Source organism: Podarcis bocagei (assembly GCF_964188305.1).
Source record: "Podarcis bocagei genome assembly, chromosome: 2".
Taxonomy (NCBI): Eukaryota; Metazoa; Chordata; class Lepidosauria; order Squamata; family Lacertidae; genus Podarcis; species Podarcis bocagei.
This window is the reverse complement of record NC_138126.1, coordinates 20,763,302-20,824,249: the sequence shown is the minus strand read 5'-3', so window position 1 is coordinate 20,824,249 and position 60,948 is coordinate 20,763,302. Positions and strand designations below refer to the sequence as shown.

The window sequence follows — 60,948 nt, the reverse complement described above, 5'->3', positions numbered from 1 at the left end:
CAGAGCACAGCCAAGGAACAAACACTATATTAAATACTTTAATCCTCATGGATCGGCATGATTGTTAAATGGACTCCACCAAATTATATTGTAAGATCACACCAATGTCCATGGAATGACCGAAATACAAACGCTATCTGAAATGGTTCTGCATTAGCAAGAACATTGAAATAAAATGACATTCATATTCATAGCTTCCACTGTGAAGAACTGCACCTGGAAATTTTTGACACTGCTAAACCTCAAGAATGTCCAAGGCAGAGATTGTGATGATCTTACCTGTGAATGTAAATTATCAAACCAACTAGATGGAGACCACCAAAGTAACCATGAAAAACAATCACCTGTCTTGCGTCAATTCAGCTACAAATGGTTTTGGGACAAAAGTTGGTTGCTTTGCAGGGGTAGTAATTATAAATGGAGGTTTAACTGCAAGTTTTTTTGAGAACTGATTTTGTCAGTGCAAACTTTGAAATAGGGGGTTTCCAACGTGGTGCCCATGGGAATCATGTTGCCTGCTGACAGCTTTCCTGGAGTCCACCACGTGTTTTTAGAAAAAGAACAGGATTCGTGGTGAATTGTGCCCAGCATGACTTCAGATTGTTCATAGTACATTTGATTGACTACAGGGGCATATGAAGGGGCAGCGGGGTGATGGTGCCCCAGGGTGCCATGCTGGGGGGAGAGTGACAGTAAGGTCGCTGTACTGGCTGCCGCTCTTGCGGCAACTGTACAGGCAGCCCCTCTCGCAGCGACCGTATGGCTCATACGGGCAGCTGCTCTCGCGGCGACTGTACAGGCTGCTGCTCGCGTAGCGTCCGTACAGGCAGCTCCTCTCATGGCGGTCGTACAGGCTGTATGGGCAGCCGCTCTCCTGGCGACCATACGGGCTGCCACACGCACGGCGTCCATACGGGCTGCCATGCATGCACAGTCCGTACAGGACATTGTGTGCGCACCCATCAGCCAGGACTTGTTACCATATTATAGCTGCCACAAAATCTATCGGCATGCCACCAGAACCAGGGAAGCCTTGCCAGTTGCAGCTCACACAGTTGAAGTGAAATAAAAGACAGAAGAGTAGATCGGGAAGAAAGTTCCCCAGACTGCAGGAAAAGATAACAGTAGCTCCAGCAGCTGATTCAGTGCAGGCTGCTGAGGGGTTTGACTCCTTAAGATCACCAACTGACTATGAGACACCTGGAAAGCACTCAGCCTCAGATGACCTCCACTCCAAAAGGTGGGAAAGAGGATTTGACAGTGACCGATATTGATTATAGCAGCCCCATATTCTCAACACAAAGTGAGAAGTGTTTGGACAAATCACTGATTTGTACATCAGTTCCCCCATTGCACAACTGTACCTTCCCCACACTCAGTCTACAAACCATGGGACTTTGGTTCAGTTGGCAACATCTGTGTGTATGACTATGACATAAACACACTGAAAGGATCAAACTGGATAAATGATCGCATAATAGATGCCTTTCTTGCCTCCAGGGTGATCATGGCCAAAGAGCTAGGTCACAATGGAACAATTTTTCCACTTACCGTACTTGCCACTTCATGCAGATATGTCAAAGATTGCCAGTGCAAGCTCTGAAGAACTGTTTGAGATTTGGAGTGCTAAAGAAAGATGTTTTGATTATTCCAGTAAATGACAGAGAAGTCCACTGGAAACTGATAGTAATCATTTTTAAAAGGAAGACCATGCTCTATCTAGATTCCAAACATGGATTGAACCACTCTGTGATTGATGCAATAACATCCTTCTTAGCATGTCTGTATGAGATGGATTCAAAATATCCCTACAGTTTTGCAGCTGGTCATTTTTTGCACCAACTGATATACCCAGGTAAGGTAATTCCAGTGACTATGGTCCTTTCACATGTACCATTGCCCATCTGATTGCTTCTGCTGCCCAATTACAGTTCATACAAAAGGATATGGCTGCCATTAGACCCTGGATTGCAAAAGAAATAATACAGCACTGTGGGAAAACCTATTTTGAAGGACAAGACAAATATTTTCAAGTGGAAATTGATGCTGTTCCTCCCAAGAAGAGACAAATCTTGAACGAGAGTTACATTACTGTGTCTCGATCATGCCCAGAGGGATGGAAGGATACACTAACCTATTGCTCAGATATCCTTGTTTGAAGGCTGCTGGTCACTATGTTTCTTGAAGGAAGGGTGCAGGAGGCCCAGTGGTGACCTAACTATGGCTTACTGTGAAGGAAACTGCAAGGACTGGTACCACTGCTTTTGCATAGGCATTGATTCAAAAGATCTTCCAGAGGTTTTTGTGTGTCCAGACTGTCAATCCACTGTGGCCAAATAGATTTTGAAACTGCGAACTGTCATATTCCACAGGTTGGTATAATACAGCAAAATCCAAACATATAGTTTTCATCATCATGGCAGGGATGGTCCTTTTCCATAGAATTCTTATTTATGGAGGTAGTTTTTATATCCTGCTTTTCTCTACTTGAAGGAGTCTCAAAGTGGTTAAAAATCTCCTTTCCCTTCCACCCCCACAACAGACACCTTGTGAGGTAGGTGGGGCTGAGAGAGTTCAGAGAGAAGTGTGACTGGCCCAAGGTCACCCAGCAGCTGCATGTGGAGGAGCGGGGAAGCGAACCCAGCTCACCAGATTAGAGTCCACCGCTCTTAACTACTACACCACAGAAACATATCTCTTAAAACTCTGGAGCAAGCTGTTCAGTTCAGCCTCATAGTGATACTGATTTGCGGAGGGAAGGTTGGTGATGAGCAAGATCTGTTCCCATTTCCCAACACAGAGACCATAGAGCAGTTTCTTTTGGGGGCTGAACCTACAGAGTGTTTCTGTTCAGAATTTCCGTGGCAGAAATTGGCTAAGTGCCTTTATAAACATTCAGCTTCTCAAATCGAACCCCATCATGAAACTTTCAGGTGTAGCTGTTGGAGGTGGAGGTCAGAGAAGGTGCTAGTCCTTACCTCCCTCCTCCCAGCCTATCATTGCCCAATGGGCTGAATTCCAGGGCTTTTGCATGTAAAGGGCAAGCTTGTTCTTTACTTGTTTAGACTCTTTAAACTTGGAAACAGATATTTGGCTCCATGACCAAAATGACCAAAATGGTCAGCTTCTAGAAGACTGGAAAGATCATGATTGTACTTCCCCTACCCTCAGCCCTAACTCCGTTGAGTATTTTTTGTTATGAGACTGAGTGTTTGGGGCTGATGCTGTAGCATTCTTGTCTGGGGGCTTGATGGAAAAACAGAAAAGTGACCCTCACCTAACTCTCCAATGCCCTTCAACAAGAATGCTGTAGGAAATATTGCTAAGCCCAAAGGGAGGCAAGAATTTGCTTCAGCTCACCTTGTTAATGGCAGAGCAAAAGCTATGCGTGTGTCATTCTCAATCAGTCTACTTTCAGGACTGATTTTAGAACCCTCTTATATCAGGCCACATGGTCACTGGAGGTGGCCCCATCATGCAAACATGACTATCCACACAGGGACCATCTATTTTTGTTTTTTCCCCTGATACTGGATTTTAAGTTACAGTTACATCTTTTAAAACAGCTGTCAGTATATCACACTGTATTCCACTTGCCTTCCAAAGGAACACGTGGCTCTCCCCACATATCGGGTTAGGTTGAGACTGCTGATCCAAAGTAATCAGTAATTTTTACGGTAATTACAATCCTGCTTTCCCTTGTACCAGCTTACCTTGACTTCAGTAAGGCCTTTGAAAAGGTCCCCCATGATATTATTGCAAAACAACAAGTAAAATGTGGGCTAGACAAAGCTACTGTTAGGTGGATTTGTAATTGGTTGATGGGCTGAACCCAAAGAGTGCTCATCAGTGGCCCACCTTCATCCTGGAAAAAAATGACTACTGGGGTTCCACAAGGTTCTGTCCTGGGCCTGGTGCTATTCAATATTTTTATAAATGATTTGGATGATGGAATAGAGGGTGTGCTAATCAAATTTGCAAATGACTGCAAACTGGGAGGGGTTGCTAATACACCAGAGGACAGGGTCAGAATTCAAAATGACCCGAATAGCCTAGAGAGCTGGGCCAAAACCAACAATATGGAGTTCAAAAGGGAGAAATGTAAGGTACTGCACCTGGATAGAAAAAATGAAATGCACAGGTGGGGGACACTTGGCTTGACAACAGTACCTGTGAAAGGGATCTGGGAGTCTTAGTCGACCACAAGCTGAATATGAGTCAACAGTGTGATGTGGCAGCTAAGAATGCCAATGCAATTCTGGGCTACATCAATAGGAGTATAGTGTCTAGATCAAGTGAAGGAATGCTACCACACTATTCTGGTTGGTTGGTCAGACCACACCTGAAATACTGTGTCCAGTTGAAGAAGGATATTGTCAAGTTGGAGCATGTCCAGAGGAGGGTGACCAAAATGTAAAAGGTCTGGAATCCAAGCCCTATGAGGAGAGACTTAGGGAGCTGGATTTGTTTAATCTAGAGAAGAGAAGATTAAGGAGTGACATGATAGCCATGTTTAAATATTTGAAGGGATGTCATGTTGAAGAGGGAGCAAGCTTGTTTTCTGCTGTTCTAGAGACTAGGATGCAGAATAATGGATTCAAACTATAGGAAAAGAGATTCCACCTGGGCGTGGTAATCCAGTCAGGGAAAAAGGGAGGCATACTATGTTTAGGGCAGTGTTTCCCAAACGTTTTTGGGCAACGGCACACCTGTATACCGGAAAAAAATCTCGCGGCACACCACCATTAAAGCCCCGCCCCGTGACGTCAGCGCGCAGCGTCACGCCGGGAGGGACGCACAAAAGTGAAAGTTTTTTCCCTCCCCCTTGCCGGGGTGGGAGGAGGCAGCAGAGCGAGGGACTGAGGGACGGCGGCAGCTGAGGCGGCGGCGGCTGTTGTGGTGGTGGCGGCGATAGCGGGCGGAGGAGGGGGCGGCGGCGGGGCTTGAGGAGCCGTCGCCGGGAGTTGCTGCTGCTGCTGTTGCTGCTGCTGCCCGGACATGCCGGCCTCCTCCTCCTCCGCTGTCTCGCGCTCCTCCCTTTTGCGCGCGCTGCCCCGCCGCTCGGCACCACCACCGCGGAGCTGCCCCTGGCTCGACGCGGATCCTCGCCGCCGCCGCCTCTCGCCGCCCGACTCGCCCGCCTCCCTCCCACGGCACACCAGCCGATGTCTCACGGCACAGTAGTGTGCCGCGGAACACCGGTTGGGAAACACTGGTTTAGGGCACCGTTTCCAGCCCCTTCCCCTTTTCGGGGTGAGCATAGTGGATCCTAAAAAGGGCTGCTCAGTCATGGATACAGCTGCTGAGCTGCTCAACGGCCTCATTCCTTGAGTCAGAACGACTGACCGCCCATGTGTCGGTTCATGACTAGGGGCTTCACATTCCTGCCACAGTAGCCATTTAGTGATGGCCATGGGGGGAGGGTTTGGGGGGTTGGGTTTGGTTTTTGGAAGACGCCTGTGCGTGAATTTGTTTTATGTGTGTAGATTAGTGCACGCTGACCAACGCACAGTCTTCGCAGTAGGGCTCTGTTCTGATGGCATGAGTAGTCACGACAAACTGGTGGATCCTATCTGCTGCAGCCTTCATCCGCCTTCAGAGCCATTGTAACACACTGCTTGTTATCACCCGCCTGTTCTGCCGTTGAGGACTTCTTGGATCATTCTTTGTCTAACTCCTTCCCTGTTATGTACTAAGCTTGGATCCTAGAACAATAGGCAAGTAGGATCCTAGAATGCAAGAACTGATTGGCTTGCAGGAAAAGACCATTCAGGCTCCAGGAGGGAAGCAGAATCAGCTAGTCAGACGGGACTCATTGTGTAAATAATGTATATAAAAGCCTGAGGTTTGGGGGGGGGAATTCAATCACTGTTTTACAAGCTGCAATAAAGAGCATGAAATCACTACAGGACTCTGAGCATATTTAATTTTCTTTGACCTTACCACCTTGGGTGACCCTGCTGGGAGTACGAGATTCCCAATGGCTTCACTCACAAGGGTCATAGGAATGTGCAAGCCCACTCACCATGACAAGTGAGAGAACTGAGATAGATTGCACCGAGCCCTGGTTCTCATTAGACAAAGCGTTCCACCAAAAAGGCTCTGGCTCTGGTTGAGGACAGCTGGATATGTTTTGGGCCAGGGACCACCAGTAGGTTGCTGTTAGATGAGCGTCACACTCATGGGGGGTGTATTGGAAGATAATTCCCACAGATAAGAAAGGTCACAGACTGTTTAGGGCTTTAAAGATTAGCACCTAAACATTGAACCTGATTCGATACTCCACCTGGAGCCAATCCAGCTGATGAACAACCAACTGAATGTGGGCTCCCCACAAAGTCCAAGTAAGAACTCATGCATCTGCATTTTAGACCATTTGGAGTTTCTGGAGCAGTCTCAAGGGTAGCCCTGCATATCTATCTCTCTCACTCTCACTCTCTCTCTCTCTATCACATTTATACCCTGCACTCCCCGGCTCAGGTGTACAGCAAATTAAAGTAGTCTAGTCTGCAGGTGACTACTGCATGGATCACCATGGCTAGGTTGGAAAGGGACAGGTACGGTACCAATCTCCTAACCTGACATAGATTCAAAAATTCCAGTTTGGCTACATTTGTGACCAATGCCTCCATAGAGACAGAAGCATCCAGGATCACACCGGGACTCCTGATAGCGGCTACAGGTGACTATTCCGCCCCATTAAGAGCTGGGAGCTGGCAAACCAAACTGAAATTATTCTGGCCCAGCCATTGGACGCCCATCTTTAATGGATAGAGATTCAGCCGACTCCGTTTCCTCCATCCCAGCACACCCACCTAAAAATTGGCCAATATATCCAGGGTAGCATCTGGCAGTAGATCCATGATGTTTGTGGTCAGATCTGTGGTTATGTACAAGATATTTGAATAAAGGGTGAATTTGGGGTTCCCCAATGCAAAAAGTGTGATGATCCATGAAGATCCGTGCTTCAAAACCACGTTTTTGAGCCATGGAGTGGCCAGGAAGCTGTGGATCCGTGTTTTTTGTGGTGCAGGCTGTGCCCATGGCCATGATGTGTGATTTGACGGTGAGTTTGGGTTGGCCAATGGAAAATGCGTGAGGATCCATAAGGATCCATGCTTTGAAATCACGTTTTTGGGCCACTGTATGGCCAGGAACCCGTGGATCCGAGTTTTTTGTGGTGCAAGCTGTGTCCCATGGCATGAAGTGTGATTTGACAGTGATTTAGGGGTGGCCCAGTGCAAAAAGTGTGAGGATCCACAAGGATCCGTGCTTCAAAACTACATTTTTGGGCTACGGTGTCGCCAGGAAGCCATGGATCCGTGACTTTTGTGGTGCAGGTTGTGCCCCTGGCCATGATGTGTGATTTGATGGTGAGTTTGGGCTGATCTAGTGCAAAAAGCGTGAGAATCAATGAGGATCCATGGTTCAAAACCATGTTTTTGGTCCACGGTGTTGCCAGGAAGCCGTGGATCCGAGTTTTTTGTTGTGCAGGCTGTGCCCCTTGGTATGATATGTGATTTGACAGTGAGTTTGGGTTGGCCCAATGCAAAAAGCATGAGGATCCATGAGGATCCGTGCTTCAAAACCACGTTTTTGGGCCATGGTGTTGCCAGGAAGCCGTGGATCTCGGTTTTTGTGGTGCAGGCTGTGCCCCTGGCCATGATGTGTGATTTGACGGTGAATTTGGGCTGATCTAGTGCAAAAAGCATGAGGATCCATGAGGATCCATGGTTCAAAACCATGTTTTTGGGCCACGGTATGACCAGGAAGCCGTGGATCCGTGATTTTTGTGGTGGATTCTGTGCCCCTGGCCATGATGCTTGATCTGATGGTGATTTGGGGCTGGTCTTGGTCAAAAATCAACAGGATCCTTGAGGATCCATGCTTCGGAACCACGTTTTTGGGCCACGGTAGGGCCAGGCAGGCGTGGATCCGAGTTTTTTGTGGTGTAGGCTGTGCCCCTTGGTATGATATGTGATTTGACAGTGGGTTTGGTTTGGCCCAATGCAAAAAGCATTAGGACCCATGAGGATCCGTGCTTCAAAACCATGTTTTTGGGCCAAGGTATGGCCAGGAAGCCGTGGATCCTATTTTTTTTGTGGTGCAAGTTGTATCCCTGGCCATGATGTGTGATTTGACGGTGAATTTGGGCTGATCTAGTGCAAAAAGCGTGAGGATCCATGAGGATCCGTGCTTCAAAACCACATTTTTGGGCCACAGTATGACCAGGAAGCCATGGATCCATGATTTTTGTGGTGCAGGCTGTGCCCCTGGACATGATGTGTGATTTAACGGTGTGTTTGGGTTGGCCCAATGCGAAAAGTGTGAGGATCCGTGCTTCAAAACCACGTTTTTGGGCCATGGAGTGACCAGGAAGCCGTGGATCCGAGTTTTCTGTGGTGCAGGCTGTGCCTCTGGACATGATGTGTGATTTGACAGTGAGTTTGGGTTGGCCCAATGCAAAAAGAGTGAGGATCCATGAGGATCCGTGCTTTAAAACCACGTTTTTGGGCCATGGAGTGGCCAGGCAGGCGTGGATCTGAGTTTTTTGTGGTGCAGGCTGTGCCCCTGGGAATGATGTGTGATTTGACGGTGAGTTTGGGGTGGCCCAATGCAAAAAGCGTGAGGATCCATGAGGATCCGTGCTTCGGAACCACGTTTTTGGGCCATGGAGTGGCCAGGAAGCCGTGGATCCGAGTTTTATGTGGTGTAAGCTATGCCCCTGGGAATGATGTGTGATTTGACAGTGAGTTTGGGTTGGCCCAATGCAAAAAGCGTGAGGATCCATGAGGATCCGTGCTTCAAAACCACGTTTTTGGGCCATGGAGTGACCAGGAAGCCGTGGATCCGAGTTTTCTGTGGTGCAGGCTGTGCCTCTGGACATGATGTGTGATTTGACAGTGAGTTTGGGTTGGCCCAAAGCAAAAAGCGTGAGGATCCATGAGGATCCGTGCTTCAAAACCACGTTTTTGGGCAGTGGTATGAACAGGAAGCTGTGGATCCTAGATTTCTTTGGTGCAAGTTGTATCCCTGGGAATGATGTGTGATTTGACAGTGAGTTTGGGCTGGTCCAATGCAAAAAGCGTGAGGATCCATGAGGATCCGTGCTTCAAAACCACGTTTTTGGGCCACAGTATGGCCAGGAAGCTGTGGATCCGTGATTTTTGTGGTGGATGCTGTGCCCCTGGCCATGAAGTTTGATCTGATGATGACTTTGGGCTGATCTTGTGCAAAAATCATGAAGATCCATGGGAATCCATGCTTCAAAACCACGTTTTTGGGCCATGGAGTGACCAGGAAGCCGTGGATCCGAGTTTTTTGTGGTGGATGTTGTGCCCCTGGCCATGATATGTGATTTGACAGGGAGTTTGGGTTGGCCCAATGCAAAAAGCGTGAGGATCCATGAGGATCCGTGCTTCGGAACCACGTTTTTGGGCCATGGAGTGGCCAGGAAGCCGTGGATCCGAGTTTTCTGTGGTGCAGGCTGTGCCTCTGGACATGATGTGTGATTTGACAGTGAGTTTGGGTTGGCCCAAAGCAAAAAGCGTGAGGATCCATGAGGATCCGTGCTTTAAAACCACGTTTTTGGGCCATGGAGTGGCCAGGCAGGCGTGGATCCGAGTTTTTTGTGGTGCAGGCTGTGCCCCTGGACATGATGTGTGATTTGATGGTGAGTTTGGGGTGGCCCAATGCAAAAAGCGTGAGGATCCATGAGGATCCGTGCTTCGGAACCACGTTTTTGGGCCTTGGAGTGGCCAGGAAGCCGTGGATCCGAGTTTTCTGTGGTGCAGGCTCTGCCCCTGGACATGATGTGTGATTTGACGGTGAGTTTGGGTTGGCCCAATGCGAAAAGTGTGAGGATCCATGAGGATCCGTGCTTCAAAACCACGTTTTTGGGCAGTGGTATGAACAGGAAGCTGTGGATCCTAGATTTCTTTGGTGCAAGTTGTATCCCTGGACATGATGTGTGATTTGACAGTGAGTTTGGGCTGGCCCAATGCAAAAAGCGTGAGGATCCATGAGGATCCGTGCTTCAAAACCACGTTTTTGGGCCACGGTATGGTCAGGAAGCCGTGGATCTGTGATTTTTGTGGTGCAGGCTGTGCCCCTGGACATGATGTGTGATTTGATGGTGAGTTTGGGGTGGCCCGATGCAAAAAGCGTGAGGATCCATGAAGATCCGTTCTTGAAAACCACGTTTTTGGGCCACGGTTTCGCCAGGAAGTCGTGGATCTGTGATTTTTGTGTTGCATGCTGTGCCCATGGCCATGATGTTTGATCTGATGGTGACTTTGGGCTGATCTAGTGCAAAAATCATGAGGATTCATGAGGATCCGTGCTTCGGAACCACGTTTTTGGGCCAGGGCGTGGCCAGGCAGGTGTGGATCCGAGTTTTTTGTGGTGAAGGCTGTGCCCCTTACTATGATATGTGATTTGACGGTGAGTTTGGGTTGGCCCGATGCAGAAAGCGTGTGGATCCATGAAGATCTGTTCTTGAAAACCACGTTTTTGGGCCACGGTTTCGCCAGGAAGCCGTGGATCTGTGATTTTTGTGGTGGATGCTGTGCCCATGGCCATGATCTTTGATCTGATGGTGACTTTGGGCTGATCTAGTGGAAAAATCATGAGGATCCATGAGGATCCGTGTTTTTTAACCATGTTTTTGCGCCCCTGCGCCCCCCCCGAAACAGTGGATGCGTGATTTTTTTGATGCTTTCTACAGAGTAAGACATGGTCTACAATATCATGGTGGTTTTATTTAATTTGAATGAAAAAATCATATGAATTCATGAGGATCCGTGTAGATCCGCCTTTTACCTTTTTCCCCCAAGGTGCAACCCAAAACCCACTTATTTATCCCAAAGTGCCAACACAGCAATTTAACCTGAATACTGAGGTTTTAGTTTAGAAGGGGAGGTTGGCGCATCCATGTGAAGAAAGAGTGGAGCAATACAGTGGTACCTTGGTTTTTGAACAGCTTAGTTCTCGAACTACTTGGAACCCGAAAATGAGTGTTCTGGTTTTCGAACTTTTTTCAGAAGCGGAACAGCAACACCCCCCCTCCTGCTCCGGAGGCTCTGAGTGAGGGAAGGCTGGGCCTGGCCGGCAAGCGAGCAGGCAAGGGATGTCACCCCCCCCAGCCTGCTTCTTACAGGCAAGTAGGGGTGGGATCTGGCTGCTCTGCTAGGCAGCATTGCTGCTTGCACGGGAACAGGAGCTGGATCGGGGCTGCTCAGCTGGGGAGGTGCAGGCTCCGTCACACTTTCCATTGAGGGGTTCGCGGCTGCACTCTCCTCAAGGGAGAAGTTTAAAGGAGCCCCCACCTCCGCGTCAGATCCCCAGCAACCCCATGAAGGCAGTCAGGCCGAATAGTTGCTGGGGTTGGGGAAGTTGGAGGCAGCATCGGAGAGCCTCTGCACCACCTGAAGGCAGCCAGCACTCCTCAGCTGAGCTGCCCGCTCCCTCTCCTACTCGCGAGCAAGCAGGAGCAGGGTGGGGATCTCTCAGAAATGGAGGCTTCGTGCTTCCCAGCTGAGATCCCCGCCCTTCTCCTGCTTGCACACAAGTAGGAGCGGGATCGGGCAGCTCCGATGGGGAGCGCAAAGCCTCGGCTCCACTTCTGAATCCACTCCCATTGTCTCCAACCAGAAGGTGTGTAAAGCCTTAACCTTGCAGCAACAGCAGCAGCAGGAGGAGGAGGAAGGCGGCTGCTCAGAACTCTCGGCGGCCCACCAATGTGGCAGTGCGCTTCTGAGCGCATGCAAAGCGCTGCACCCTCCCCACCCACAGTGGAGGCTCCCCAAGGGAAAATCACTCTGGGGGTTGTGGCTCTATTTTGTACACCCACCCACCGACGCCTCATCCAAGGCACTTCTACTCAGACACAAGTTGAGCTGAGGACTCGACGCGCTGCCCTCGCCTTCTGTGCTGGGGCGATGGCACGCGTGCCCACAGGGAGGGCTCTGAGTGCCCCCTCTGGCACGCATGCCATAGGTTTGCCACCACTGTGCTATCCTAATACTCATAATGAAGTAAAAGTCCAACGCTAGTCTGGTTGACTTCTGTATGAAGAAGGAAAATGGTGTTATTGCGCCTTTCACCTTAGGCCGTGAAATGACTTGGGCTGCCTCTGAAGAAGTGTGCATGCACACGAAAGCTCATACCAAGAACTAACTTAGTTGGTCTTTAAGGTGCTACTGGAAGGAATTTTTTTATTTTGACTATGGCAGACCAACACGGCTACCTATCTGCAATTGGGCTGCCTCTGTGTGTGCCCCATTGAAATGACTGGGGGGGGGCGTATATTAAGGGCAGAGGAAATCTGAATGCCCATCAGACATCTTTGCCTGGTAGAGATGAGTGACACTGGAAATGTTGGGTTCTATCTGTTTTTCAGGGCCTGTGGGATAGCTCAGTTGCTAGAGCGCGAGACTCTCTTAATATGATTCAGGGTTGTGGGTTTGAGCCCTGCATTGCACAATTAGTTTTCTGCACTGCAGTGGGTTGGACTAGATGCCCTTCGTGATCCCTTCCAGCTCTACAATGGATTCTCCACATTCCTACATTAGTTTGTGTCTAATATACTTTAGTTTTTGTTTTTGCAAAGAGATTTTCTGTAAGAAAATGCAATTTTGGTATATTATTTTCACTAATATATGCAATTTTATGCATACTTTGCCCTAATATATGCATTTTTTGTATACGTTACTGGACTGGGGGACTGCATTCCAAAATCTGAAGAAGCGTGAATTTCAAAGGGTGGGTGTGTTTCGGCATGTGCATTGTTTCTGAAAGTGTGAATTAAGTAAGTTCCCCTTTAAATGGCAACTGAATTTCCCCCCCATCCCTAGTGCCCAGAGCAGGTGGCTCCCATTTCCATTTTTGGGGGGTCAGAATTCTCTGATGTAAAGAAAGTGCACTGAGCCAATAGCAGCACCTGTTGTGAGCATCACTCACCAAACATTAGAGGGCTAAGATACACTCTGAATGATTGGTCATGGGGTGTCAGCGGTGTGGGGTTTAATCAGACCTTCATACCCAGCAGGCATAACTCACCTTGCATGCTGGCACAGAATGTCAAGACCAAGGCACCAGTGTGCTATTAAAACCCTGCCTGTTTTATTAATTATATGACGCTGCCAGACACAGAACCTGCAATCCCTCAGCTAATCTTGTCAAATAAAAGTTCCCTTCCCTGGAGGATACAACTGAGGTGACAGCAGCAAATTACAGAACAAACAGCAGCTTGAGGCTTTGTGTGGGCCGGGAAGCGTGCTGTGCAGTCAGCAAGTCTGTGTAGCAATGAAGAACTGGGAATGAGAAGTGGTGGTGCTTACTATTAGACACATTATAGGTGCCTACTTTTCCATATATCAGCATTTGCAGAACAGGATAGCAGTGAGTCATAATTGCTTAATGGGTTTTCTTTATGATCTATAGATAATCCCTACTGCCACCTTCTGCAGTCAAAGAAGTGCAAGTTTCCCCATGGAATTCGATTCCACAATTGCACACCGAAGTCTCATGTTTGTGTTTGGTGATCCCCCAATGTTTTGCAGAATTTTGGGGCAAAGGAAATAGTACCCCAAGTGGTAACTGGAAGATCTCACCCATCAGGGGATCGTTAGCATGCGACTATGTAACTTTATTCCATTTTTAGGCTGAGAAAACCAAGACAATGCAAAAGATATTTGATAGAAATAGCTTGTGTGTCTTATTTTTCCCCCACATTTGAAAACATTGGTGCTCCACAACATTGTTCTAAAGTCTCTCTGTACAGTGGTGCCCCGCAAGACGAATGCCTCGCAAGACGGAAAACTCGCTAGACGAAAGGGTTTTCCGTTTTTTGAGCTGCTTCGCAAGACGAATTTCCCTATGGGCTTGCTTCGCAAGACGAAAACGTCTTGCAAGTTTGTTTCCTTTTTCGTAAAACCGTTAATACCCAGGGTGCATTGCTTGAAGAGGTGCAGTTGCGACTTGACCTCGAGGAGCAACACATAGCACGCGGTGTGGTAGCCTTTTTGAGGTTTTTGAGGACTTTGCTGATTTTTGAAGCTTTTCCAAAACTTCTTTTGCAGCCGTTTGGTAAGTTAAACTTTTAAAACTTTTTTGGGGGGAGTTGGATTTTGGGTTGGGGTGTTTGGAATTCAAGGACTTGGTGTTGGGGAGAGGTTTGCAAGAATCTGGGAGCTTGTGTGGGTTTTTTCTGCATTTTCATGATTTTTTGTGACCATTGGGGCACTCTGCTGTTTTTTTTAAAAAAAATTCTGGGTTTGAATTTCTGTGTGGTGGGTGGCTGGGGGAACAGTTGGGGAGAGGTTTGCAAGAATCTGGGAGCTTGTGTAGGGTTTTTTTTTTGAATTTTTATGATTTTCTGTGACCATTGGGGCACTCTGCTGTTTTTTTTAAAAAAAAATCTGGGTTTGAATTTCTGTGTGGTGGGTGGCTGGGGGAACAGTTGGGGAGGGGTTTGCAACAGTTGGGGAGGGGTTTGCAATTTCTATGTGGTGGGTGGGTGGCTGGGGGAACAGTTGAGGTTTTTGAAGACTTTGGTGATTTTTAAAGCTTTTCCAAAACTTCTTTTGCAGCCATTTGAGGATTTTGAAGACTTTGGTGATTTGCAGCCATTTCGTAATTTAAACTTTTATAACTATTTTTGGGGTTTTTGGATTTTGGGTTGGGTGTTTGGAATTCAAGGACTTGATTCTGGGTTTGAATTCCTGTGTGGTGGGTGGTTGGGTGCTTTTGAATTTTTTGGGTGTGAAGCACTGATTTTTCTTTCTTTCTGAGTTTACGAAGCTAGGAGCTGTGCTGCCATGGGACCCAAGAAGACTGCTGCTGCAGAGGCCGGCGAGAGGAAGAAGGAGAAGGTGACGCTGGAAATGAAGAAGGAGATCATCCGGAAGCACGACGGTGGAATGCGTGTGACAGACCTCGCCAGGGAGTACGGCAGGAACCCATTGACCATCGGCACCATCCTGAAGATGAGGGAGAAGATCCTTGCGACTGATGCAGCCAAGGGAGTCACCAGGATCGTGAAGAACCGCCCAGCTGTTCTGGAGGAGGTCGAGAAGTTGCTGCTCATCTGGTTAGAAGAGAAGCAGCGTGCAGGGGACACAGTGACTGAGGCCGTGATTTGTGAGAAGGCCAAGGCCTTGCACGCAGACCTCGTCCGGGAACAGCCAGGAACCTCAGGCGAGCCAGAAGTCTTCAAGGCAAGCAGAGGCTGGTTTGACCGGTTCAAGACAAGATCTGGAATCCACAGCGTGGTCAGGCATGGAGAGGCTTCCAGCCAGAGAAATTTGAATTGCACTTGGCGCAGCCTGTGGCTGGACTGTGTGGCACCAAGCGACTCTGATGCACCAGAGTCAACAGTGGTCAGAGTCAACGGCTGTCCTCCAAAGAACTGAGGGACATTTGCATGAAGTGGAAGGATGTGCAGGCTTTTGCAGAGCGGCACCACCCTAACAAGCACGTGGCACATGACCTTGCGAACACTTTTGATACGACGGTCATGTCGCCTTTCAGGGAGGTGCTGAAAAGGCGGATGAAGCAGCAGGCCATGGACAGGTTCTTCAGCAAGAAGCAAAGAGTGGAAGAGGAACCTTCTTCGAGTGGTCCCCCAGAGTCTTAGAAAATGTACTGTACACTTTGTTGATTTTTAAATGTTTTTCCTCTCATGTTTAGAAACTTAATTTATTGTTCCTTCAATTTTTGAAATGCTCTTTACAGTATGTGTGACTTTAAAAAGCACTTAATAAACTCTTGTTGTACCAAATTTGGCTTTGTTTGGACTTTTTTTGACCATAGGAACGCATTAATTGGATTTCAATGCATTCCTATGGGATTTCGTGCTTCGCAAGACGAAAAATTCGCTAGCCGAAAAAACTTGCAGAACAAATTAATTTCGTCTTGCGAGGCACCACTGTACTTGAGTTAAGGTCTGGTGCTTGAGTTAGGAGTTGGGAAGACTTAGGAGAGTTATGGAACTTCTGGTTCCAGTTTAAGGATGCTCAAATGATGACGGATGGATCTGCTGGGGATCACACTTGCCACAGGATCTGGTTGCAGCCCCCCTGAACAAGTGTAACAGCAGTTCCTTGTTTATTCTCTTGAATAAGGAAGGTACAAGGAAGAGGAGCTGAAACCTGGATTTTGGCTTAGAAATTATTTATCTGCAATTAAAGACAAAGAAGTATTCTTGTTAGCAAAGAGGAAAAAAGATAACAATAGTTCCAGAAAAAACAACAAGCCCAACTCAGGCAATAGTGTCCGCTTAAGCATTTTTTAAAATCATCAAGCATAATATATATTCATGAAGTCACTCATCAAATGAAGTCACTCATTCAAAGTGAGTAATTGTTTCTACTCCCAACTCATCAAGGATTCATGGCTCACCTTTCCTACACTGCCAAGTTTTAACTCAGACTGTTGAACCATTTTTCTAATTGCCAGTAAGTACAGTGGTACCTCTGGTTGCGAACGAGATCCGTTCCGGAGGCCCGTTCGCAACATGAAAAGAGCACAACCCGCAATGGTGTGTCTGCGCACATGTGGGTTGCAACTCGCCTCTTCTGCGCATGTGCGTGACATCATTTTGTGCGTCTGCGCACGCGGCGAAACCTGGAAGTAACCTTTTCTGGTACTTCCGGGTCGCTGCGGGACGTATCCTGAAAGAATGTAACATGAAGCGGACATAACATGAGGTATGACTGTAAGTACATTTCTTCTCCAAAACTCTGAAATAAGTCAGGAATCCTGATCCTTCCAGCCAAATTAGATGTGTTGTTAAATACATTATATTTAATGTGCCATGCTAAATACATTGTAATTAATGAGCAAGTACAAATAGCAGCTTCTGGAAGGAGACCATAATTATAGCGTCAAACTGGGAGGGGTAGCTAGAGGCGGAGCAAGCTGTGCACCTTGGGGTGGCTCCATGGGGATGGGGCGAGCGTCCCAAGGGGCAAGACACCCATGGGGGCGGAGCGAGTTGCCAGGGGTAGTGGTGAAGCGAGCCGCCCATGGTGGGCTGCTTCCTGCGTTGTGTTGGGGAGGGAGCTACGCCGCTTTGCCAGCAGACTTGCTCCCTTTCCTCTTCATTTTGACAGCTTGGGGGAGGCTTCCCTTCCCTAATTTATTATTTATACCCCACCCATCTGGCTGGGTTTCTCCAGCCACTCTGGGCAGCTCCCCACAGAATATTAAAAACAATACAGTGTCAGACATTAAAAACTTCCCTAAACAGGGCCGCCTTCAGTTGTCTTTTAAAAGTAAAATAGTTGTTTATTGCCTTGACATCTGCTGGGCATTCCACAGGGCAGGCACCACTACCGAGATGGCCCTCTGCCTGGTTCCCTGTAACCTCATTTCTCGCAGCGAGGGAACTGCCAGAAGGCCCTCAGCGCTGGACCTCAGTGTCCGGGCAGAACAATGGGGGTGGAGACGCTCCTTCAGGTATACTGGGCCAAGGCCGTTTAGGGCTTTAAATGTCAGCACCAACACGTTGAATTGTGCTCGGAAACATACTGGGAGCCAATGAAGATAGAATCAGGATTCAATATGACCTTAACAGATTGGAGAACAGGGTCAAAACTATCAAAATGAATTTCAATAGGGACAAATGTAAGGTTCTGCACTAAGGCAGGATGAACCAGATGCACAAATATAAGATGGGGGACACCTAGATTGCCTCTAGTACATGTGAAAAGGATAGGGGTCTTGGTAGACCAAAAGCTTAACATGTGCTTAAGTATAGTGTCCAGATCAAGGGAAATAATAGTCCCACTCTATTCTGCCTTGGTCAGACCACACGTGGAACACTGTGTCCAGTTCTGGGCACCACCATATAACGATACTGACAAGCTGGAATGTCTGCAGAGGAAGGTGACCAAGATGGTCAAAGATCTGGGAATCAAGAGGAGACTTAGAGGAGACTTTATAGCCACCTTCAGATATCTACAGGGCTGTCACATGGAAGGAGGAGCAAGCTTGTATTCTGTTCTGGAGGGTAGGCCCCAACCAATGGATTCAAGTTACAAGAAAGGACAGTAACAGCTGTTTAATGGTAAAAAGGACTGTGTTGTGAGCTCCTGGACTCTCCTTCCTCAGAGGTTTATAAGCAGAGATTGGATGGCCATTTGCTATGGATGCTTTAGCTGCAGTGGCGTAGCGTGGGTTGTCAGCACCCGGGGCAAGGCAAGTAATTTGCGCCCCCTAACCCGTGGATTTTAGCACTTGAGTGTGAGCGCCCCCCCAGATGTTGCGCCTGGTGCAGCCGGCCCCCCTGCACCCCCCACGCTATGCCACTGGGAACAGCTAAGGGAGCTGGGCATGTTTAGCCTGGAGAAGAGGAGGTTAAGGGGTGATATGATAGCCATGTTCAAATATATAAAAGGATGTCATATAGAGGAGGGAGAAAGGCTGTTTTCTGCTGCTCCAGAGAAGCGGACACAGAGCAATGGATCCAAACTACAAGAAAGAAGATTCCACCTAAACATTAGGAAGAACTTCCTGACAGTAAGAGCTGTTCGACAGTGGAATTTGCTGCCAAGGAGTGTGGTGGAGTCTCCTACTTTGGGGGTCTTTAAGCATAGGCTAGACAACCATATGTCAGGAGGGCTTGATGGTGTTTCCTGCTTGGCAGGGGGTTGGACTCGATGGCCCTTGTGGTCTATTCCAACTCTATGATTCTATGATTCTATGAGGCTGTGTCAGATAGGGTGGAAATTTCATCCTTTCTGTCCCTCACATGGGAAACCGAAAAACACCCTCTCAGAATTATCTAGGGACCAGGATTACCAAAGCCCCATTCTCCCTGCAACCGCTTGGGTATCTGGTGGGCACCCAGTGAAATTATTTCCAACTACAAAGTCCAATACAAAGTATTTTTGTGGTAGGGAAGGAGTTTCAGCTTTGCCTTGTGGGCTGTTCCTCCAAGCTGTCTTTGCGGCGCGTAACAGCCTGGAAGAGAATCAGCGAGAGGATCTTTAGAATTCAGTGCAAATTGAATTTCACCGGAATAGCTCGGAGGTGCTGGCAGCCCTCTTCCCTCCCCCCCCCCGCTTTTTCGTTTTCTAAACAAGTGATCGGACTCTTCCCCTCCCCTCAGCCCCATGAAACAAGTCCCCAGCGCGAAAAGAAATAATAATTTTTTTTAAAAAAGAAGATAACAAGGACGGGGTGTTTTCCAGAGCGAGGTGGAAGCCGCCCATCACAAGGGCAGAATCTCTGCGGTGCGTAATTACGCGCGGCTTGGAGAGCTCTTTCCCCCCCATTACCCGGGCCCTAGCGGTGCCCGCAGCAAGGTGAGGTTCTCCCTCTCCGGCAGGCGCCTCTGCGCGCCTTCACCCCATTCTCCAGCCCCGCCACATCTGGGAACATCATTAAGGAGTCGCCTCTGCAGCTCAGGAAGTTTTCACACTTCACGTTTCATTAAACGCAGGTCTTCTCGGATTCCTTGGGAAAGGGAGAAGCGGGAGAGAAAGGGGAGAGGCGCTGGGCGCGGGTCGGGGGAGAGTGCCTGATTTGCAGCTGTTGGGCTTTCAAAGCCAAATAAAACGGCCAGTCTGCGGAGCGCAGCCGCAGCGGCGGTGGGGGGCGCGCGCGCTAGGGCGCAAGGCTGGCGGTGGCGGCGGGGAGCCCGGCGGAGGAAGGAACTTGTCCCTTCCCTCTGGACTCGCGCCCCCCGCAGATGTTGCGCCCGGTGCGGCCGGCACCCCTGGCACCCCCCACGCTACGCCACTGTTTAGCTGAAATTCCTGCATTGCAGGGGATTAGATAACCCTCAGGATCCCTTCAAACTCAACAATACTGTGATTCTGTGACTGGGATCACAGCAGAGAGAGAGGGCATTTAACCCCTTTCTTCCTTGCTGTTGTCCTGGTGAAGACGTTATTTGCACTGCAAGAATTGATGCTTTTGAATTATGGTGCTGGAGGAGACTCTTGAGAGCAACCTAGACTGCAAGAAGATCAAACCTATCCATTCTTAAGGAAATCAGCCCTGAGTGCTCACTAGAAGGACAGATCCTGAAGCTGAGGCTCCAATACTTTGGCCACCTCGTGAGAAGAGAAGACTCCCTGGAAAAGACCCTGATGTTGGGAAAGATGGAGGGCACAAGGAGAAGGGGACGACAGAGGACGAGATGGTTGGACAGTGTTCTCGAAGTTACCAGCATGAGTCTGACCAAACTGTGGGAGGCAGTGGAAGACAGAAGTGCCTGGCATGCTCTGGTCCATGGGGTCACGAAGAGTCGGACACGACTAAACAACAACAGGTGAGATGTACAAAATTATGACCTGGATCTACTTCTTTAAAAACAAGAACTCATTAGTGGCCTCATGTGGATGATCAAGGAAGTGGAGTTGGGGGGGGGGAGAGAGCACTCGAGAGCGAGCATGTTTAACTCTTTCCTCTCATGCTCTTTCTCCAATTTAATTTCTATACCTCTCCTATGCTGTTAACGTCCTCCTGCAGATGATAGATGCTCTGTCCCTCTTTCCCCAAAGTTGAACAAATGGCAGATTCTGTGAAGGGTGGGAGAGGAAAGGAAGAGGGGGCAGGATATAAAGGATGAATACCCTTTCCTTTAGTGCCACTTCCTGAATCTTTGTGGCTGCTAATATTTTTTTTTTTTATAAAATTTTTATTGGTTTTACAAAATTTTAAAGAACAAACAAACACTTAAAAAGACAAACATACACGTATAATTTCATATCATATTTTCATAAACCTCTTTTCTGGGACTTCCCCATACCCCCCCTTTCTGCATCCCAATGTCCATAATTTTATAGCAACTCCCAACTGTTACTTTCCAACCTCTGTCATCTTAGTCATCTCTATATTCTGACCTTATATCACTGTATCCCTTTGTTCCTGAAAACCACAACACTCTAACATTCATTAAGTTTATAATAGTCCTTAAGATAACTTTTGAATTTTCTCCATTCTTCTTCCGCCGTCTCTTTTCCTTGGTCACGGATTGTGCCTGTCATCTCGGCCAATGTCATATAGTCCATCACTTTCATCTGCCATTCTTCCAGAGTGGGTAGATCTTGTGTCTTCCAATACTTTGCGATGAGTATTCTTGCTGCTGTTGTAGCATACATAAAAAAAGTTCTATCCCTCTTTGACACCAATTGGCCGACAATGCCCAAGAGAAAGGCCTCTGGTTTTTTAGGAAAAGTACATTTAAGTACCTTTTTCATTTCATTATAGATCATTTCCCAGAAAGCCTTAATCTTCGGGCATGTCCACCAAAGGTGGTAGAAGGTACCTTCAGTCTCTTTACATTTCCAACATTTGTTATCGGGCAAATGATAAATTTTTGCCAGCTTGACTGGGGTCATGTACCACTTATAGACCATTTTCATAATGTTTTCCTTTAAGGCATTACATGCCGTGAATTTAATACCGGTGTTCCATAACCATTCCCAGTCATCTGACATAATGTTATGACCAACATCCTGTGCCCACTTAATCATAGCCGATTTGACTGTTTCGTCCTGTGTATTCCATTTCAGCAACAAGTTATACATTCTGGATAAATTCTTAGTATTGGGTTCTAACAATTCAGTCTCTAGTTTTGATTTTTCCATCTGAAAGCCAATTTTCCTGTCCTGTTTGAAAAACTCCATTATTTGATGGTATTGAAACCAATTTTGTACTTTATGTTTCAATTTCTCATGACTTTGTAATTTCAACTTATCTCCATCCTGTTCCAAAATTTCCCAATACTTCGGCCATCCGACCTCCATATTGAGTTTCTTTACTGCCTTGGCCTCCACTGGTGACACCCATCTAGGGGTTTTGTTTTCCAACAGATCTTTATATCTTATCCAAACGTTGAACAATGCTTTTCTAACAATGTGATTTTTAAAGGCACTATGCAGCTTGATTTTGTCATACCATAGATATGCATGCCAACCGAAAGCATTGTTAAAACCTTCCAGATCCAAAATGTCTGTATTCTCGAGGAGCATCCATTCTTTCAGCCAGCAAAAAGCTGCTGCCTCATAGTACAATTTTAAGTCCGGCAGGGCAAAACCCCCTCTTTCTTTGGCGTCTGTCAATATTTTAAATTTGATTCTGGGCTTTTTGCCCTGCCAGACAAATTTCGAAATATCTTTCTGCCACCTCTTGAAACATTCCATCTTATCAAGAATCTGCAAGGTCTGAAACAAAAATAACATTCTAGGCAATACATTCATTTTAATCACTGCAATTCGGCCTAACATTGACAATTTCAAATTTGACCATATTTCTAGATCTTTTTTAATCTCTGACCAACATTTTTCATAGTTATTCTTATACAAATTCACATTTTTAGATGTCAAATAAACCCCTAGGTATTTCACCTTCTTGACCACCATCAACCCTGTCTCCTCTTGGAATTTCTCTTTTTCCATATCTGTTAAATTTTTCCCTAAAACTTTGGTTTTTTGTTTATTCAACTTAAATCCAGCTACCTGGCCAAACTGTTGGATTATTTCTAGGACCCTTTTCGTACTAGTGTTTGGCTCTTGCAAAGTCAGTACTAGGTCATCTGCAAATGCTCTTAACTTATAATGTTTAGCTCCGACCTGCACTCCTTTAACCTGCTGGTCATTCCTAATCATATTCAGCAACACCTCCAGAACTGAAATGAAGAGTAATGGGGAAATTGGGCACCCCTGTCGTGTTCCTTTTTCTATCTTAAGTTCCTCAGTTACTACATTATTTACAATCAATTTAGCTTTTTGTTCAGAATATATTGCAGCCATACCATTCTCAAACCCTTGGCCTACCCCCATCCCATGAAGATTCTTTGTCATAAAGCTCCAAGAAATATTGTCAAAGGCTTTCTCCGCGTCCACAAAAATCAGTACTGCTTTAGTATTTATATTCACCTCTAGCTTTTCCAAAATATCTATTATATTCCTTACATTGTCTGCTAGGTGTCTTTTTGGGAGAAAGCCTGCTTGGTTCTTATGAATCTTTTCCATCAGCACTTTCTTAAATCTTTTTGCCAAAATGTCTGCAAAAATTTTGTAATCCACATTAAGTAGTGATATTGGGCGGTAGTTCTTCAGTTGAGTCTTTTCAGTCTCTGTCTTTGGTATGAGTGAAATATATGCTTCTTTCCACGATTCAGGTGCCTTTTTTCCCTCAAGGATCTCATTACAGACTTCTTTTAGTGGTTGAATCAACCATTCCTTCAGCGATTTGTAGTATCTGGAAGTCAGTCCATCTGGTCCTGGAGATTTGCCCAATTGCATATTCTGAATGGCAGCCTCTATCTCTTGTTCTGTTATTCTCTGGTTCAGATCCATCTTACTTTGATGAGAGATTTTTTGTAATCCATATTTATCAAGGAATTTGTCTATATCTTCTTCATTTTGCGGGCCTTGACTCAAGAAGCAATTTCTAATTTCATTAGGTTTAGATATATTCTTTCCATCCACTTCTAGGCTTGTAACTGTATTTAATTTCTGCCTTTTCTTCAATTGCCATGCCAGAAGTTTGCCACATTTATTTGCTGATTCAAATGTCTTTTGTTTCATTTGCTTTATCTTCCATTCAATCTCTTGGTTCATCAATTCCATATATTGTGTTTGATATAACTTAATCTCTCTTAAGATCTCCTGGGACTTTGGTTTTACTCTTAATTTTTTCTCTCCTTCCTTTATCTTTTCCAAAATCTTTTCTTTTTTCTCATTTTGTTTTTTCCTCTTTATTGAGTTTTGTTGAATCAAAAAACCTCGCATCACCGCTTTGCTTGCGTCCCAGATCACTCTTTTCTCCACGTCAGCCCTCAAATTTATTTCAAAATAGTCTTTTAAAGTTTTTTGGGCCTTCATAAGGATCTCCTTGTCTCGAAAGAGGGTGTCATTCATTCTCCATCTAAATTGACCAGTTGTTGTAAGTTTCATTTCCATCTTCACGGCGTTATGGTCGGAGCAAGTTTTTGGGCAGATTTCTACCTTCTTAATCTTTGGAGCCATGCCACTAGTAATCCAGATTTGATCAATTCTGGTCCAGGTCATCATTGCTTGGGAGAAAAAGGTTCCCTCTCTCTCCAGAGGGTTCCTTGTTCTCCATATATCTATCAAGTCCAAATTTTCCGTCATTTCAAAAAAGGTCCTAGGAAGTCTCCCTTCCTTGGTAACTGTTAGTCTTTGTGCCTTGTCCATGTTGGTGGAGACCACACCATTCATATCTCCCATAATTATCATATTGTAATCCAAATAGTCCGTCAGAGTTTCATGAAGTCTCTTGAAGAAGTCAGATTTACCTTCATTTGGTGCGTAGATTCCAACAACTAAAAGTTTTTCTCCTTGTACTTGTATCTCCACTGCCAAATATCTCCCTTGCTCATCTTTAAACATCATTTTTGGGGCCCATTTCTCTTTTACATATATCACAACTCCTCTTTTTTTTACTTTGTCTGATGAGATAAATTCTTGTCCTAGTCTTTTGTTTGTAAGTAATCTCCTGTGAGCTCTGGTTATGTGGGTTTCTTGTAGACATATCAAGTCCAATTGTTCTCTGTTCAAAATGTGAAAAACTTGTCTTCTCTTCAAAGGCCCATTGAGCCCATTACAATTCCAGCTAAAAAGTTGCAGGGCCATTTTGTTATTTCTCTGACACTCCTCCAACAGCTCCAAGTTGTTGCTCTTCCTCTGATGGTGGTGGTTTGTGTCCAAGTGAGAGATTCAGAATGTCTAGTGCTCTCCTCTGTTCTGCAATTGGGTCCACAGTCCCCTTCTGCAGGTCCTCTTGATTTCTTTCCAAAAATTTGTCTTTGTCTTTAATAGTCTTTATTTTCACCTTCTTTCCTTTGTAATCAAAAGACAGTCCCTGTGGGAATTCCCACCTGAAGCGGATGGAGTTTTTCTTTAACAAAAGAGCTAAGTCCTTATAAAAGCTTCTCAAATCCAAAATATATTTTGGGATGTCTTTAAAAATCTGTGCAGCTGAGTTTCCAATTTGCAAGGCCTTTTCAAAGTGTAGTCCTAGTATTTTGTCTCTTTCTTCCTTAGATCTAAGTGTAATCAGACAGTCTCTCGGGGTCTTTCTGTCCTGCTTTTTGCCCAGTCTGAAGGCTGTTGTAATTTTAAATTCATCTTCCTCCAGATCCCAGCAATCAGCAAACTCCTGTGTTAAAAACTCCGCAAGGTTGTCACTTTCGTTCTCTGGAATCAATCTCAATTTCAAATTTCTCTCTTTTCTCTGTAATTCCCACAGAGCCAAAGTTGCGTCGTGTTCATGGACCTTCTTGGCAATCGGTTCTAAATTCTCTTGTGTCTCTCCAGCGATAGCTCTCGCTTCTTCAGCAATTTTACGTGTAGTAGAATTTTCCTCAACCAATTTATTTATAGATTCTGTGTTCTGGTCTAGTCTTGCTGATATTTCTGTTAATTTTTGTGTATTTTCTGAAGTCTGTTTTGTCAGAGACTCCAGGGATTGATTTATCTTGAGCAGGGCTTCTGTCACGGCTTCCATAGAGACAGCTGTCACTTTTTCTTGTCCTGTTATTCCTGCAAGTCCGGCAGTTACGCCTGTGATTGAGCCTCTTTTCTTTAGCTGTTGTTGCTGCAGCTGGTGTTGTTGCTGTTGTTTGGTCTTGGCTCTTGTGACTATCTCTTCTTGTGAGCCACTCATGTCAAGGTCGTTTCCCACGGGAGCTGTTCCCCACTGGAAAATTCCACTGTCTTAGGCTGGGCCAACCTTTACTTTACCCTCTAGGGGGAGCAAATCAAAATGGCCAAATATAAAATGTCCAAATACGAAAGCAAAGAGAATATCCAAATACGTAGGAAAGGGAGAAAGAGAAAAATTAAAGCAAGTGTAGCTGGAGACTTGTAACTGCAAATTGCCACAATTTCCCAATAGATACTGTCTCAACTTACTCTGATGTACTGTATCCAGTCAATGCAGAAACTTTGTATCACAATGTAACTTTCACAGGGAAAAGTCAGTTCAGTGTCCTATTGTCCTAAAAGGCAGACCGTTTCATGCTCTTAGACAGCTGAGGCAGCAGAGGATTTTTCTTTTAAATAAATCATGCAGTTGCCAAAGTCTCTTTTGCCTCCCCTCTGCCCTGCTAGCTAGAGGGGAGATCTAAAGTCCAAATGTCAGGTTTGATTAAATAAAAACAAAGTCTTTAACGGATGCAGCTTTAGAGTTCCGTTGCTTTCACTTTCATGCAGTCGGGGGGAGGCAGACTTCCTTGATTTTGACCTCCCCGCTTTCAACCAAATCTCCAAATTTTTGATCCAAATAAAAGTTCCGTTTTACTCACGGGTTTTTTCTGTCCGTAATTTACAGGAAGGAATCGGCGCTCTCCACTAATAGCGACGCGGCTTCACCCTGCGGGCTGGGTAGCGATTCTCAGCACCGCGCTCCCCCGATGTCGTTCCGGAGCCTTTAAAAAGGCTCTTTCTGCGGTAAAGGGGGGGCGCTTTTGGTGCCCACCGAATCTCCTCGTTCACAGGCTTCCGCGCCTGTGATTTTAGGGGTCCCCCGCTTGCCGTAGCGGGACAGACCCGAACTCGCAGGGCAGTCCTTCTCCGGAGCTCGGAAAAAGGACCGCCATTAGCGCTGGCGCCGACCGGAGGTCCTCCTCTTTGTGGCTGCTAATAAGTAGGTTTTGGTTTTTTTTTTTTAAATCTATAAACAACTCACATCTATTTTGCTCTGCGGGTGGCGCTGTGGGTTAAATCACAGAGCCTAGGACTTGCCAATCAGAAGGTCAGAAGTTCGAATCCACGCGACGGGGTGAGCTCCCGTTGCTCGGTCCCTGCTCCTGCCAACCTAGCAGTTCAAAAGCATGTCAAAGTGCAAGTAGATAAATAGGTACTGCTCCAGGGGGAAGGTAAACAGCGTTTCCGTGCACTGCTCTGGTTCGCCAGAAGCGGCTTAGTCATGCTGGCCACATGACCCGGAAGCTGCACGCCAGCTCCCTCGGCCAATAAAGCGAGATGAGCGCCGCAACCCCAGAGTCGGCCACGACCGGACCTAATGGTCAGGGGACTGTTGAAAGATAGACAACCAAAAATTAATCAGTTTGACTCGCGCGACTCAAATTGGGTTTACTAGGCCCATTTTTTATTTTTTTTTTTTTAAAAAATATTTATTAAAGGTTTTAAACAATAAATCACCAAACACATAAAACACCATCACCAACATAAAACAAACAAAAAAGAGAAAAGCAAAAACATTAACACAGAATAGGTAAAATACAACATAATCAAGTATCAGAAAACCATATTTCCAAAACCTTTTGGACTTTCTCACATCTCTCTTCCCTGCGTTCCCATTTATAAAGTTATAAACAGCAATTCTTCACCTTCTTTCGATTCTTATTTTGTAGTTTTCTAATGTTATGTCTCCAATTATGAATATTATTATCAGATACTTAAGTAATTAAATTTGACATAATATTAATCAAAGTTTCATCACTATTCTTATGTATCACTTATTTTCATACTTCTTTCAACTAGGTTATTGGTGCCATATTATTCTATCCTGCATCACCTTAACATTCATACAGTTTACAATATTTTTGCAATTGGTCCTTAAACTTTTTCCAGTCCTCTTCCACTGTCTCTTCTCGGATTCTCGGATTCTCGGATTCTGCCAGTCATTTCTGCCAATTCCATATAGTCTATCAGTTGTGTCTGCCATTCTTCCAGAGTGGGCAAATCTTGAGTCTTCCAATGTTTTGCGATGAGTATTCTTGCTGCTGTTGTCACATACATAAAGAAAGTTTGGTCCTTCTTTAGCACCCTTTGGCCGACAATGCCCAAAAGGACGGCCTCTGGTTTCTTAGGGAAGGTATACTTAAATACCTTTTTTAGCTCATTATAGATCATTTCCCAGAAAGCCTTGACCCTTGGGCAAGTCCGCCAAAGGTGAAAGAATGTTCCTTCAGTTCCCTGGGCCCATTTTTTAAAAGCAATGTACACTAAATTCGCTTCTGGGCCTCTCCAAGATGAGGGGCCCTGGAAGCTTGAGCTTCATTAGTTTGATAGCAGATCTGCTCCCGATCGTAAGATGTTAACAGAACCTGAGCTTATAGGAGCTTCTGGTTAATGCTGTAATCTTAGAACTTTCAACACTGGTTGAATTCAGAGGAGGGTATATGCTTAAGTCTAGTGGAGTCCATTTAATTGTTGCAGATGCTTGATCTTCTTCACGAACCATGGCAACATATTTCCCAGGAGCCCTTGCAGTGCACACTCGGCACCAGGTAAGCACAGTCCAGAAGGCACTCTGACCATAAGCCATCTCGAAGGTGGCAGGGGTGGTGAAACCTTAAGTCCTTCAGCAGGTTCAGTCATGCTGAGAGTCACACTTGTTAGCCGTGCTGTTCTTCCACTCGAGTTTTGTTTCCACTGGGATGTCTTTTGCTAGGGCTCGTCTTTTCAGCAGGTGCAATTGTGTTCTTGGTTGCTCCTGGTGTGCTACCACTCAGAGCCACTAGGGGCAGCATAGCGCTGACAGATGTATTTGTACCAGCAGCTGATAATGGGAGAGAACTGTCAAACCCAATTCATACATTACACAGTACTCAAATAATGGGGTGCAGGGAGGTGTGTAATCCCTCTGTGAAATCCACAAACCTTGGATTCTTTTTGGTACTTTTTTCTTCAGGTGAGAGTCACATACCAGCAAATTCAGGCTGCGGAATTAAAGCTGATTTTGAGATCCTGAGCAACAAACCAATTTCACTCCCTAAAATGGCCTTTTTTAAAGCGATACGAACTGTGACGGGAAAGATGCACTGGGAAGTATGGGACAGCACTTGCTTGACGCAGCATCGTGTAACTTTTCCACAAAACAATCCATAAATAGTTGACATCCTTATTCCTGTGGGATGTAACATAAGCAGTCAAGTACAACGCTTCCTGTTTGCCCAGAGTGGACACACAGGGGGATGTTGCTCCAGCTGGGAGGACTTCCTGTCACACCTGGACATCCTCCCCCTGCGTGTGACCAGGTAGATGGGCGTGAGCCTGTGAGGCCCAATAAAAGGGTCAGTCCCACAGCCATCTTTCCCCTTCTTCTTCACGTTATTCCATCTTGATGTACCGCATTTTTCGCCCCATAGGACGCACCGGCCCATAGGATGCACCTAGTTTTTTTGGGGGGAAATAAAGATTTTTTTTTATTCCCCCCCAGGTGCGGGGCTGGGGCGGGGGAAGCCCGAGCTTCCCCTGACCCCAGCCCCCAGAACAGGCTGCTATCCGCTAGCCGTGGGAGAGCCGCGCGACTTCGCGTGGCTCTCCCACGGCTAGCGGAGGGCTGCACGAAGCCCGTAGCTTGGGGCATGCTGAGCTCAGCACGCCCCAAGCTTCTGGGTGCAGGCAAGCTCTCCGCTAGCCGTGGGAGAGCTGCGTCTCCCACGGCTAGCGGATAGCTTCCTGAAGCCTGGAGGGGTGCACCGACCCCCCTCGCTCTCCAGGCTTCAGCGAAAGCCTGCATCCGCCCCATAGGACGCACACACATTTCCCCTTCATTTTTGGAGGGGAAAAAGTCCGTCCTATAGGGCGAAAAATACGGTATTTGGCTGTCTGCTGGCTCTCAGCCAGCAAGCAGCACATGGGCTCATTTCCCAACATGGGATGAACCCACTCTCTTTTCTGTAACTACAAGCTAAAGCCTGCCTTCAAGGAACCTACTGTGAACTTAACGTAAGTAAACGTCTTATCATTACTTTAAGAAAAAACTGTTGCGTCTTTATTCTTTTTAAAAGGGATCACAGGGGAATTTACCAGGATCCAAACTGGACAAGCCAGATTGAATTGCTTAAGTAAACAGATTCAAATGAATCTATCAACTACCATATTTTTTGCTCTATAAGACTCATCTTTTCCCTCCTAAAAAGTAAAGGGAAATGTGTGTGCGTCTTACGGAGCGAATGCAGGCTGCGCAGCTATCCCAGAAGCCAGAACAGCAAGAGGGATCGCTTCTTTCGCTGCACAGCGATCCCTCTTGCTGTTCTGGCTTCTGGGATTCAGAATATTTTTTTTTATTGCTTTCCTCCTACAAAAACTGGGTGCGTCTTATGGTCTGGTGCGTCTTATGGAGCGAAAAATACGGTACTCTGCTACTGACTCACTAGCGTGAGTGAGGAAGGAAGGATAATATTTAAACAATATATCCTCTCCTACTATCCACAGCATTCCCACAATTCCTGCATTGCAGGGGGTTGGACTACAGGAGCCTTGGGGTCCCTTCAAACTCTAAAATTCTATGATTCTGTGGTCATTGGCTCTCTGCTTGGCAAGCCACCCAGTGGTAGCAACCTTGTGATAATGGCAGTGGGGAGGTAGGCCAGCCCTCACCAACTTGGTGCCCTCTAGATGTTCTGAACTACAACTCCCACCAACATCTGGAGAGACCAGGTTGATGAATCCTGAGGTGGACTCAGTGAGGGAAGAGAGGCAGCCCAAGGGCTCTTCAGAAGCCAGAGCAGATAGTGACTCATGGTGCAGACAAGCACTCTCTTCATCCCCGCGTCTCCCTTTTTTGGCTTGTACTTCTTGGCCTTGGTTCTGGCTCTTAAAGCAGGCTTGAACTCTGTTTCAACTCTTGCCTTTATTCACGTCAGCCACCCTTCCCATAAGAAAAGAATCTTATTCTGTTGCAGACACAAGGGCTTGTTTCTTTCGCAGTGACAGTTTCTCCTTGACAGATGAGCTTTCCCCCATCCCAACCCAAACAAACTGGTTTTCAATCTACCTCTGTAAAAAAACACAACACAATACATGTGCTAGTATCGCCTCATACGACACTGACATCAAGTAGCCAATTCTTGCTGGCTCTTTGGGTTCAAACCCCGTGGTCATAGCTGTCAACTTTTTCCTTTTCTTGTGAGGAATCCTATTCGGAATAAGGGAATTTCCCTTAGAAAAAGGGAAACCTTGACAGCTATGCCAGTGGCTGGTCAGATTGTGTGCTGACATTTGGGGGGGCTGACATCTCAAACTCAAAGCTTCCCCAATTCTCATGTCGGATATTAAGAATACCCAGTTCAGAGCACATTTAGTAGGGACACAGCCCTCTTACTGTTCTTGTTAAATTTATAATCTGCCAAGACTACCTATCACCCGGATAGCTGAGTTGGTTAGAGCATGGTGCTGATAATAGCAAGGTTGCAGGTTCGATCCCTGCCTGGGACAGCTGCATATTCCTGAATTGCAGGCGTTGGACTAGATGATCCTCAGGGTCCCTTCCAATTCTACGATTCTATGATCTACGATCTACTAACACAACTGGAGCTACTGGTACTACGACTTGTGGTGCATCACTTTTATGAAGAAACTCCTCATTTAATCCCTACAAAGACCCTATGGGGTTGGTTAGGCTGAGGGGCAGTGGCATAGCTCGCAAGTGTCCCCAAAAAACAGGACACTCAATTTCCACCGCCCCAGAAGATTTTGTCCTAAAAAAGCTTTACTTTTCCAGATCTTGCATGGTGCCCCAAAATGTGTGGTCTGGGGCACTGCGAGAGCACGGCCCTGAAAAGAAAGCATATGTTGGGAGCGCTGTGATGTCAACCAGGTCACATGACTCATGTGATATCACGGACGGGAAGATACCTGCATCCCGGTTTGGGGACTCAACATGTTGGAGGGGATGCAATGGCTGTCCCAAGGTCAGCTAGTGAGTTTCTTTTACAGGTGGGGATTTGAACCCTGTTCCCTCAGGTCCTAGTCCGACACTCTAACCACTACACCACACTGATTGAGCATCTTTGATGTTCGTTCATCCCTTCTTCTGTGTAAGCATTGGGCAAGCAAACCAGGACCAATAAACAGGTCATCTGAAGAAGCCATTCCTCCAACCACCCTAGAGGGACAGTGAGACACTTTAGAATAACCTCCACATGTTATGGAACCACAGGAGGAACAGGAGCAGTTGCAGGAGGAGGAACCCTGCTCGCCCCCTACTCTTTTCCTTGCTTTTCCTCCCTGACCGGTCAGATTGCTGACCACCGCTAAGACGGCTCCAGTGGCCTACCTGCTAAGAAGATGGAGAAGAGCAGGAGAATCAGGTAATTGATCCCTGATGCCAGAATCCCCAGCAGTTTCATCTTGCCGCTTTGCAGGGTGGACAGGAGCGAAGCTGCATGAACGTTTGGATCCAGATTCCTTGCTGAGGGAGGGTAGCTGAGCTGCAGATCTCCTCCGTGCCTGTCTCTGCCTGCATACTTTCACCCTCTTACCTTTCCCCAGGTGCGGCTCCCTTGATGGGAAATTAAAAATAAAGTGTCCGGAACGCATTGCATCACCTTTGTGCTGGAGAGGTATGCATTTGCGGGGAGAGGAACCTAATAATAGCAAAAGGTTTTCAGCGCTGTGACGGCCGAGTGACACTGAGATATGCTTCTCTGGCTCACTTTGAATCTGCGCGGAAGGAGGGCCGCAGTCAAGTTTCGGGAAGTCTGGAGCCAGGAGTGGCTTGAGGAGTGGAAAGTATGTCCTGAGCCCCATTCATTGCTAATGTCCCATTGAAAATGAGAATGGCATGTAATTTCTTCTATGCTTCCTCATGTTTATCCCCTTCGTTGTATGCGCACTCTCTCCCCACCCTTGCAGCGAATTGTTTTATTATCCCCCCCCCTTCAATATCTGGTAATTGAGTATACTTGGAAATAACCAGGTGTTATCTTTAGGGATAGGGATGCGGGTGGCGCTGTGGGTTAAACCACTGAGCCTAGGGTTTGCCGATCAGAATGTCAGCGGTTTGAATCACCGCGACGGGGTGAGCTCCCATTGTTTGGTCTCAGCTCCTGCCCACCTAGCAGTTCGAAAGCATGTCAAGTGCAAGTAGATAAATAGGTACCACTCCAGTGGGAAGGTAAACGGTGTTTCCGTGTGCTGCTTTGGTTCGCCAGAAGCGGCTTAGTCATGCTGGTCACATGACCTGGAAGCTGTATGCCGGCTCCCTCGGCCAATAAAACGAGATGAGCGCCGCAACCCCAGAGTTGGTCACAAGTGGACCTAATGGTCAGGGGTCCCTTTACCTTTACTATCTTTAGGGATAAATCCATTTTAAATGGGTTTATATACATGGAATTTGGCAGTTGACTGAGCTTTGCCTACATCCGATCATCTCTTGCATTCAGCACTTGCTCATTTTCAGCCAACTGTTCATTGCTGGGATTGTTTTATTATTAAAAAGAAGCCTGGCTAATTGCATGCAAAATTATACACAGAACTTGTTATGTAGTGTAGTTTCACCCTGGGCCAACAGGGGGATACTGTATATAGTTTTCACTCAGGTCTGTAGATCCGCGGCAGTTAGTTTAGGCGGGAACTCTGAGCTGTTGTGGTTACAATGTTGACAGCCGGCTGCCTATAAATACAGGCCGGCTGAGCTGTTCGCAGTCAGTTCTATTCCAGCTTATCTTAATAAAGAGCTACTTGAAGAAATCGCTGTGCCGGCTGCTATGTCAACCCACTACTTAATACTGGCGACGAAGGTGGGATGGATGGACATCAGAGCACAGCCAGATGCGGCCAGCCTCTGAACTGAGCTGAATCACAGAGCGAAATCACTGAGCGAAATCACTGAGCGAAATCACTGGGCAGAACCAATTCAGAGCTGACTGTTCTGGCTAGAGCACTGTGTTCCATCCATCACCCTTCACGCCGGCATCGGAATCATGGCTTCACTTGTGCCTCTACCGCCGTTTGCGCCAGCCTCTGAGTCATGGGACTCCTACCTCGCTCGGTTCGACTGCTACCTCCAAGCCAACGAGCTGACAGCAGTATCAGTGGATCGGAAGCGGGGCCTATTCCTCAGCCTCTGTGGGCCTGAGGTGTTTGAGACGGCCCGAGCATTGGTTGCGCCTGAAGCAGTCCAGGCAACACCATGGGACATGATCCAAGAGAAGCTCCGCAACCACTACGCACCAAAGCCGTCCAAGATTGCTGCCCGCCATGCGTTCTACCACCGGAACCAGGCAGAGGGGGAGTCAATCAACAACTACGCCACCGCCCTGCGACAGGCTGCAATGCACTGTGAGTTCCGAGACTTAGACGATGCCCTGATGGATCGAATCGTCTGCGGGGTCCGGGACATCCATCTGCAACGGCGTCTCCTAGCCAAGCCAGACCTCACGCTACAGAAAGCCATTGAGGGGGCCGTGGCCTCAGAAGCTGCTGAACGCTCCGCCCAGGAGATCCGCAAGTCCAGCAGCCCGCGTCTTGCTAGGGGGCCAGTTCCGGTGCATCATGAAGAGGCCAGCAGTGATGAGGCATCCTCCAGTGAAGACGATGACGTGCACCAGACAAAGCGGGAGCGCAGGAAGCTCCAAAAGAAGTCCAAGAGCCAACCGGAATGTGCTGGCTGCGGAGGCGACCATTCCCGTGCCAAGTGTCGATTCAGAGATGCTATCTGTAGGAGGTGTTCCAGAAGGGGCCACATCGCTAAGGTCTGCCGATCGGCTCCGTCTGACACCCCCCCTTCATCGACTCGCAAGTTCAAGTCTTCACTCCAGTCTGCCAAGGAAAGTTGTTTCGCTCTCACCAACTGCCGCTGCCCGTCTGGAACCACGATTGGCCAAACCGACTCGTCTACGCGACGCAAGCTGAACGTCACGGTGCTCATTGAAGGAGCTCCATGTGACATGGAGATCGACACCGGGTCTGCCCTGTCCGTCGTGTCATGGAGCACCATCAAAAGACTGGTACCCAGAGTATCCAAAAGGCAACTCGACTCTCACCGCGTACACCTGAGAGACTACCAGGGAAACGACATTCCCGTGGTAGGCGTTGGCCGGTTCCGGATCGCCTTCAAGGATTTTTCGGGCCTGCTCCAGTTGGTGGTGGTCGAAGGTCAGCGGCCAAGCGTCCTAGGGCTAGACTGGTTTGATGCCCTCGGCCTGGAAGTCACTGGCATCAACTGCATCTCTAACGCAGAGACTGAGGGTCTGGTCAAAGACTTTGCCGAGGTTTTTGACGGCACCTTGGGACAATATACTGGTACGCCCATCTCCTTTAGCCTTGATCCACAAGTCGCCCCCATCAAGCTGAAGCCACGCCGGGTTCCCTTTGCTCTCAAGGCTAAGGTGGACGAACAACTGGACAAACTGATCGGCCAAGGAGTTTTGGAGCCCGTTGACCACGCAAAGTGGGAAACCCCCATCGTCACGCCTGTCAAGCCAGATGGGTCGGTGAGAATCTGCGCTGACTACAAGTGCACAATCAACAAGGCACTTCAGCAGCACGCTTATCCGGTTCCTGTTGTCCAACACCTGCTGCATTCCCTGGGTGAGGGTAAGGTCTTCGCTAAGCTGGACCTTGCCCAAGCCTATCAACAACTGCCAGTCGATGATGCCACTGCTGAAGCCCAGACGATCGTCACCCACCGGGGGGCATTCCGTTGCCGCCGGTTGCAGTTCGGGGTGAGTGTGGCTCCTGGCATCTTCCAAAGCCTTATGGAGCGTCTCCTGCAAGGGCTTCCGGGCGTGGTACCATATTTTGATGACGTCTTGGTGTCTGCAGACTCACACCAGCAGCTGTTCGAGCACCTCCGTGCCGTGCTGACCAGGTTCCAGGAGGCCGGGCTCAAGGTAAAGAGGGAGAAGTGCCTGATTGCCGTTCCACAGGTAGAGTTCCTGGGCTATCTTATCGATGCCTCCAGCCTTCATCCAACCACATCCAAGATCCGCGCTATCCAGCAGGCCCCCACCCCAAAGGACAAAACGGAGTTGCAGGCATTCCTGGGGCTGCTGAACTTTTATAACGTGTTCCTGCCCCACAAAGCCACAGTGGCTGAGCCTCTTCACCGACTCCTTAGCACTAAGACGCCTTGGGCCTGGGGTCATCGAGAGACGGCGGCCTTCAACGCGGTCAAGGCTCTCCTTTCTTCAGACAGTGTGCTGGTACAGTACAGTGAATCCAGGCCGCTGGTCCTTGCCTGCGACGCCTCACCTTTTGGCATCGGTGCTGTCCTTAGTCACCGTTTTCCAGATGGAAGAGATGCACCGCTCGCCTACTTTTCCAGGACACTATCTCCGGCGGAACGGAATTACAGCCAGCTCGACAAGGAGGCATTGGCACTTGTGGCTGGAGTGAAGAGGTTCCATGAATACCTCTATGGCAGGACTTTTGACCTCATCACTGACCACAAGCCACTCCTGGGCCTCCTCGCCGGTGATCGTCCAACTCCACCGGTCCTCTCACCACGCATGCTGCGATGGACTGTTTTCCTGGCTGCCTACCACTACCGGCTCATCCATCGCCCGGGGAAATCGATGGGCCATGCCGACGCCCTCAGCCGTTGCCCTCTTCCAGCATTTGTGGAAGACCCGGCTCCAGCTTCATCGCTCCTTCTGATTGAGGATCTTCCGGCAGCGCCTGTATCGGCTGCCACTGTGGCCTCCGCGTCTGCCCAGGATCGCACCATCAGCCGGGTGCTCAACTGGGTGTGGAGGGGGTGGCCACAAGGGCCTTTTGCATCGGAGTTCCAGCCCTTCGCAACCAGACAACATGAACTCTCAGCTCATCGCGGCTGTCTGCTGTGGGGAGACCGCGTCGTGATTCCCCAGGGACTCCGTCAGCGCGTCCTGGAGGCTCTGCACATTGGCCACCCGGGAATTGTCAAAATGAAGGCGTTGGCTCGGTGTTACGTCTGGTGGCCTAATATGGACGATGCCATCACTGCCTGGGTATCCGCCTGTCAAGCGTGCCAAGAGTCGAGGCCTGCACCACCGGCAGCTAAGGGACACACCTGGGAGACGCCAAAGACACCCTGGTCGAGGGTGCACATTGATCTGGCTGGCCCCTTTCACGGCCGGACCTTTATGGTAGTGGTGGACGCCTATTCCAAATGGCTGGAGGTCGCCCTGATGCCCTCCACCACTACCGAAGCTGTCATCCGGGTGCTGCGAGGCCTGTTTGCAACGCATGAGTGTCCTGATGTCCTTGTCTCTGACAACGGACCGCAGTTCACGTCAGGCACGTTTGAGCGGTATCTTTTGGGACTGGGCATCCGCCATGCCCTAACGGCACCTTTTCATCCATCCAGCAACGGGCAAGCGGAAAGAATGGTGCGCTCGACAAAAGAGGCATTGGCGCGCCTGGACCGGGGAGACTGGCATGAGCGGGTCGCCGAATACTTGTTCGTGCAACACATCACTCCTCATGCGGCCACAGGGAGGAGTCCTGCTGAACTGCTTATGGGCCGCCGCCTCAGGTTACCGCTCGACCGGCTACACCCAGACTTTGCCGTGGCTGAACCCCCAGGCTGTGCCAACGCACCACGGTCATTTGTCCCAGGAAACCAGGTCTTTGCCTGGAACTATGTGGGGGACATCCCTTGGGTGCCAGCCACAGTAGTGGGAGTCACTGGACCTCGCTCGTACCAGGTGGCACTCGAGGACGGACGTTTGTGGCGACGGCACATAGACCAGCTTAGGCGCAGGGTTGGCGACTTAGACACTACCGAGGTGCCCCCAACTGCGCTTGCGGCTCCAGAAGAGACACGTACAGATGGCGAGGCCCCACCTACACCTCCCTCGCAAACTGCCAGCGTGGAGCCGAACCAAGCCGTCTCAGAACAGACTCAGACCACTCCACTTGCGGAGGCTCCACCCACAGCAGCGGATCCAGGGGAGTTGGTTCCAACGCCACCTAGGGTCGCACCACAGCCTCAGCGAGAACTGTGTGGCCCTCCAGACTTGGCTACCAGTCCCCGGCGGTCTGGCAGAGTTTCCAAGCGCCCAACTCATTTAAAGGACTACGTGGTTGGACAGGTATCACTGTTGGTCTAAGTATGGGAAATGTAACCGATATGCTTTTGTGCCTAATTGAACCATTACGCGTAGTGCTGTATATAAGGAAACCATTACGATTGTAACTAACGCCTTATCTCGGTGGGGAGGGGTGTTATGTAGTGTAGTTTCACCCTGGGCCAACAGGGGGATACTGTATATAGTTTTCACTCAGGTCTGTAGATAGTTTTCACTCAGGTCCGCGGCAGTTAGTTTAGGCGGGAACTCTGAGCTGTTGTGGTTACAATGTTGACAGCCGGCTGCCTATAAATACAGGCCGGCTGAGCTGTTCACAGTCAGTTCTATTCCAGCTTGTCTTAATAAAGAGCTACTTGAAGAAATCGCTGTGCCGGCTGCTATGTCAACCCACTACTTAATAGAACTGTATTAAAAAGACATACTTTATATGCTTAATACGCATTAAAGGTCAAACTCTGTGCAGTACTCCATTTCTGCAGCATAATTTTATAAGTATATTAATACATCTACATTTTTATACTGTTATATGGATTTTGTATGAATCTGTTCACATACTCTTCACTTTAGGAAACCTGGAATGTAAATGCATATACATTGGTTTCTTAACAGCTTATTTCTCGAACATTTGGGCTCCTGAGCGCCACAAACCTGGAAGTGAGTGTTCCGGTTTGCGAACTATTTTTGGAAGCTGAACGTCCAACAGGTCTTCCATGGCTTCCGACTAGCTACAGGAAGCTCCTAAAGCAAATCTGAAGCCGCGCTTTGGTTTTCGAACATTTTGGAAGTTGAACAGACTTCCGGAACAGATTCCGTTCAACTTCCAAGGTATGACTGTATGTGTAGTGTAGTGGTTAAGAGTGGTGGACTTGTAATCTGGTGAGCCAGGTTCGCGTCCCCGCTCCTCCACCTTCGGAGGAGTCACACTTCTTTGAAGTCTCTCAGCCTCACTCACTTCACAGAGTGTTTGTTGTGGGGGAAGAAGGGAAAGGAGAATGTTAGCCGCTTTGAGACTCTCTAGGGTGGTGATAAAGCAGGATATCAAATTCTTCTTCTTCTTCTTCTTCTTCTTCTTCTTCTTCTTCTTCTTCTTATTAGTATTATTAAACTGCGATTCACCCTGAGGTCACATGGCAGTCACAGCAATTTAAAACACAATGTTCAAACCCCTTTAAAATGAATTAAAAGAACAAGAGTAGTCTGGGTCCTAATACAGCTGTAGATTCCTTCCTTGCAGGAGATTGGACTTAATGTTCCTCAAGCTCCCTTCCAACTCTCTGATTTATGATTCTATAATATATATGCTGAAAGGAAGAATGGGTTGAATTTGGGTTTTGTATGCAGCTGAGGAAAAAGGTTGCTAGCAGTTGCAAGTGGTTTGCACTCAGACACTTGGAGAGTTTCTTTAAGCCTGCTTCCCACCTACTCAGTCTGTATATTTGTGCAACAACATTTTCTTTGGTATATTTGTACAACAACATGTGCTACAAACGCACTGCAAATATTCACTATCCTCCCTCCTCTCACATACCCCTACATCTCTCTCCCAAACTCCCTCTCTCCCCCGATCTGTCCCTCTCTCTCTCTCTCACACACGGGTGCCTGCAGAAATTTGGGGGTGAGAGGCTATGGGGGGGGGGGGAGATAGAAAAGGTGGAGCAGCCTAACTTCCACCGAAAAGAATGTTGTCCGTACATTTTGCGTCATATCTCGGGTTCTAAAAATGCTAGAAATTTGCTCTCTCTTTTTAAAGCGAAAGATAGGAATATGGGGGCTACGGTTCACTCTGGGGCCATCAACGAAGGGGTTGGGAGTTCCTGTGCTATCCTTCCTAATCCTATTCCTCATAGTGAAGCAGATTTGCCACATAAGAGTGCAGTGAGTGTGAGAGATTCTTTTCCCCAATTTACCCAGGAGAGATCAGTGACTTGTACCTACTAACTGATTTAGGCTTGTCCCATGTCGAGAAAGGTCTGAGCAGTTTTTAGTGTGCCCCACTGCTTCCCCCAGGTGTCACCGGGAAATTGGAAGGGGGCGGGTGAGATACACCCCCCCCACGAGCCTTTCCTTTCCACACTACGAGGCAAAGACAAAGAGAATCTGCTGCACATTACCAAATGTAGCAATTCACTGATAAATGCATCTATGTACTGGCTCAATAGGAAAACTTTAGAAATTCTTAAGAAATCGCTTGTCGTATCAATCTTCTCAGTTCCAGTGGCATGTAGGACCCAGGGAAGTGAGGTACAAGAGGAGAGGTTAGTGAGCCCACCATAATCCCTGAGATCAGGACGATATCCTGCCCAAGAGTATTAGACTTGACTCAGGGACCAGGGAACTGTAAATGCTTTCCTTTGTACTGTGGTGGAGTAAGTGTGAAAGACTATATTTGAGTGACGGGGCATGTCTGGTGTTAGAATTCCTGCTCCATGATTGCAGTCATGGGATTTTTGTCTATCACATGACGGTGTATGTTTTGACTCCAAAGAGTGGGAAGTGATAGAGACAGGATGTTTGTGTTACTGTGTTCCGTGAAGTGGGACTATTGTCCTTTGTTTCCCCCCCCCTTTGCTGTCTGATGCTAGAGAGAGAAGGAGCCATGTTGCAGTGCTCTGTGTGTGTTTATATGTAAATAAAGTAGATTAGCCAAAATGCTGAGTTGTTGTGGTCTGTTACGCAAGCTGTGACGACTCTGCGGATCCCTAAGTGTGCCGATGTCTGTTGGCATTGGTCGCTGTGATGTGTGGGCTGAAGAAAGCTTTTGAAGCTCCCGAACAAATGACCAGAAGGGAGGGAACATGCCAGTCGGGCATGTGACTCTACCGGGGTCCTACTCGAGTGCAGGACGAGCTCCTGACATCTGGATCTCAGGTTCTACCTGAGACCACACACTTTTCTGTGACATAGCTATGCTGTCTTGATGATGCATCCTGAGATGTATTATGGGAAACTTTGAAATACGGATGTAAACATTGTTTGGGGCTCATGGCTGCTTCATCTTTGTACTAGTGGGGAGCCTTGTTGTAACAATAAAGATCAGGCCTACAGGCTACTGTTTTGCTTCTATCTCCTGGGCGAAGTCTCTTGCTTGTGACCCCCAACCTGAACCTATGGGAGCCAAGGTTAGGCGATTGTGGGGTGCTCCAAGTAGTCCCTTATACACAGGAAACCTGCTCTTTACCTCTGAATTGGAGCAAACGTTGATCTGCAGAAAACCCGATGAACATTTGCTGCAATTCAGCAGTAAAGAGCGGGTTTCCCCCGGGAGGGAAATGTGGACAAGCCCAAGGCTGTTAATCTATAATATAGATTATTGTATTTTAATATTCTGTTGGAAGCCATCCAGAGTGGCTGGGGAAGCCCAGCCAGATGGGCAGGGTATAAATATATTATGATGATGATGATGATGATGATGATGATGATGATGATGATGACTTGTGTGCAGGCGATATACTCAAGGCTATATACAACCCTGTGCTAGCCATAAAAGCATTGCTGCAAGTTAAATGAAGGGTTTCAGCCAAGGAGGTTATGAGCTCAGGACTTTGCACTGAGATTGTTTTAAAGTGCTCCTCACATCCCCTCTGAGTTTGCTTGAACATGACCTGTATAGCTCTTTCCTCCTCTCGTCTTTGAGTAGCTTTGGCCAAACCTCCCTCGATGCATTGTGCTTCTAGACTGGGAACACTTTACAGAGAGGTGCTTGCGGAGAGCAAGGGCACAACATGATGTGCAGGACCAGGCATTCCTGCTTCACCTCTCCTCTATGATCTAGGAAGACTAGGACTGGGGGACATGTGGCTGGGTGACTAGGACAGCAAAGGTAAATATCAACCTCCTTCTCCCATGATGACTAGCAAGCCGCTGCCAGCTCTGCAGAGAGTGACTACTGCACACAAGTCAGATAGTTGTTCATTTCCTTGACTTCTGGTGTTCCACAGGGCGGGTGCCACTACCAAGAAGGCCCTCTGCCTGGTTCCCTGTAGCTTCACTTCTTGAAATGAGGGAATCGCCAGAAGACCCTCGGAGCTGGACCTCAGTGTCTGGGCAGAACGATGGGGGTGGAGACGCTCCTTCAGGTAGAATAATTACCAGGACATGCCAATAATTAGACAGCGCAGTATTGTTGCATTTATTTATTAAAATCTTCCACAGACAAATATATATATATATTTGAATAAATACATCCTGGCTAGATTGTACATTCCAGAACACCTCCATTTGGGATTCGTAGCCGGTGGTGTTGTTAAGATGTGAGGCAGGTGTTTAACAGAACAGAGCCCAAATTTGTCACACACACACAAAAATAAAATATAGAGAGGTAGCTAGGTTGGCCCGTTAGAAACTTTCAAAAATTCATCTTGGGGCAATACTTTTTTATTAGAACAATAACAATACCACAAAATAGTATGGAGTATGCAAGCTTTCAAGTGCTCCATCACTCTTCACCAGATGGTTAAAAAAAATATGCAAAGGAACTTGGAGGGGGGGAAAATTATATTATATAGATATATGTTTGTATTCCAGGTATCCAGGTCTGCATCTTCTAGAAAATAAGTGCCACATTTTTAACCAGTGCTTTTCTGGCCAGGTTTAGCCAGTATACTTCCTGTGCCCGAGCAAGGATTTTAAACCAGGTTTCCCAAGTTCTCCATTTAAGCTTTGCTAATTCTCAGGTCATCAGCTTTGTGCTTCCACATTCCTGTCCATATTCTTTATTTCTGCTGAACAACATGCTCGGCTCTGAGATCAAGTGGGCTCAGTTGGCTGCACAAGGTAGAAACAAAACAGGCAAATAATCCCTATAGATTTCACTGGGTTCCTTTCTAGAGTCATTTTGCGACTAAATGTTTTGGGGATTCCACTTCTGCCCACTGGAGGAGTCTTTAGATGCTTGGGAAGAAAGCTTCGGGAGCGGACCAAATTCTGCAAAGCTGCTCCGAAGAAGCTTATCGCTGTAAGAGGCTGCGGGTGAATCTCCTTTCCTTCACCACTGACTGCAATTCCGAAAACTCTGGAGGAAATTGTGGGTTCGGTAAAGTGGGAGGGTTTGGTTTTGAGTGTTGTAGCTCTCTGCCCTAAGGGAGTAGCAAATCTACAGAGCAGAAACATCAAGAAAGAAAGATACATCACATGAGTAAGAGGTAGAGCAGAAATAATAATAATAATAATAATAATAATAATAATAATAATAATAATAATAATAATAATAGTAATAATAATAATAATAATATATTTATACCCCGCGCATCTGGCTGGGCTTCCCCAACCACTTCCAACAAAATATTAAAATACAGTAATGCACCAAACATTAAAAGCTTCCCTAAACAGGGAAGAAACAGCATCCGTAGCTATTAAAACGATGACTCTGTCACTGAGACAGAAGAAGAGTCCTGCTGAATCAGACCAATGGTCCAGCACCCTGTTGTCTGCTCTCAGCCAATCACACACAACTTCTAAAAACACATTTTTGCTCTCCATTCCTGTGTTTGTTGTTGCTGGGTGACTTTCTCAAACCCTCCAGCACTTCTCCGATGGAAATAGAGCTGTCCTATTCCGTACCCTCCAACATGTCTCCCATGAAGACAGGGATGCCCTGCCTCAACCGCCAACATTTCCCCTGTGAAAATAGGGACGTCCTAAGGAAAAGCGGGACATTCCGGGGTTCTGTGAACTCCTGCCAACCTAGCAGTTCAAAAGCACGTCATAGTGCAAGTAGATAAGTAAGTACCGCTCCGGCGGGAAGGTAAATGGTGTTTCCGTGTGCTGCTCTGGTTCGCCAGAAGTGGCTTAGTCATGCTGGTCACATGACCTGGAAGCGGTATGCCGGCTCCCTCGGCCAGTAAAGCGAGATGAGCGCCACAACCCCAGAGTCGGTCACGACTGGACCTAATGGTCAGGGGTCCCTTTACCTTTACCTTTTAAGGAAAAGCGGGGCATTCCGGGGTCAAATCAGAAACTGGTACAGCTCCTGCACATCCGGAACTGTCCCTGGAAAAGAGGGGTACTTGGAGGGTCTGCTTTCTTGCGCCACCCATGTTCCTTACCAAGCAGCCGAGGAAAACCACGAGAACAGTTCCCAACACAGCGGATACACTGATCAGAATGATGGCCCAAGCAGGCAGGCCTTCGTCCCGTTTGGGGTTTTCTGCAGAGAAAAGATAAGGGTTATGAGTCAGGCATTAACAGAACTATGCACATGCACGCTCCTTTTGCGGGTTACCATAATGAGGAGGGAAGGCCAATGGCCAGGGGTGGCCAACAATTTATTGGAAAGCCACAGGTTCCCATCCCTGGTGTTGACTGCACCGTGCATGCATTTAAAGCGCATTCGATGCACAGTGAAAGCAGATGGCTTTCGGTTCATACCATTAGGATGAATCTCCTCATGCCCATCCAAAATCTGGGTTGCTGCAATTGCCACCCGTCAGATTCTACTAGTAGTGCCTTCTGGAGCAACCGAGGACAAGTTTTTCAAATATCTGAAGACCACTATCATGCTCCTCTCCCATTTTCTCACAACCAAGCTACACAAACCTAGTCCTTCCAGCTGTGAAGAGGTAATGCCTTTCACAGCCTGCGCCATTTCAGGCTGCCAGTGAGGGCTTCTATATCTGGACCTCCAGTGGAAAAAGCATATCCCTGCATGTAGGAAAATAATACGCCAGGGAAACACCCAGGTCAAAGCCTTCTTCACATAATGTCTTTGTCTGCACAGATATTTATGTCTAATATGGGGACCTTAAGTGCTGTGTTGTAATACCAATAAAAAATCCTACCTGTGGTAGCATTTGGTGCTGAAGTTAAATCTGTGGTTCCAGAACTCATTGTAACATTGGCACCAGGGGTGGGGACTGTTGTGCCTGTATCAGAGCATGCAGTGCCCTCTGAAGCTGAGGTGCCCGTTCCAGTGGCTGCTGAGTCCGGTGTGGCAGTGCCAGAGGTTGCTGAAGAGGAGGTGCCTGTCCCAGAGGTTTCTGGGGGTGATGTGGGTGCACCAGAGGTTTCTGGGGGTGATGTGTCTGGGCAAGTGGTTTCTGTAGGTGATGTGGGTGCACCAGAGGTTTCTGGAGGTGATGTGGGTGCACCAGAGGTTTCTGGAGGTGATGTGGGTGCACCAGAGGTTTCTGGGGATGATGTGGGTGCACCAGAGGTTTCTGGAGGTGATGTGGGTGCACCAGAGGTTTCTGGAGGTGATGTGTCTGGGCAAGTGGTTTCTGGAGGTGATGTGGGTGCACCAGAGGTTTCTGGGGATGATGTGGGTGCGCCAGAGGTTTCTGGAGGTGATGTGGGTGCACCAGAGGTTTCTGGAGGTGATGTGGGTGTGCCAGAGGTTTCTGGGGATGATGTGGGTGCACCAGAGGTTTCTGGAGGTGATGTGGGTGCACCAGAGGTTTCTGGAGGTGATGTGGGTGCACCAGAGGTTTCTGGAGGTGATGTGGGTGCGGCAGAGGTTTCTGGAGGTGATGTGGGTGCACCAGAGGTTTCTGGAGGTGATGTGGGTGCACCAGAGGTTGCTGGAACTGGAGTGGTTGCGCCAGAGGCTGCAGGAGCTGGAGTGGTTGTGCCAGAGGCTGCTGGAGCTGGAGTGGTTGTGCCAGAGGCTGCTGGAGCTGGAGTGGGTGCGCCAGAGGCTGCTGGAGCTGGAGTGGGTGCGCCAGAGGCTGCTGGAACTGGAGTGGTTGCGCCAGAGGCTGCTGGAGCTGGAGTGGTTGTGCCAGAGGCTGCTGGAGCTGGAGTGGTTGTGCCAGAGGCTGCTGGAGCTGGAGTGGGTGCGCCAGAGGCTGCTGGAGCTGGAGTGGGTGCGCCAGAGGCTGCTGGAACTGGAGTGGTTGCGCCAGAGGCTGCTGGAGCTGGAGTGGTTGTGCCAGAGGCTGCTGGAGCTGGAGTGGTTGCGCCAGAGGCTGCTGGAGCTGGAGTGGTTGCGCCAGAGGCTGCTGGAGCTGGAGTGGTTGCGCCAGAGGCTGCTGGAGCTGGAGTGGTTGCGCCAGAGGCTGCTGGAGCTGGAGTGGTTGCGCCAGAGGCTGCTGGAGCTGGAGTGGTTGCGCCAGAGGCTGCTGGAGCTGGAGTGGTTGTGCCAGAGGCTGCTGGAGCTGGAGTGGTTGTGCCAGAGGCTGCTGGAGCTGGAGTGGTTGCGCCAGAGGCTGCTGGAGCTGGAGTGGGTGCGCCAGAGGCGGCATCTATAAAATATGATTAAACTTTATTAAAACGTTTTAGAGGCATAATTCCAGTCCTGTTGAGAAGTTTGGCTATGTGAGTGCCTTTACATCTCCCTTTACATGACACCTCTGCATTCCAGGAATTCTAGGCTTTCCATACGTCAAGAAAATGCCTGGCATGTCCTGGTTTTCAGTTGTAAAAGTGGTGTCAGGAGCTGCTGAATTCCGAAACCCGACTGTCGTGCAAATTATACAAAATGTAGTGGCTTTAGCTGCTAGTCGACAGCCGAAAAGTGACACTAGAGTAGAACACGGATGAAGACCCTGTTCGCCCTCCTTAATGGCTTTAAAGTCCTTCCAACAAAAGTGGCCACTATGTCTTCATCACATGTCAACATGCCAGACATTGGCCTGATCCTAGCAAGGCGTTCCTGGCTTGGAAGTAAACCAGACAGGGCAGATACCGTATTTTTCCGTGTATAAGACTATACCCCCCCCCGTATTTGTTCAAGTTTAAAATTGGGGGTCGTCTTATACATGGATAGTGCATATGGGGGATTTCTTTATTTGGAGTCCCAAAAAAATAGGGGTCGTGTTACACAGTGTGTGTGTGTGTGTGTGTGTGTGTGTGAGAGAGAGAGAGAGAGAGAGAGAGAGAGAGAGAGGGAGGGAGGGGGGGAGTGTTATATATGGAAAAATATGGTAATTTCCAGGCTGAAATTGAGGGAGTTTATCAAGACAAGGCAAGATTTTTGCCATTGTGGGCTGAGCGAGATGAGGATTGCTTTTGGAGAGCAGCTTAATTCTCCAAATGGATCACTGAGATATGATTACAATGGTACCTCAGGTTACATACGCTTCAGGTTACATACGCTTCAGGTTACAGACTCCGCTAACCCAGAAATAGTACCTCAGGTTAAGAACTTTACCTCAGGATGAGAACAGAAATTGTGTTCCGGCGGCGCGGCAGCAGCAGGAGGCCCCATTAGTTAAAGTGGTGCTTCAGGTTAAGAACAGTTTCAGGTTAAGAACGGAGCTCCGGAACGAATTAAGAACTTAACCTGAGGTACCACTGTACTGCCAGAAAGATTGAATAGGCATTAAATTGGATGGGGGAAATAAAGGCTGACATTTTTATGTCAACAAAATGCTGGGCAAATAGAAAGAAAGGATGAGACCCGCATTCACAAGCAGTACCATTCCCATGTTAAACACTGATCTGGAAGCATCCTAACAAATTCCTTATGGCATGAGCTTTTTAGGGCTATAGTCGGGGTGTCAACTTCAATAAAAAATGGGGTGGTGGTGGCGGCAGGTAAGTCCCACGCCACATAATCAATCACACAATTTGAATGGCACTTCCCATCAACATTGAGGGATCCTGGCCTCCTCAAATATTTTACTGGGGAGGGGCAAAGGGACTTCGGCCCCTAGGAGTTGGCTCCTATGGTTGCAGTAAACTTGCTCTTGATTTGAGTGAGTTTTTTTATTTGTAAGTCAGTTTGAAGAACTCCTTGGGGCTACAAAACAGGATCCTAAATAAATATTATTATTCTTTAAAACACACACACCATTTTGAATACGGGGTTATATACGGTGCCCACAAATAACTCCCCCCCAAAAAGATACACATAATAGAAATTTAGATTATTTTAAGCTGCTCCTCCAGCTTCTCATATTTCAAAAGAAAGAATACTTGCTTCATGAGGGCTAGAAACCTTAAAAAAAACCACATATTTGTTCTGGAAACTGGTGATTTCTGCAGGACATTCTGGGATCAAATCAGAAACTGGAACGGCTTCTATAAATCTGGGACTGTCACTGGAAAATAGGGACACTTGGAGGGTCTGCTAGGTACCCCATCCTCCCACTGATTCTCCCTCGCTAGTACCCTCCTCATTTGCCGTAGGAGAGAAGTAGGGAGCTGCAAGTTTCATGCTTCTCTTGTAAGGTCTGTTTTCCAACCCACCTCTATTTTTAGGTAGGATTCAACTGCATGCTGGCAAATTCAGATTGTGCAATTATAGTTGATTGGGAGGTCTTGCACAACACGTCCATTTCTCCAGAAGAACCTGACGTTTGCAATAAAAAAAGTGATGGGGGAAATGCGCTAGGAAGTGTGGATTAATGCTTTGATTCAAATTCATCTAAGCTCCCTTGGAAACAAATCAGAATGAATGCTGAACAAAACAGCTTGTCTGGAAGCTCCGTGGAACCTGGGAATCTAGCATGAAGAAGATCTAGAGGCAAAAAAAAAAATCCTTACCTGTTAAGTTAAGGAACAACAGCAAAATAATCCACAAGGAACGCTTGGACAATTTCGGCAGGTGGTCCATTGCGGCTTTAGCAGTGTGAGAGTCTGGATAAGCTCTTCCTAAAGCTGTCACATTTATACCAAGTGGGCCAGACTAAATGTGCCACATTTGATTGAGAAGGTGTGGCACACCTTATTCATCTTAATGGACGGTCTCTCCACGAAGGGCAGGGCTCAGAATGAGTCTTTGAAAGAGCTGATATGAATAATCTTGCCCTTTGTTTGTTTTGTGACGGAAATAGGAAATATCTCTCTCGACAAGATGAGTGGAAGAGTTTGTGAATGCTTCCCTCCCCCCCGCCCCCTGCGATGCAAAAATAAATAAATCCTCAGATGAGGTTTCTATAAAAAGTGAGCGTGCGTCAAGCGATTGTTAAGAGGGTGAACAGGAAAAAATTCACTTCCAAATGAGCAAGAAATGACGAGTCACACATCTCAACACTCCCCCCCTCAAAATTGCTTACATACCAGGAGAATGGCAGCAGAGAGAGAGAGAGAGAGAGAGAGAGAGAGAGAGAGAGAGAGTCAGAAACCACTTGTTACAGAAGAGGAGGAGAGTGAGAATTCAGTGATGGGAGAAACTGGACAGGGGTAGGGAACCAATTTTGTTCTAAGGGCTACATTGCCAAAAATATTTTATAGGGATGCTTGCTGCCCTCCCTTGTGCAAGCATGTATGAACACACACAAATGCAGGCACATGCACAAGACTGGTTAAAATGTCACAAGAGCAGATATAGAGGCTGACATATGCCGAGACATAGCTGGGATTCGTTTGCCAGACATAGCACCCGGGAAAACCTGGTCATATGGCAACCATGGAAGTGTTGCTTTTTGGGGGGCAATTAGAAAAACAACAACACCAACCCAAAAACTTTTCACTTTTTGAAATATCGCAATCCTAAGATAATGTTGTTGTTGTTTAGTTGTTTAGGCATGTCCGACCCTTCGTGACCCCATGGACCAGAGCACGCCAGGCACTCCTGTCTTCCACTGCCTCCCGCAGTTTGGTCAAACTCATGCTGGTAGCTTCGAGAACACTGTCCCAACCATCTCGTCCTCTGTCGTCCCCTTCTCCTTTTGCCCTCCAACTTTCCCAACATCAGGGTCCTTCCCAGGGAGTCTTCTTTTCTCATGAGGTGGCCAAAGTATTGAAGCCTCAGCTTCAGGATCTGTCCTTCCAGTGAGCACTAAGGGCATAGAATTGTAGAGCTGGAAGGAACCCAGTGGTCACCTGGTCCAATCCCCTGGAATGTAGGGATCACTTCTGAAAAACCCCTGGCAGATGGCCATCCTACCTCTGCCATGAAGCCTCCAAGGAAGGAGAATCCACCACCTTCTGAGGTAGCCTGTTCCACAGCCAAACAGCTCTTACCGTCAGGAAGTTCTTCCCGATGTTTAGTTGGAATCTCCTTCTAATTTGAATCCATTGGTTCGGGTCCTACCCACCAGAGCAGCAGAAAACAAACTTGCTCCGTCTTCCACGTGACAACCCTCCAGATATTTGAAGATGGCTTTCATATCAACTCTCAGTCGATTCTTCCCCAGCCAACTTGATTCCTAGATCCTTTATCATCTTGGTCACCTTCCTCTGCATGCGTTCCAGCTTGTCAATATCCTTCTTTAAACTATGACACCGAGAACCTGGCACAGCACTCCAGGTGTGGTCTGACCAAGGCTGAACAGAGCAGTACCATTGCAGACCCTCCAAGTCTCCCTATTTAGAGAAGCCATCCTGGTTTCTGATTTATCCTGAAATGTCCCACTTTTCCTTAAAAAGGTAAAGGGACCCCTGACCGTTAGGTCCAGTCGCGGATGACTCTGGGGTTGTGGCACTCATCTCGCTTTACTGGCCAAGGGACCCGGCCTACAGCTTCCGGGTCATGTGGCCAGCATGACTAAGCCGCTTCTGGTGAACCAGAGCAGCGCACAGAAACGCCGTTTACCTTCCCGCTGGAGCGGTACCTATTTATCTACTTGCACTTTGATGTGCTTTCAAACTGCTAGGTTGGCAGGAGCAGGGACTGAGCAATGGGAGCTCACCCTGTCACGGGGATTCGAACCGCCAACCTTCTGACCGGCAAGTCCTAGGCTCTGTGGTTTAACCCACAGCGCCACCCGCGTCCCTTAGGACGCACTTTTCCTTAGGATGTTCTTATTTTCACTGGAGAAATGTTGGAGTAAATGTATGGAGTAAGACGACCCTCTGAGCTGTCTGAAGGCAATCTTGTATAGGAAAGCTTTTTTATGTTTAATGTTGTATTATGTTTTTATATATGTTGGAAGCTGTCCAGAGTGGCTGGGGCAACCCAGTTAGATGTATGGGGTATAAAGAGTAAAATTATCATTCTGGAATGGAGCGTCCCTATTTTCATCGGAAAAATGTTGGAGGCTATGCTATTGCTTCCCTTAATCTGGACACTCCACTTCTGCCTATGTTCTGAATGTATTGAACATTTCACATTTTCCTCTTGTTATTTTACTATTTTATGTTTATTATTTGTGTGTTGACTTTATGTAGCTTTTCCTTAAAAAAAAAAGCACCTGGAAAAATAAGTTGAAAACATAGACTCATGAGAATGCAGGATATTATTGATGGAAACAGGGCAATAGCAAGCACTTTCTGTATCAGGAGGATTGATGAAATGCAGGTATAACCAGGACATTTTGCTCTATGAGATGTCATAGGATATGTCCCAATCTTCCCAATCAAGCTGGCCATGTTATTTTTGGCTCGTGTGGAATGGCAAAGGTCTCCATCTCGACTCCCTACAAAGGCTGCCAGGTTATGCTATAACCTGAGTCAGAAAATCCTTCAAGCATCTCTCTCTAGGACTAAGACTATAACAACAGCGGCAGCAGTAGTAGTAGTAGTGATAATGGTAATGACAACAGCAAGAATAACAAAAATTTCGAAACGGACCATTTGCTGCCCTGTCATGACACCCAAAATCAGTTGCCTGAGGCAGCTGCCTCACTTAGCCTCTTAGAAGCAAAACATTCAGGTATAATTTGCTATAATTTTTGGAGGTTTTGTTGTCGCTGATACTGCCCTTTCCAAACAGAACTTCTTCTTTGAAGTTTGGGAGCATTTATTCTCAAGGATTCTGGAGACGATAATAACTGAGACGTATGCGAAGTCATTGCAGAGCCGACGAGGAGAGATGTAGAGTTGCAATCTGCCTTTCCTGTTAACTCTGGAAAATAATTAACACTAATTGGGCAGTTGAGGAAAAGACTCAGGGTTGCCCATCAGGAAGCATGAAATGAGGGCTTCTGAAATTTGTTACCCCTACATTTTGAAGGCCTTGGAGATGCTATGTTATCTCACCTCATTTTGTACACCCAGTGCCTTTTTTATTTTTAAGAAAAAGGGGTGCTGGTACTCACTGTGAAGGAACTTAAAAAAATTGGAGGGGGGAGTGCAGGTACTACATATCCTTGAATACCCCCAGAAAACCCCCACTGTGTATACATCAAGAAGATACTATGAGAGCAGAATATGAGATCAGAAATTTCTTCCCAGAGAGCTAATGGGAGTTAAACACAGACAGAATTTGGAGCCAAACAGAGTGGTGGTGAATTTACTTGAAATTCTGGTTTATCAACTTCAGTGGGAGAAAGGCAGGCAGGATGTCATAATTCTTCCCCAGAAACTATATTACCTATAGGACAATTAATCAAGCTTGCAGAAAATGAGCCAGCGCCAGAGACAAGATCCAGTCACCTTTGCCAACGTCTGATATTGCTTCTTTGTCGGCACAGGAAACAGAAGATGACTGGGTTTTTGGCAGTGATTCAGAAGACTAGGGAATATCCACCTTTGTGGGATGAAGCACAGCGCGTGAACCCAGGTCACCAGAGGTAAACATGGATCCAGCATGGACAGATGGAAGACACCACATGAATCCGCAGATTCAAAATGGTTTATTTAACACAGTTGTGTGACTTGGGCAGCAGGGCAAGGAGGTCAGGGGACCCAACTCTGTTGCTCCTTTCCTTGACATAAAGAAACCTCAAACTCTCAATAAAGAAATTTAAACTCCAAATGAGGACACATGGATGACGAGGGAGTCAAATGGGTCTAATGGAAGATAAGGAGACAGCAGAGAAGTTGAATGAATTATTTGTATCTGTCTTCCCAATGGAAGATATAGGGCAGACTCCAGTGCCTGAGGTGACTTTTGTAGGAGAGGAATCTGAGGAGCTGAGACAGATGGTGGTGATCAGAGATAAATGGAGAAAATAAAAACTTGACAGACAGCATCCGAACAAGCAAAATGAAAGAACTCAGCTGTGAAATTGATGTTCTAACAAAAATATAGAAAAATATAGAAAATATAGAACTTGTTCCTCAAATCAGCCTCCATAACTAAGGAGTGGAAAGAAGACATTGTAACACCAATTTTTAAGAAGGGGTCAAGAGAGGATCCTGGAAATTACAAGCCAGTTATCTTAACATCTATCCTGGGGAAACTGGTGGAAAGTATTGCTAAGGATGGAATAACCAAGCATATAGAAGATAAAGCCTTGCTGAAGAACAACCAGCATGGCTTCTGCAAGGGCACGTCATAGAATAATAGAATTATAGAGTCTTATAGTTTGAAGGGATTTTTATAAAAAAAAACAATTTTTGCATTGTATTTCTTGTAGAGACTGTTGCAGTTAAATGGTATATACATTGTTCAATTAAATAAATACATGGGGGGAGCAAGAGGTGGGGGAAACAATGCCCATATTCCATGTTTTATGGGGAAAGTACAAACTAGTGTGTAAGCTTTTGAGTTCTCCAGGATTCTCATTTGTTTCTCTATATTCCTTCTGTCAAGGAAGCTGTGCATTTTTGCTACAGATAGCACACCCTCCAACATTCTTCCAATGAAAATAGGGGCATCCTATTCAACAACAACGACAACAACAACTGTTTTACTATTTATACCCTGCCCATCTAACCTGTTTGCTCCCCACTACTCTGGGAAGCTTCCAACATATCTAAAAACATAATAGAACATTTAAAAAACCCTCTCTATACAGGGCTGCCTTCAGATGTCTTCTAAAGGTTGTATATTTACTTTTCTCCTTGGCTTGGGGGGTCGCACAACTCCATCCCCTCCAAAATCTCTCCCATGAAAATAGGGGCATCCTAAGGAAAAGCCACGCATTCTGGGATCAAATCAGAAACTGGGATGGCTTCTGTAAATCCGGGGCTGTCCCTGGGAAATAGGGACACTTGGAGGGTCTGAGGTAGAGGCAAGCCTAAGTCACAGGTGGGTTCAGAATGGTGGACTTTGGCCTGACCCCACAAGACTCTTTTTATGTTTTTAACTACCATTACGTTCATCCTTCCCAGAGGCCCCTAGTGCAACCTAAAGCCTTTGCGGCACCCAAGAGAGCCTCCTTTGAATGTCTGCTGATTCCTCTCACATTCCAGCTCAAGACAGTGACCAGATGCAGACTCCTTGACTTCAGCATCATTCCTTTCACTCCCTCCCACGCATTACCGAATTGTGTGAAAGCTTGCACAATATTGTGTTGACATTTTGGTTGGTTCGAGAAAAGTGGATTTTGGAATGCTCTTTGTGGTTGCTTCCTCTCACCGTTGCTGTTACTTGGGTAGCTGGCTAGAACATCATCCAACTTCAAAATGGTGGCTGGGAGATGGAGAAGAGAATAACTATTTAAATATGGAGCCAAAGGAGCCAGCCCTATGAGTCCATGGTCTAACTTTCCAAGAGAGGGGATACAGATCTTGAGGGGGTTGGAGAATGTAGAGAGAGTTTTGAGACAGTTGCTGAGGTGTTACTCTCCTCTGATGATTTAGTCCTAGTTATGTTTGATGACAGCTCCTTTTCCTCAGTAATTATGTGTTTTTTAAGCACCTGACTCTGCCATTTCTATTACTTTGGAACAGAATGAACACTTACTCAATAGCGAAAGTACAATGCACAAACCAAGACTCTGTTGGCTGATGGGTACCTGCCACATTCCAGACATTGTGTGGTTCCAGTAACGTTACCTTATCTACCAACTTCAGTAGCCCTTGGACACTCCAAATGCCACCTGAAAGGAATGATGCAGTTTTTCATTTTTGCCTTGGGGTGGCTATTATGAGATATGGGTGGGTATGTACCAGTCAATATAACTGTATGCAGGGTGGATTAAAAGCAATGATTTTTTAATATATATATATTTTAAAAATCAGATTTTTTAAAATTTAAACCAGATTTTTTTATTTATTCAAATTGGACTTTTTAAATTTAAATTGGGTTTTTAAAATAAAATGCTTTTGGAGGAAAATCTCTTTCTAAAGATAGTTTTTTATTTAAGTTACATTATAGTCCAAAGGCTATTCATCAAGAAATAAAGATTTGTTTAAGTTTCTCATGTGTGCTAAAACTCAGTCTACGTTTTTTTTAAAAAAAAATGTTTAACCATATCAGTTAACAAACATGGATACATGTGCTATAATGCTATTGTTTTAGTTAAATAAATTGTTTAAATTGATATTAAGGAAATGATTATTTTTCTCCTTCCAATAAAGTACAGCAGAAAAGTTGTCCAAATACAAACATTTAACTTATTAAACCTCACAACAGTTTCATAATTATCCATCTGTTTATTTCTAATAGTATAACCAAATCAGTAATTTTTTTTTATATAACTGTAAAAACTACTCTGAATTTTTTTTATTCCAAAAATGAAACCTTCATCTGGTTGTAAATATTAAGATTATACCAGCAAGAATGAGTCTTTCGGGGGGGGGGTGTGATTTAATTCAAGTCCCGACTTTATGCATATTGAAATAGTTCAAAAGAAGAATCAGCATTTACTGACAGTGGTGTCTGTGTGGGGAGGGCAAGGGAGGACATTCCATGCCACCTCCCCATAATCTTGGATATATTTATTTTAATGTAGGCACACACACACAAGCAGCTAGTCAACGAGAGGTTTCAAGTGATCTCCAAGTTAAAGTTTAAAGTGATCTCTAAGACCACTCCTATAGAGAGGGGCTGCCAGACTCAAACTCTTTGCATTTTTATGGAGGTGAGCAGGCAGCTCAGGGGAATGCGTCTGGCTTTGATCTAGGCTGCATTCAGATGGCACTTTATTCTGTGCATGTAGCACTCAATGTGTGTGTGCATTGAAAGAGAGAAAAAATAGCCAGGTACCAGAAGAGGAAGGCATGCAAATATCCCAACTAGAGATACTGAGGCAGCTACCAGTACAGGACAAGCTGAATGGAAGCTGAAGTACCGGTACGCACTGAAAGCACATCCTTTACCAGATGAGTGAAAATTTGAGCTGCTTACGCAATGCTGGATGCAGACAGAAAGTTATGGCTTCAGGCATGCTAGTACAGGACCAATAACATTTTGGCCTGCATGGTTTTCTAAATATTTCCCGTGGTTAGCATACTCTACTGTTCTGAAAGGTCTTGTATCTCACTATTGCATTTTATTTCCCAGCCAGCAGTATAATGGATGCAGGGCACATTCATTACCAAGGTTTGTACCAAGTACAAAGATTTCAGTGATGCTGCAAGAAAGCATTCACAAAGTTTGTGCCATAGGGGTTCACATGAAGATGCTTCTCATTTCCTTTCTGGCACGAGCAGGAAAAAGGTTTCAACTGAATAGCATCTTAATAAGTCATACACAGGAGCATATCAAGGAAAATAAACAGAAGCTGTGGTATTATCAGTCACAACTTGCTCTCCGTGATGAGACTAGTTTCACAGGTAACATGGTAGACCTTTTAGAGTTTCATGTTTGTGCAGGGGATGAAATGTTTTTCATTTGTTTTTTAAGTTTGAAAGCTGGGGCACATATGCAAGAATGCAGAATGCATGAATAAAGTTGTGCGGCCAAACTTCAAGGGAAGAGGTTATTGTGAGGGCATGTGCTTCCATGAGAGTCTCCGTTTTGGCAGATGAAACAGCAGGTGCCATATTTCTGGCCCAGAACCATCTCAAGGTATAAGATTCGTCGATGGAAATGCATCTGTACAAAAGGAATTCCTTGGGTTCATTTCAGAACAAACTGCAGTAGGCACAGCCAGCACAATCTTACCTGTTTGTTCTGATTTTGGACCGGATCTCAATGTTTGTTAGACAAGGATTTAATGCTTGTTCAACCATGGCAGTCAGTGTCAGGATGGCCGAGTGGTATAAGGCACCAGACTCAAGGCTCATATCCTTCCCTAATCCAGAATGCGGCAGCTAGACTGGTGACTGGGAGCGGCCGCCGAGACCATATAACACCGGTCTTGAAAGACCTGCATTGGCTCCCAGTACGTTTCCGAGCACAATTCAAAGTGTTGGTGCTGACCTTTAAAGCCCTAAACGGCCTCGGTCCAGTATACCTGAAGGAGCGTCTCCACCCCCATCAGTCTGCCCGGATGCTGAGGTCCAGCGCCGAGGGCCTTCTGGCGGTTCCCTCACTGCGAGAAGCAAAGCTACAGGGAACCAGGCAGAGGGCCTTCTCGGTAGTGGCGCCCGCCCTGTGGAACGCCCTTCCAGCAGATGTCAAAGCGATAAACAACTACCTGACATTCAGGAGACATCTTAAGGCAGCCCTGTTCAGGGAAGTTTTTAACGTGTGACATTTTACTGTATTTTTGGTTTTTATGGAAGCCGCCCAGAGTGGCTGGGGAGGCCCAGCCAGATGGGCGGGGTATAAATAATAAATTATTATTATTATTATTATTCCCAGGCTCCGGGTGTTCTGGTCTCCGAATGGAGGCGTGGGTTCAAATCCCACTTCTGACACATCCTTTGGGTGGCACTGTGGGTTAAACCACAGAGCCTAGGACTTGCTGATCGAAAGGTCGGCGGTTCGAATCCCCGTGACAGGGTGAGCTCCCATTGCTCGGTCCCAGCTCCTGCCCACCTAGCAGTTTGAAAGCACCTCAAAGTGTGAGTAGATAAATAGGGACCGCTCTCCAGTGGGAAGGTAAACGGCGTTTCCGTGTGCTGCGCTGGTGCTGGCTCGCCAGCTGCAGCTTAGTCACGCTGGCCACGTGACCTGGAAGCTGTCTTCGGACAAGCGCCGGCTCCCGGCCTCTTGAGCGAGATGAGCGCGCAACCCCAGAGTCGGTCACGACTGGACCTGTTGGTCAGGGGTACCTTTACCTTTACCTTTACCAACCATGGCAAGAAATGAAGCACAAATCTGTTCATCCTAAAGACAGGATTTGTACACACTTAACCTTTAGACTCACTTTTTGCAGACCAACACGCAGTGTGCCCCTTGGGGGCTGAAGAATATGGAATTGGCAGGTGGAACAAAAAGACACAACAGCTTTCCGGAATTGAAAATTGGCCACAACTTTATTAAGTACAGGCGTAGGTAGGCTTTGGCTCAGGCACTGGGTGTGAATACGACATCAGGTTTTTGCATGGACAGGCGGAGACTCCCCCAACCCCAGGCGATCCCCGAGTGGAATAATGACTCAAGACAATGTGTTATGGGATTAAAATTGGCCACAACTTTATTAAGTTTCAGATGTAGGGAGATCTTGGCTCAGGCATTGGGCTTTTATCCTTCCCAGTCCCCAGCCAGGGATCTGGGAGACATCAGGGTTATACAGAATGTGTGGGGATTGGGCTGGCTCTGGAGAACATTTATTCAATCAGAGAGCCCACAGGGGACAGCAATGACAACCTCTCGGCGTATGGCCAATGCCTCCCCTCAAGACCCCTTTAACAGGGAACCCTGAGATCACCGCCGCAAGGGGGGCGTGGGTAACTGCTTCACACCCCGCCCATTTAGGAAGACAGACTAAAGGATTCTGCCCAAGGCCTGAAACGACCAAAGTTGTGACGTTTTGCTACAGGGACGTCAAAACCTGCCAATGCGGGAAAATTCCTTTCCGGACCTTCAACAGCGACCATGACGTAGCAGCACCTGTGTACCTGTGGAGAAGAGGTTAATCTGCAAAAGGAGGCTTCACTGAGGGAGGGCAGGGTGGGAGAAGCTCTGGAGCCGACTTCCGGGTTAGCGCCATCGGCTAATGGCGGATTCCCTCTGAGCTCTGTTTTGTTATTAGTATGAAAAGTGGGGAATTCGTGGAAAGGAATTTGGGTCGACTTTAGAAAAAGGAATTAAGATTTAAGAATGAGCATTGATGTATAAATTTTGATGTTGTAAAACTGGTTTTTTAAATTGAACTAAATATAAAAAGGTTAAAAATTGGGGATAAGAACTTGTTGAATTAACAATTTGAATTGGAATATAAGAAGGGGAGGTGTGGGGAAGTCAGGGAAATATGTTATAGAAAAATAAGGACTGTAAACTGTATATGTTTTCTTTTTTTGTTTTTTCTTTTTGGTTTTTTAATGTATTAAAATGGAAAATTCTTAATAAATATCTATTAAAAAAAAAGGAAGCTCTGGAGCCAACTGACGGTTTGCAGGTAAGATTCACCTTCTGTTGTGTGGGCAGGGCGGTCCCTCCACCTACCTGGCCAATCCCCTGGCAACACCTCCCCAGGCGGGATTGGGCGATTGGCTAAGGTAGGCGGAGACCTCCAGGTATCCAGCCTGGAGAGGGCAAACCAGCCCATACTAGTGGGAGCTGCCCTGGGATCTGGGGGGCTGCGCACGACCACGCAAAAGGCGCCCCCTATTTGATGTGGGGAGCTGTCATTGCCTAATGGCTGAAATTTGAACAGGGCACTGCCTGGTTTTGGGCCCCCCTGAGAGGCAGGTCAACTAAGCTGGCCCTCCCCTGGCAGCCATTGGAAGTTCTATGGCCTGTCTGCTTTCCATATGGCTTCAAGACAGAAACTCCCACTCAGACGCCTTTACCAGGGTTCCCTGAGATATCACATCTGCCTGAGGCCAGGGTGATGCTGGCCTCAAAGGCAGCCAGCTGAAATCCTCCAGCGGTGGACCAGAGGGGAGACTTCTTCACTCAGGTCCATCACCGAGGCCCCGCCCCCACTATCTGCCCCAATTGGCTGGCTACAATTTGAATGTTGGCAGGCTATCCCACCATTCCCTGCAGTCCGGCTGAGGTCAAGTCCAATGGCCAGCCATGTAGTGAGGAGGCTGTTTTCCTCTGCCCAGGGGTCCTCATGCTGAGCTGCCAACATTGCCCACCCTGGAGTCGGCTAAGTGATTTTTCCATGGATGCTTTAGTTGAGGTTCCTGCATTGCAGGGGGCTGGACTAGATGGCATTTGGGGTCCCTTCCAACTCTACAATCCTGTGATTCTATGATTCCAGGCATTGGTCCATGCTTGTTGGTATCTGAGTGTGGTTTTTGTTTTTGTCCTGAGTTTTAGCCCCTGAAAACCTGCTCTTTAAAGCTGAACTAGAGCAAATGTCAATTCAAAAAAGGGCACTCGGACATGGAGCTTTAAATTGTGAGCCCTGCCTGGAAAGAGTGGAGGAAAGCTAAATGTGGATAAGCCCTTAATCTCAGTGCAAATGACCTGAACAATGTAAGTGATGTGCAGTTTATACAATTAAAGCCACTGGAACATTTCCCCATGACATGGTGGGACAAAGGGAAAACCTCTTGGACCCATGCCTAGAAGTTACGGACCCAAGCAAAGTGTGGACGAGCCCACACTCTGTTATCACAATGGGCATTTTTACAGCACTTTCCCTCCCAGTGACAACATACGCAACTGAATGATCTTGTTGTTGGGATACTGCCAGGGAGACATAGTCCATCATGACTCCACGTCGTCTCCGGACGTCCATCGATCTCCCGTAGACACGCAGTATCAGCAATTAGCGACACGAGCTCCAGAAATAGCTTGCCACATTCCAGAGCTGATGCACGCTCTATCAGCAGAATTCACACAGCGAAAGATGCACGCAGGAGAGCATTATTTACAAGTTTATTCAGCGTTGGTCAGAACAAAGAAAACATGACTGCCTGCTTCGGTGTCTCAGGCACAGAGAGAGAAACGAAAACAAAGACAAAACAGAAACATCCTGTGAACAGGAAATACGCAGACTCTGTGACTCACAAAGCCTGCTCCCTTTTAAGGTGGAACAGAAATATCCTAACACTTTTTACCACTTTGTGTAGGGTGAAGACATGGCTGCATTCCACAACAAGTGAAGTTTAGTTGCCTGGCTTGTGTTTGTTGACTGCTCAGGGAGAAAAGTCAAAGGACAAATTTATAAGAGGTGTCATTGGCTGCTTTGACCGAGACCCTGAAAGACTCCAGTTTTTATTTAGGGAATGACCCACTTTGTATCATATTTCGCTTTAAGTGAATGGGAGACAAGCATTGACAAAGAAGTCTGGCTGGTTTCATACTTCACATCTGGCATTCACCACAGCCCAGGCAGTTTCTGTATAAAAGTTTAGCTTTACGTTGTTGTTTTAAATTTGGCTTAGAGTCTTACAGTCTTGCTATTCAATGAACAGACTGAAGCTTTATGTCTTTCCAGGGCCCAGCTCTGTCAATTGTTCAATGGACAAATAAAGCCATTTGTTAAAAGATCGTTCTGAAATGTATAATCCCATACAGTACCAACAGGCACAGCCCAACATTGTATCTTGTTGCTTCCTTTCAACACCACGGATTGGTATGTGGGGTTCAGTCGTATAAAGGCAACAAGCTGTAGTTACGCGTCATAGACCTTGCCCATCCCCTAAAAACATTATTTCTGCAAACACCTATGCTTACTGGGTAGCTGAGGAAGAGATTTTAGGCAGCTGTTCCCTACCAGGAAGTGACATATTGTAAGGGTTTGGAAAATGTT

General features: G+C 46.9%; 1 protein-coding gene and 1 long non-coding RNA gene across 2 annotated transcripts; one reads left to right on the top strand and one right to left on the bottom strand.

Annotated features, from left to right (window-relative positions):
- Nucleotides 1-13,693: 13,693 nt before the first annotated feature.
- LOC308581288 lies at nucleotides 13,694-32,255 on the bottom strand. Its single transcript, XR_014004932.1, has 3 exons — nucleotides 32,014-32,255; nucleotides 15,927-16,178; nucleotides 13,694-13,773 (listed from the first exon to the last, which is right to left on the bottom strand). It is a non-coding gene; the product is annotated as an uncharacterized lncRNA (long non-coding RNA).
- A 12,279-nt stretch (nucleotides 32,256-44,534) lies between these two features.
- LOC308579785 (uncharacterized protein) lies at nucleotides 44,535-45,936 on the top strand (the record flags this gene model as incomplete). Its single annotated transcript, XM_081180718.1, has 4 exons — nucleotides 44,535-44,763; nucleotides 44,794-44,943; nucleotides 44,974-45,263; nucleotides 45,384-45,936. Exons 1-4 carry the CDS (start codon nucleotides 44,626-44,628, stop codon nucleotides 45,934-45,936), a joined length of 1,131 nt encoding a protein of 376 aa, XP_081036844.1. The 5' UTR covers nucleotides 44,535-44,625.
- Between the last annotated feature and the right edge of the window lie 15,012 nt (nucleotides 45,937-60,948).